Source organism: Choloepus didactylus, chromosome 20 (assembly GCF_015220235.1).
Source record: "Choloepus didactylus isolate mChoDid1 chromosome 20, mChoDid1.pri, whole genome shotgun sequence".
Taxonomy (NCBI): Eukaryota; Metazoa; Chordata; class Mammalia; order Pilosa; family Megalonychidae; genus Choloepus; species Choloepus didactylus.
In genome coordinates this window covers 14,729,373-14,791,753 of record NC_051326.1, presented here as the reverse complement: position 1 = coordinate 14,791,753, position 62,381 = coordinate 14,729,373, and the positions used below count along the sequence as shown (strand labels likewise).

The following is a 62,381-nucleotide window of genomic DNA, read 5'->3' as shown; positions in this document are numbered from 1 at the left end:
AGAAATAGATTATTAGGAGAGACTGACCACCTACCTTGGACCTCTCACTGTGCTAAACACTTGACGTGTGTGCTAGTTTGAAGCTGTTATGTACCCCATAAAACGCCATGTTCTATTAATCCATCCCTTTGGGGGCAGACTTATTGTTGGGTGGGACTTTTTGATTAGGTTGTTTTCATGGAGATGTGACCCAGCCCATTCAAGGTGGGTCTTATTCCTTTACTGGAGTTCTTTAAAAGAGCTCAGAGAGAGACAGATGCTTATAGACAGTAATGCCCTGGGAAAAACAAGCAAGGACCTACAGGAGCTGAGAGAGAAAGGCCCAGAGACATTTGGAGACAGCCACTGAAACCCGGAGAGAATGACCAGCAGACGTCACCATGTGCCTTCCCATGAGACAGGAACCCCAGATGCTGGCAGCCTTTTCTCAGAGAAGATATCCTCTTGTTGATGCCTTAATCTGGACATTTTCAGGGCCTTAGAATTTAACTTGTAACTTAATAAATCCCCATTGTTAAAAAGCCAACCTATTTCTGGTATATTCCATTCCAGCAGCTTTAGCAAACTGAAACAATGTGCATTATTCTCATAATGCACTGTGGCAATATTAACCCTATTTTACAGATGAGAAAACTGAGGCTCAAAAAAGATAAGTAACTTGCCCGAGGTCTAAGCTTGCAAAGTTAAGCAAGACTGAGAAACAGTCATTGTAGTAAAAGTTTGGAAGGTCTTGAGAAGCTTTCAGAATGAAAACGAGAAGAGAAATGAAAGGACTAGATATAAATTTGTCTTTCAGCAAATTTGGGAGCAGAGATAAAAAGACAGGTCTTGGGGGTAAAGGTAGGGAGAGGAGCAAGAGATTCTGGGGGCATGGGTTTTAAGTTTAGGTTTAAGTTTTGGCAGACCCAAGCATAGTTACTTATTATACACCTGCTGTGTGTCAGGTACTGTGCTAGGTGCTTGAGGTTTGTAGACAGAAGGGAGGAAATTAGTAACGCAGCCAAAAGGTTGGAAGGACAGCAGAGCAAGAGCACACAGCTGAAGAATTAAAACATGGGACATTTCTTCCCTCACCTTCTTTCAACCTGTTACAGGTTTAAAGAGGTACTTTATAAGGGAGAGCAGAAACGTTGAGAGTGCTCACACTACACTGTATCAGCAAAGAACCATGACTACCTGCTTAAAAAGAGAAGTGATATGAAAATAACTAGACTTGAGGAATGAAATAATATACAATCATTCTGAGTCTCTGGGTTTGTTATTTGGTTTGCTGTATGGAATTCACATCAAAGAATAACTGCACTGCTGGATCATGGCCATAGGGATTTTACATAGGGACTTTTTTTTTCTAAGAGCTTTTATCATTTGTCATCTCCCATCTTCATATCAGAGCTTCAGCTACAGTCTGGCCACCTGAGGCTACAATCTGTAATCAGCCAAGAACACTGGAAAATGCCCACTGCCAGAGCTGGGAAAAATCAATTCTGATGTAAAAAAAAAAAAAAAAAAAAAAGGGAAACATTCTCCACAGAAGCAATGTTGGAAATGGGAGTTATGGCTTACATACTATAGCTCAGGTGGGCTAAGGGGGGTGGAGGGAAGTTCATAGGATTTCATGGATTTAACCTGGAAACCTAACACCATACATAACACTCTTTCTATGGGAAAATGCATTTGAGTATGAAACAACATTATTATATACTAATTTAAATGCAATCCAGCTGTTGTGAGGACTACATATATTTCCCAGTACGCAGTTCTGGGAGAGTCAAGAGCAGTACATTATGGAAAGCAGTTATAGCCACCTGACTAGTACTCTGCTTTCTGAAACAAGTCACAGAATTCAGGAATACCCAGAAGCAAGTCAGCTATTTCTCAAAAAACAAAATAAAACAAACACTAATTTTGTTTGTTTTGCTCCAAAAATAAAAAAATCAATGATTCTCTGAGAGGAGTAGGTGGACACTATTTTTTTCCCATAGCTCCCTTCCCTTTTGTAACTACCAAGGAAAAAAAAACAAAAAAGACAATCTGAAAACAATTAAAAGGATTTAAAAATTTACTCTTTACTTTTATTACAATAAATATTTATCAATAGAATTAAACAATCTTAAATTAAAACCTACTGCATTACTTTTGGGTTTCACAGCAGCAGAAATAAACATAAATCCAGTTGAGAAGGCAAGGCTTCCAGAATCCAGTGACAAGAAACAGTCAAGTCTTGATTATCTGGGCCAACAACGGGGAACAGTAATACCGATAATGCAAAAATTACATTCAAAGGCATTATTGTACTCTAGCTGTACATCAAATTATCTGAGATTTCAAAATATTCCAGCTAAGAAATCTGAGCAAGTTGCAAAGCCCCATTTCCACAAGAACCAGAGTTCTCCCCCCATCAAGTCCATAAGCTGCCTTCTGGCTGGGAATGGGCCCATCATCATTCAGACCGGAAGTCTCAATCCAGGTGGGAACCAGCCTTCTTTCTCAAAAGCTGTCTTTCTGGCTCACACAATCCCTCGTGCAAGGGAAATGGAAAGTGATATATTTAAAGGGCCTTTCTTGGGGAATGAGATGAACTGGAAGTAGGAAAGACTGTGGCTCCAGACTAGGAAGAGGCTCCACAGAGTTATGGGCTACATGCAGATTAAGTCAACATGAAGAGACAGTCTAACAGGTTAATATTTTGTTGATAATCAAGCAGACTGCATGTATATATGAATACATCATCCATACATATGTAGAGAGAATATATGAATACATATTAAATATGCATATATACACACACACACCAAACATAACCAGATAAAATAAACAGTACATTATTTACTATGAACACAGCAAGTCCTGGACAGACCAACTACCAATCTGAACTATCTGAAAAGGAACATAAGATTTTATGCTCCTCTTCATTTTCCTCTCTAATATATTCTACTTGCAGCAAATATATTCCAGTTTCTCAAGTGGTGTTTTCTCTAGGTACCTGAGAAGGAATGAAACCATCCTCTTGTATAAGAATAACACAGAAAGCCAATTGCACCAAGACCAAGTAAAACAGCTCAATAATGGATTTGGCCAGGATTCCTGCCACCTACTCTTAGTCACAGGACATGAAAGCTGACTCAGGAAAGTATCAAGTTATTTTTCTACAATTGGCTACAAATTTAATCTATAATGTGTGGGAGGGGGCAGAAGGGCAGCAGGCAGTTATTCTTTGCCTCCTCCTTTACCCAGAAGAGGAAATGATACATTAATATATATATTGAAATTTGGAGTTTAATACTGAATTCTGCTTTCTCAACACATCTTGAAAAGAGCAAACCATTATATGTACATGTAGCTGGGTCTTTCTCCTGAAAGGCTGTTCTAATAGGACAAGTTATCTGAACAAAATAAATCACCTAAAATGTTAATATTGTGGGCAGTGGGCAGTCTCAATTAGTAGTTATTAAACTCCAACTCTGATACTGAATGATACCAGTAATTTAAACAGATATATAATGCAGATCTCACAAAATTAAAATAGGCTCCTCCTACACCTTGATTGTATAATCAAGCACTAACTAAACATGTTCCAGGTCAAGAAGTAATTCTTTAGATACTAAAAAGCACTTGTCAAAACATCTGCATTTAAAATTCACGGTCAATTGGGTATGTTTTAAGAAAAATCAATTAATTCTAAGTTTGTTACACATAGAAACTACACAAGAGAATACCTTACCCAAACCGACAAAAGGAGTCCACAGCATGTAGCCAGTCCTTGGGGCTTCAGTCCTGTCTCTAATTTCCGTGTAGCATTCAGGAGTTCTATGGCCATGATCTAAACAGCACCACTCTAATTTAAAACAGCTTTCTAAGAATGATTCTGACAAGAGTAAATCACTGTGAATAGTCTGTGGAAGACCAGAACAATCCTGTTGTATCCAAATGGATCTTCCTAGATATTCTAAAATCAGTCCATGTGCCACTTGCCAATTCTAGGAACCCAGGTTGTCTGACCAAATGCAATGCAACCCCCTCATTCAAGAGAGGGCCACAAATGGCAAAATTCCTTTTGCCACCCTAAATATTAACTCATTTAAGATATGTCTGAATCAAGACCAGACCCGCTGAAAAACAATACAGCTACATTACTATCCTTTGCATATTTGTTTATTGAAGAATGAAGCATATTACTGGCATGAAGGTCAAAAAGGAAGGTGACATTTATTTTGTACTATAGAAACAATGAAACGAACTAGCCAACAAATTCCCAAGACTCCACACTAGGAAGAAGTAAACATACTGTCACTTTCTCTGGAAAAGTTAAGATAACCATGTTTTATCATACACCCTAAAGTAACTGCCTGCCAATATGTCAGTCATTTGTACTACTGTCAAAGATGAAAACTAAAATATACAAATCACATGGGTTACATAATTAATAAAGGAAAGTCAGAAATTTACTTAAGCTTCCTAAAACGCACAGAGAATCACACTTTCAAGTATCACAGTGATTAAATACCATTTTACTGTTAAAACTGTCACTTTAAATATACATGTCAAAGTGCTTCAAATGCAGCATATGAGTTAAAATTCTTCCCAGAAGGTTCTAGTACTGGCAGCTAACTTAGTAAGGTTATTCACCCACAGGGTGCTTAAGAAAGGGCATGCTGCCTTATAAAAACGCCTTATAGAACAAAGAAAATTCTGGTCTGACTTCACAAATTTCCTATAGCATGCTCAATCAACTCCAGAACTGAGGTCAAGATGAGGGCCACTCTGAACACAGGAATTAACACAATCATAGATATCTGTATCTGTTTTTTTTTTGGCTTCTTTTGGGCCCCAAATTTACAAGTTCCAGCCCATCAGGGACTCTGTTCCCCCTGGCACTTTCCCAGTCCTTGACTAGTCGAGAGCTGCAAGGCGATGGAAGAGTTTTGAAGGTGGCAAGACCTAGGGTAACCAAGCCAGGCTTGATAGGGTCGCCTGTGTCCTAAGTGGTGGCTAACCAAGAGGAAACCCAGGTACAGAATCAAGAGGAAGAGTTACAAATAAGCTTCTAGTTAAAAATATCAAGTGGGAAAATTACCCTTTGACTCAAATACCTGTAGATTATCTTTTGATTCTCCATAAATTACAGTCAAAAGTCTGATTTAGAAAGCAAGGTACATTTCTTACCTACAAAATAAACTGATTCTTTGAAAACTGAACCCAGGAAACTTTCAAATTCATAGGGCACTGAGGTGGCTCCTTCTTCCCTTTTAAGTGAATACGATACCTGTGTGGACCTTTGTATACTGCCTCAGTGCCCAGGCTCCCAGTCATCATCCATACTCTTTCCAAATTCATTTAGAATCTGGACAACTCTAGACATACAACTCCCCTTCCCAATACCTCATTATTAGAATAAATGACAGGTTGGTAATAGAACTATAACATCTTAGACTACAATCAGCATTTAACTTTCTTTTTAAAATTGGAATTTTAAGTACTTTAAGCATCTTAATCCTGATGTTATTAAAATCATGATATTAAGATGCCAAAGATGACTATTTAGTTTTTTATTTGGAAGTTATTCATTCTTATTACCCTTGAGACTAAAATCCTTACTCTAAATCTATTACCTATTAGAGGAGGAATGACATTTTAACATGTGGGAATTTTAAACCGTGCACTGCGCTAAGATGGTATTATTAAAGGATTGTAAAACGCAGCATTAGCATACTCTATACAGGCCTTTCTGAATTTTCCTACCCAATGTCCCGCTGAAATAGAGGGGAATTATTTTCTGACAAGTCTGAAAGGATATCGTTCATACTTTCACATGAAAAAAGCAAAAAAAAACATGCGTTGCCTTTGGTCAGCAGAACGCCATGCAATCCTCTGGCCCAGCTAAGGCACTCTATTCTGAATCGCACAGAAAACACACAGGTGTGACCCACCATGCCACTGTCTCCAAAAGGCAGTGCAGAGTGCTGGGGAGAAAGGCTGGGGTGTGAACTCACCCCAAAAATATCACACATAAGAGGAAATATCTTTTATACACTGGAAATGTTCCAGTAATTGACTTGACATAAATATACAGGTCTATCTGTAATTACATCTTGCTTCAGTTGCTGTATCACACTAAACAACAAATGGGGGTTTCATGATGCACTTTCAAGATGGCAGACTAAAATAAGAGTCAAAATACATTAAAAAAAAAAAAAAGAGTACACTAAAGATTCACAAGTTCACAGTACTCTGAAACAGTTAATTGCTCAGTTTCACTTTTAACTTGTTGATGGCCACTTTTCTTTCATCTAACAACATTAATAAAACTGACTCCAGCATAATTCTCCACCACCATAGGGAAATATATCATAAAGTATAGGCACAAGATAATTTTCAAATAAATTTGATGCAACAGAAAAAGAGCAGAAACACACCTTGAGGTAAAACAGCCCCAAGATTACAGGACACGACCCATCACCCCTATGCCAAAAGAAAAGGATATTTTTACTATACTGTTCAAAGTTGAAGGAAGCCTGTGGTCCAAATTTGTCATTTTATAAATATTTATCAATTCTTTTCCTTAAAATACAGATTAATCTCATTAGTGTGTACAAAGTCAATAAAAGAGTAAAATAATTAGTTTAGAAACTTTAAAATAAAGCTTTTTTCCCACTCCAAATTAACACTATCAAGTTCAATTTTGCAGATGACAGAACAAGGTATACAAAAAATACAGTTACCTTCACTTAACTGGTTCATTCTTTCCCCTCCATGATAATAATTTATTAACAAACATGGAATCACTACGCCCTTTTTTCTGCATTAGTTTTTCTTCTATTTTCTCTGTTCATTTTTGTCTTAGAGAAAGTCACCAAATATACCTCAATCTTTACAAACAATTTTTAAAAATGTTTACAGAATCATGGGCTAGCTCCTTGACTCCTCTTTTCTAACATCCTGGATGACAATGATTTGAACTTACAAATTTAAAAAATGAAATATCAATTACATAGTTATTATCACAAAGCAGCAGACTGAAAGTCAACAAAGGAATATTCTACAATTAAGTTTAACAATGGTCACATTCATAGATAAATAACGGTTATGAATTTAATTACATATCAACATAGCGGTGCCTATTTTATCCAAGTGCAACCTGTCCAAAAAAAAAGGGTTTAAGATACACTCTTCATTCAAGCACAAACTTCATTCAGTGGAATATAAAAGAAAATGTGCAAGTAAATTTTTCACCACCACCAAGCTAAAATGGAGACAAAATTAAAAAGAAATAAAATATCCACATTCATGAAAAGAAGTGACCTATAAAGCTACCACATTAAAGTCAAAGGGATTTTTATGTTTCTCAGTAAATTATAAAAATTATTCCAAGATATACTAAAGGGAGTGCATACTCAGAAAAGTACATATATCAAAAATTTCCTTCAAGTTGGGGAAGACAGAATTTCTCTCTGCTTTATCCTGTATGGAATTTAAAAAACAGTGCCCACTCCCCGCAACCCTCACACCCTGACAAAAAAGTGAGGAAGGAAGGGCAAATTGAATCAGAAAACTATTTTTGGTCACAAAATTCCTAACTCCAAATTAATGTTCCCTTTGAAGGTACTTTATCTGCATTCCTTACAAGTAATTATCACAAGACTGGGACTGTCACAGGCATTCATATAGTCATGGTTCTCAAGCACCAAATCTCAGCAACCTGCAACCGAGGGGAAAAATGCCATGTTCAAACAATGAACCACGCTAATGGGTGAGGGATAATCACAACCCATTCTCTACTAAGTTTCAATATGATATTTTTCTTTAAAAGAAAAACTATTTATCAAGATCTGTTTCAAAACAAAAGAGAGCCAGAATATTAGAGAATCCAAATGTATGTATTAGCTCTCTTAGTACGTGAGAACAAAAAGCATTTCCATGGGAAAGAGAAACCAGTATTTGGCAAGTGTATTAGGGTTCTGTAATTATTTGGCATTTCTTGCTGAAGGTGACTTGCTCTCTCTTTTCCCTATGTTAGATCTGGGCTACCAATAGCTTCCACAGCTAAAGACCTATTATTATAAAGTACCAAATATGAAAACATATTGTGTTTTTCTGAATGTTATCAGTGTTCCTAAGAGAACTTCTGGGTTTTAAAAAATAAAAACAAAGCATTTTTAACTTGATAGGAACCAAAACAACATGGACTCATGGAGCGAAAATCAATAGGAACATTTTGCTATTCCGATGTACGGTATGTGTAACCAAAAAGCCACATGGTTTTATAAAAATATATATAATAAAATAAACTGGAAGTAAGTAAGCCCCAAACTTCACAAGTTCAGATCATGCTCCATTCCTGGTGTCCAAGTGCCATACACTGAGTCCCCACGCCTGTCAGGCAGATTAGTTTAGTTCACTGGTGATGGATGAAATATTTACAAGCATCTTATGTACAGTACTTCTTTCTGGAGATTACAGGCCAATTTTTTTCTCTTCTTCTCCTAGTCAATCTGAGTTTGGTTTCCTCAATGAGAAAGGGTAAATCTGAAAATGGCTGCTCAGCTGCTTTACCTATAGAAAATAAGAACACGAGGCAGTGACAAATATGTACCTAATCATTTTTTAAAAGTATGCAGAATTTACCCCTTGGAGATAATTTACTGACATGGAAAAAATGGTCAACAATAATGAAGAGGTTTTTCTAGATCAGGATAATTATGGAGCTACCCGGCTAAATGCAAATATTAGAACTAACTCTGGAACAGTGAGGACTTGAACCCAGGTCTGCCTAACTCCAAAATCTAGTCTCTCCAAAGCCCTCCTGACCACACAGAATTACATTTAAATCTATGGAAAAATTATAGGATTAGCTGAGACTAATCTAGTAGATCAAATAAAGAGATTTATAGTTATTCTCAATATTTAGGTTCTCATAGTATTTATAGGTAATTCTTCCTAATCCTAATGAAATAATATAAAACTAGATCTGTGAATTTGGGAGATTAAATAAGCCATATTAGTTAGGGTATCCCTTTCTGGGTAAGCAAGAATTTAGTAATGTTCCAGTTATTAAATGTCATTTATTTGATACTTTGTGTTTTTTTAGTTATATTTCAGTACTTCAAATGAATATTTTACGTAGGCTTAGCAAGCTTTACCTGCTGATCAGAAGTTGCAGAAGTGGTAAAACAGCACAAAGACAGATAATAAAGATACTCTTAGAATTTTTTTCTCTTAGTTTGTACTTATTTTCTAGATTGTTAACAATGAAGATGTACTGCCTTTGTAATTTAAAAAGAAAAGCGTGTTTTGTTGGTCTGGTGTTACATGGTCTTCTGAAGAAATGCATCTTAAGGGTTACAGTTAATTAAAGCAATTACACAAGACATTGGCAATTCTATTCTACTTCATGCATATGAGCAATGAAAATAAGATAAAGGCCTAGGAGTGTTACTATCAAGCACAGAATGTTAAATTTGCACAAATGAAAACATAAATGATTATGTCTTACATTACAATTCATCAGACTTATGACAGACCTTTTACCAAAACATTTCTTTCATTCTGTTCTGACAAATGAGGGCTACTTCGGGGAGAAACACTAAGTGAACAAAGTCTGAGTTCAGCAAATATGCAAGGTATAAAGTTGTTATCAAGCAAGACAGGTGCTCCCCATTTCAAACATAAGGACAAATATATAAAAGTAAAGATTTTTTGTTTCTCAAACTGACTCACAGTAGGGTTGCTTTAAAAACAAGCATACCAAAGAAAATTATTTTAACAGCCATAAAAATGTGAACACCCTTTTACACAATCCCATTCTTATGAGATTATCCTTGGGGGTGTGGGGGAATGGGTGGGATGAAAGAAAGAAGTATCACTCCAGATTGTTTGTTCCAACATTATTAATAACTGTGAAAATTTGGAAACAATCTAAATGATTAAAATAACTGGGTTATGATTAAGTAAATTGGGTAATTATTCAATAATCTCCTTGATGGAATATTATGCGGCAATTATAAATCTTAATTGTGAGACCATGTTAAAAGAATTAGAACAGAATGTCAAGTGGGAGTGGAAGAAAACTGAAAACTGCATTTTCATTTTAATATATCTATCTTAGTTCATTTTTCTTGAAACTAGTCTCTTATTTTAGAAGAAAATGTTAAAATTTGTAGAATAGCTTTTTTTTTTTTAATTCAGTTTTATTGAAATACATTCGCACACCATACAATCATCCATGGTATACAATCCACTGTCCACAATATGATAGCACAGTTATGTGTTCATCACCACAATCTATCTCTGAACATTTTCCTTACATCAGAAAGAACCAGAACAAGGATAAAAAATAAAAGTGAAAAAAGAACACCCAAATCATCCCCCCATCCCACCCCATTTGTCCTTTAGTTTTTATCCCCATTTTTCTACTCATCCATACACTAGATAAAGGGGGTGTGATCCACAAGGTCTTCACAATCACACTGTCACCCCTTGTAATCTACATTATTACATAATTGTCTTCAGGAGTCCAGACTGCTGGGTTGGAGTTTGGTAGTTTCAGGTATTTACTTCTAGCTATTCCAATACATTAAAACCTAAGACGTGTTATCTATATAGTGCATAAGAATGTCCACCAGAGTGACCTCTCGACTCCATTTGAAATCTCTCAGCCACTGAAACTATTTCGTCTCATTTTGCATCCCCCTTTTGGTCAAGAAGATACTCTCAGTCCCACGAGGCTAGGTCCACATTCATCCCCGGGAGTCATATTCTGCATTGCCAGGGAGACTTACAACCCTGGGAGTCGGGTCCCACGTAGGGGGTTGGCAGCAAGTTCACCTGTCGAGATGGCTCAGTTAGAGAGAGAGAGGGCCACATCTGAGCAACAAAGAGGTACTCAGGGGGAGACTCTTAGGCACAATGTAGAATAGCTTTTAAATCCATTCTCTTCTATATTTCCACTTATCTTGTTTATAATATCTCCTGATAAGGGCTCAAGAATAGTATTGATGAAATAAAACCTCAAATAATGCAAAAGTATCCCGTTAGACTAAAGTTCTAACCTCCCTTCCTACATCACTTACAAATTTCAATTTTAGTTTCTTTGCGAATTACGTTAATGAGCAATAAAAACAAACCTAAAGCCAGAGAAGCAAGTGAAGAAACAGATAATCAACAAGTGGGACTATCTGGCCCCATATAATTATGAGCACAAAAGAGTCTACAATTCTATTCACCAAGAAAACCATTTACACTTTTACCAATTTAAAAACAAGAATTAATTTCTCATAATAATTATCCTACTTTAAAATCATTTGTGGTTACTACAATATATTTATTAGAGAAATAACATCTGAAATTATTCACTGGATTTTATCCAAAATTTAGAACCTATCTCCAAATCCTTCCAGCTACCATATTAAGCAACTTTCTTTTCAAAATTTCTATCACCTCCTTTCCACTACTTTTAAGAACCAAAAGGAATCTACTCTGTTCTTAATTACTTACCACTTGTACTCCATAATGGATGTGGGCCAGAGTAAAAGCAGTTGTTAATGTATGTAGGAGAACGCTCTCGATGTGTGGGGCTACTCTGAAGTTCACCACCACAACAACCAAGAACAGTGGAACGAGAAACCAATTCAAAGTTGGACACCGGGTACTGCTCATTTGACAAACAATCAGCCGGCACTTGAAGTAAGTAAAAAAAAAAAAAAGAAAATGAAATTACAAAGTAATAAAATGATATTACAAAGTTATAAAAGTAGTCATTCCAACCTTTAAGACTCATTCAAGCATTTGAGCCAACACATTTCTAAGTTCAGTAATTCTCAACTGCTCAACTGCCTGCCCAACTACAGCCCTGCTCCCTCCCCAAACCTATCCTCCCTCCTTCCTGTCTGCTCTCTAACTGGGTCATAAAATGGAGAAGGGTGTTTTGTTTTGTTTTTAATATATGCTATATTTATTACAAAGTTTTTAATACAGTTTAAAAATCAGTTGATTAAAAATAATGTGTGTGTGAATTTTCTCTCTCAAAAATCTCTTGCAAACTCCCTAAACTGACCATTAGGTTTGCAGCCATTTCAATTACACTGTTAATAATATTTAGCCTCTGAAGGGAATCAATAATTTATTCCATGAATTGTTCAGCAGTCAACTAAAACAAAAAATTTAAGAATGCCAAGATTCCAAAATACTACTACAATCTCTACATCTTACTGACTTCAAGGAGCAAAATAAAACAAAATCATTTTCAGTATGTTCTGTCTTTGAAGTTATAAATTATTTCAAATTTCTTTAAATGAAAATCTGCTATCCTACTACTATCTAAGATTTCTCAAATTACAAAATTCGGTCATATATCCCTTATATACATTATGACTTTTGAAAGAAACAATCTTACTGTGATGCTGGCAAAGGCTGTCCCAACCATAAAGTAGAAGACTCTAGGATGTATCTCTAAAATATCTGAAGGTGAAAGAAGGATCCATGCTGTAGACAAAATGAATAGCAAACATGGAGAAAAGAGGGGAACCGTAGCTTCGTAGACAGAATTGTGTTTCAAGGTGTTATTTTTATAGCTTCTGGAAAAAAAAAAATCAAGTGATACAAAGAACATTATTACATATAAAACTTACATTGTATAGTACTTTGTAGTTTTCAAATTACTTTTCCATTTATTCTCTCATTTTATACTCAAAATAGTCCTATGGCATTGGCAAAACCAGAATCATAAACCCCATTTTACAGACAGGGAAGGTAAGGATGAGAGAGTTAGTGCAACTTGCTACCAGGACGAGGACTGAAGACTTCTGACCACTTAAGTTATAACTTTTTTTCCCTCTACACCCAAACTATCAATTGTTATGTTAGGAATGTAAAGATGAATAAAACTTGGTCTTTTGTCTGCAAGATTATATTCTAATAGGGAAAATAAGACGAACACAAAATACCAGAAGAGTATCTCATAGGTACTACTGAGATACAAAGTGACACAGAACTAGAGTGAGAAATAACTCACATTAAATACTTTGAACTTAAAGTCACCATACTGGGATAATCCTATGTATGTTTGCTTATCTGACTTAAGCCCCAAATTGAGTCCTGGTTCTGGCACTGATTATATGGCCTTGGATAAGATGTTGCCCAATCAGGAATTCATAAGATGAAGAGGAAATGACTCAGATAATCCCCAAGGCCCTTACGGTTTGAATTTTTACGGCGTCTGGGAAAGACTGCTAGGGACGTTAAACAGGGAACATCCATAGAGTTGGGCTTGACATGATGCATAGAGTTGGGCTTGACATGATGGGCAAGATTCTGCACAACAGATTTGAGAGCTGAAGGAGAAAGTGGCAAGCACAAGAAAGTGTTTCAAGTAGAGGAAACAATGGGAGCAAATTTACTGAAAGGAGAAAGAACAAAATATATTCAGGACACAATAAGTAAATTCAGTGTGGCTAAGCAAAAGTGGGGAAGTGTTGGAGATCAGAGAAATGAACAATCCCTTCCCCCCAAAGCAGGACTTTCTATATGGTGCTAATTGGAAGAGTCAGCATAAGGTCCAGAGTTTGGTCCTAAATCATACAAGTTCAGAAATTTTATTTTATGAACATGCTAACTAAACTTACAGATAATCAATTCATAAAACAACATGTGACCATACTGATATCCTGGTGGAAAGATTCACTCACAAAAAAATGACATATTAGAAGACTGTTTGGTAAGCCGAAAACTGTAACAAAAGAACTACTGTCATTTGTGCTACAGTTGTATCGACTATACTGGCCAACCATAGAATTATCCTAAAACTCACTTTTATATATATATAGGTTTCATATATATATATAGGTTTCATGCCCTTTTCAAAATGTCCAGACTCCAAAAGGAAAAATGATCCTTAAATTAATCTAAATAACAATTTCTAATTTCTTTTCCAATTAAAAAACAAACTACTCACCTGAAAAAATTTAATAAACTCATTGGTAAAGTCACACATAGTGCACAACCTAAAGGAAAGAATATTTAAATTATCATGAATTCTTATTCAAGAAGGATCATAAAAATTGAATACATACAAAATATGCAATATTTAATAGACTCATTTTTCAGGTTCAAATTTACTTCTGTAATGAAAGTAAATACTTTTCTGAACAACATTTATACCTGAAGAGTGACAATACAGTATGGAGACTCAGAGCACAGATTCCAGAAACCAGACTGGGCTTGAATCTTGGTTGAGCCACATAATGATCATGTGACTTTAGGCACCCTAACCTTTTGGTGCCTGTTTCCTCTTTTATAAAACAGAAGCAATCCCATAAGGCTTTGAAAATTAAATAAGCTATTGTACATAAAGACATCTAAAATAGTGCCTGGCACACAGGAACTACACAGTAAGTGTGAGTGACTGGAAGATGGGGGATGGGTAATGCACCCTGCTGCTTCCTGTTTATACTTAACATTTTTATCTCCCCAGCATGTTCAAGTCCACTCCCACCCCCACCAGTTCTCTCTCCTTAAACCTAAAAACAGGAATAAACTTCCCAAGAAACCCTAACCATTGGTTCTGCTGCCCTCACTACCTAATACCCTACTCTTCTATTTCCTCTCACCCACCTAACTTTTCTGTTGCCTTGAATTCCACAGCACTCTTTTATTCATTCTGTCCTCTCAACTCTGCAGAAATTATGCTCTTCAAAGTTACCAAGCTCTTCTATCAAATTCATTCTTTTTTCTCATTCCTTGACTTCTAAGCAAGATGCCTTTGTTGAATATCCACTGACTGCAATTCTGTCCTCCCTTTACCTTTGTGATTTCATTCTCCCAATGTTGCTGTTAACCATTCAACTATTTCACTTTGTGTCCTTTATTGAAACTCTGCCTCCTGCATATTCCTAACTGGGTGTTCCCCTGGCTTATACTCTCCCTCAGATAATGAATGAATCTTCTCTTAGATTAACTCTAAGAATCCTGCAGATGACTTCAGTGCCTAGCAATGTCCCCTTGGGCAAATGAGATTCTACAGCTGTACGATGAGGATGGATTAAATGATAGTCTAGTGTCTTATGCATCTTTAAAATTCTCTGATTCTATGATTTATAAACATGGAACCTGATCTCTGTCTCTTTCAAACTCCAAATCAATACATCTGGCAACTTTCTGGGTACTTCATTTGGATGTATCATTGTCACTCAACATATTAGCCCTAATTTGCCTACTCCTGACTCCCAGTAACTGTACTTGGGTAGGGGGCATCATTGCAGCTATGACCTTAAGAGTCAAAGGTAGAAAACCATTCCTTCAACGCAATTCCTAAGACGTACAGCTAAAAACAGATGAAAAGACTGGAATCCAACAAATAGAAATCTTATCTCAAAAGAAGAATTACTCTGCTAATCCAAACCCAACCAAAACGAAGTGCTCCAAGTCGGAAAATCTTAGAGCAAAAGAGAAAAGACAAGCAGATAACCTCAATGTCCTCAGAAATTTTTAGCAGCTAAGTTACTTCATATCAAGCTGGGAAGCACTAGAGGGGAAAAACGCTAAATGAATTAACCTACAACTACTTGTAGCCCTGAGGTGTTGAAAACAGGCTGAGACAAACTTGTGAAAGTTTTTCTTATTCCTCTGTTTTGTTTGAAATGTTTTAAGTTTTTGATAAAGTTAAAAAAAAAAAATTTGGTACCAAAAAGATTTTTAAGGCCTAAAGTCTTAAAATTGCTGTATCTAAGCTAGAGTAAACACAAAGAAAGCTTGGGCTCTGTATGGGTTGCCAAAGAGAAATAATACATTCTTCAACTCCTCTAAACATTACTCAATGTACTTAAAGTACTGTCTGTTCAGAGCACTTAATTGTGAATTTAAATACTTAACTATTCAACTCTACATTCCAAGTATGTAATAATAGTGACAATAGAACCTGCACATACATATGTAGACTGGTTTTTGGTACTGCCATAACTGAAGGCCCAGACTTCACAATATAAGAAACATAATAACTTCAGAAAAAGCAGTAGTATCCATTAAAAAAAGGCTTGAATGGAGTAGGATACAATCAAAGGATAACATGATCAAAATAAATATTTTGGTTCCTCACATTTCCAGGCATATTTATTAAATAGGAGCTTCAATCAAAACCACCAGGAACAAATAAATACCTTATGGAAAGTGAAAAGGTAAACAACAAACAAGGGGGGAATTTTAATTTTTGTCAAGATAAAGGATTAATATGCTAACATAGAAAGAGCTCCTAAAAAGAAACAGCCAACAATCCTACAGAAAAAAAAAAATGGGCTAGAGATAAAAGTATTCAGAAAAGGAAATACAAATGGCTCTTAAACACTAGAAGAGTTCATTCGTAAGAGAAATGCAAATTAAAACTATACCTATATACCTATTTCTCACCTATCAGATTAGCAAAAATCCAAGTCTGACAATATAATTTGTTGGTGAAACTGTAAATAAACAAGCACTTTTCACACACTGCCGGAAGTAATGCAAAATCATACCACCCCCATGGAGGAGAATATGGGAATATTTAGCTAAAGTGCATACATTTATCCTTCTCTAGCAATTTTGCTTCTAGGGATCACTCCCCAAAATACCCTGGCAAAAATATGAAAATACATATGTACAAGCCTATTCATTCACTGCAGCAATATGTATAACAGCAAAAGACTGGAAATAACCACAACGTCCATTATGGACATTCAACCGAGGGACTGGTTGAATAAACTGTAGCCCACCCTCACAACTAAGTATGAGGCAGCTGCAGTATGAGGAAGACCCTAAATACCACTAGGGAGCCATCTCCAGGATATACCAGTAAATGAAAAAATGCAAAGTGTAACAAAATATGTATAGCATGTTACAATTTATCTATGAAAGGGGTGATAAACTACACCCCACCCCACACCAACACACACACATTTGCTTCTATTAAAAACCAAGAAAAAGTTCCTAGATTGTAAGCTCTTACAGCAGTCACATCTATTCCTGGGTTGTAATGGTTACCTCTAAAATTCTGAGATGTTTAGTCAAAAATATTAACTTACACATCCAAGAAGCTCAACCAACACCAAGAAGGACAAACACAAACACAAAACACACCTAGGCAAATGGCAGTTGAACTGCTGAAAGCTAAAGCTAAAGAGAATCTTAAAAGCAACAAGAGAAAAATGACACGTTACACGGTGACAATGATATGAGCTGACTCAGAAACAATGGAAGCCAGAGGACACAGAATGACATATTCAAAATGCTGAAAGAAAAAAAAAAAAGTAAAGGCAAAATGAAAGCATTTTCAGATAAACAAAAACTCAGAAAAAGCATTGCTACCAGACCTGCTCTACAAGAAATGCTAATGGAGTCCTTCATGCTTCTGGTAAAGGGGACCACATGGTAAAACTTGGATACACAGGAAGAAATGAAGTGTAGCATAAATGGGAAGTATGTGGATAAGTATAAAAGACTATATATTGTAAAAATCACCCAGAGCTAAGGCAATAGTGGTATATATACAACTAGACTGGCACTAGTACTGAAAATTGTTGAAGCCAGATGATTTTACCTAGAGATTTATTATACAAAAGTAGAAAGAATACAGATGTTTAAAATTTTCCATAATAAAAAGTGAAAAATAAAAAATGGAGAGGGGGAATTCTGCTCTCTACCTTTACGGCCTGTCTGCTGTACCCAAAGGCAATCTTCCACAATGGCAAACACAAGCCATGCCACCTACTAACAACCTTTTGTCATCCCTCCCCTCACCTTGAGGCCCTAGTCAGACAATCACAGCATCCATCCCAACCACACCATCTCACCACTCCATGGACACCACCAATTTTATTAGCAGCAGCTAGCATGCTTAAGCCCTAAGTATCTTCTCTATCCATTTGTATATGTTCAAATCTAGTACTGAACAAGCCAATATCTGTATATACAAACACATGGACTTTTGTTTTATTTCAGAAGGGAGAATTCAGATAAACTTATTAGTTACAGATACAGAAAAATTTATAAGCTATGGGCCTATTGTTGATCAAAATGAAAAGTAGCCACTTAACATTCAAAAATATGTCTCATATATCACAGGATTCTCTTATCATTAAATGTAACATTTAAATGTAAAGATGCAGCAAATCTGCTATAGGACAAGCTGCTTAAATCAAAAGATTCACTACAAAGCAGGACAATGAAGGTAAAGGAAATTCAAGGTAAAGAAAAAAACAGGTTGGTAGATTATAAAGGGTTCCCTAAAATACCTGAGGTCCAGAGCCACAGAAAAAGGCCCAAACAACTACTTTTCTGAAACCCAGTACCTAATACCCAATATTCTCAGCTGTTTCTAAACCTTTGCAAATTCCCATCCCATTGCCAAGGTTCATCAACAGAAAGGGACATGAGTATTTTTACAAACATGCCTTTTACAGAGGTCCTTAGTGCCTCTCTTGGTTCTCCAAAACAACTCAGATTCCTCTTCCACTTTGCCTCTCTCCATAACCCTAATGCTTTCTTCCACTCAGTCAGCCATCCTATAGATTTCCCCTTTGGCTAAGAAAAACAGGAAATATTACCACTACCAATAGTCTTCACCTAGCATTCAGTGGGATAAGTAGGAGTGCATCTGAGATGAACAAAGGCTCCATTTTTGGGGTGGATGTATTATAAGGTAATTTCTATTTTTCATCTATTTATTTCACACAAACCAATAACCTTCAAAATTGAGATAAGTATAAAACTCATACCAAATTTCCACCTAAATGTGGATCCTCTAATGCAGTCTAGATAAATTCAAATAGTTAAATTATAAGGCTTGTGTAATCTATTTTGGTATTTTCCCTCTGATTAGCAATTGTTTGATGCTGGAGGAAAAAAAAAGAAGAGAAAGAAACTTTTTTTTTCATAATGATAAGGTTGAAATCCTATAGGGTTGTTCTGTTTGCTGGAGGGCAGGAGGGAACAAGGGTCCACTGTTACTTGTAATAGTCAAACATTGGCTTTTGATAACAAAGTGATGGTTAAGACAGGCTTCAACATGGAGCTTCTTACCAATAATCACTGCAGTGAATAGGTCTCTATATAAGAAATTAAACAGGAAAGGTTCATACCAGGCCTCAACTCCCACAATCGCAGTCACTATGTAGACAAGAGAAATAGTCTGGAAGGAAAATGTAGACAAAAGCATACAGAGGAGTTAACGGCTAGAAAGATCAAGGAGTCAATAATGCTTTATGCTGCATAAATCTAGCCAAACAGTTTTAGTAAAAGCAAGAAGTATGCTTAAATTTGATATTGTGGCAAGTCTTCTTGCCTTTAAAAAAAACTATTCAAAGCCAACAGTGCTATAAAAAAACTTCCAGACAATGCAAGCTACTGGCCATCATCTGGAGCACTTTAAGGCACCTCATAAAATAGGTAGGTAAGCCAAAAGGTGATCCAATTTGCCCACCTTCCTCCAAGACACCCCAACTTCTGATTTCTTTAGTGGAGCCTTAGGTGCAAATGGGCAAAATGCCAACACAAAAAGCTGGGCTTCAAAGACAGGGAGAATTACTAGCAAGCCAATTACTAAGTAAAAAGAGAAAACAAATATCCCTACTCACTGAAAAGTGGGGAATGAAAGCAAAAAGCCAATAATTTAATTTTATGTCCATATCTTTCCTTCCAAAATCAACAGTTCAAATGAATGGATATTTAATAACACTGAGAAATTACTGTTAATTTTTGGTGTAATAATGGCATTTTTTTTTTTAAGAAACCTTAGTATTTAGAGATGTACATTAAAATATTGAGGAACTTGCTTAAAACTTGCTTAAAAATAATTGAGGGAGGAGGAAGTTCAGGAGGGTACAGATGAAACTAGATAGGCCACGTGCTGATAACTGCTGAAGCTAGGTAATAGGCACACAAGGGTTCACCAAACTATTATCTCTACTTTTGTGTATGTTTGAAATGTACCATAAAGTTAAAAAAAAATAAAATTAAAAAGCACATAGTCTTAACAACAACAACAAAAAAAAAGTATAAGGGCAACAAACAAGGAAAAAACTCTGAGAAATTACAAACTTTCCAAAACATCCATGACAATGTTAGAAATTTAAGGCACATACTTACCACCTGGCTAATATCATATCCCCATGGCAGGAAAAGAATTCCTGTGTTATACTTTTCCCAGTGACACAGGATGAAAGAAAACAAAACTATCCATAGTAGGAGATAAAGAACAAAAACACTGACACCAGTTGATCCTCGTCCAAAGATGGAATACACAGTTACAACAAAAAAAACACACGACCAACTATCGAGGCCATGGTCAAAAAGCTCCCCCAAGGGGGTGCTGGAATTAGTTCTACGGGCTTGCTTTCCATCCACACCATCTGGAACAAAACAACCACAGGAAAAAGGTCAACATCTGTACCAGTATGGAGAAAGTCATCTTTAATAAACTGGAGGGAAAAAAAAACAAATCAGCATAGTTAATATAGGAATATTAACTAAAGCATAGCTACTAGCCGCTACCTAAAAAAAAAAAAAAATTCAACCTTTGTACCATTCAAAAATTTCAGAAACAAACTCTGTAATTTCTCAGAGTTTAGTCTAACAATTAAAATATCACACTGGATGGCATCAGATGTCAGTCTGAGGCCTTGTGGATCACACCCCCTTTATCTAGTGTATGGATGAGTAGAAAAATGGGGATAAAAACTAAAGGACAAATGGAGTGGGATGGGGGGATGATTTGGGTGTTCTTTTTTCACTTTTATTTTTTATTCTTGTTCTGGTTCTTTCTGATGTAAGGAAAATGTTCAGAGATAGATTGTGGTGATGAACGCATAACTATGCTATCATACTGTGGACAGTGGATTGTATACCATGGATGATTGTATGGTGTGTGAATGTATTTCAATAAAACTGAATTTAATAAAAATAAAAAAATGTCAGTCTGAGGAAGAAGCATTCTATTTGGATTCTGGATTCCTCCAAATCTGCTTACCAACGGGGTTGTTCCACTAGGCTAATCACAAATACTCAAGCCTCCAATGCATATTCAGTATCTCTTCACTTACAATTTACTAACCTCTCCTGACTCTAGGATCTGAAAGCACTCTGTATTTCGGTCCTAACACTGATTTCATCCTGTTAAATATTACAGTCTCTTCTTTACAGATCTATTACCACCTTTCAGAAAAGGCTTTGAACACAGTGGGTGCTAAGCAAATGCAAGAATTCAATTTATTGAAACTGTGCAATGCACTAGTATTGGTGCTGTGAAGATTACAGGAATAAATTAAGTTTCTGCCCTTAAGAGACAAAACCTGATTAAAGGTATGGTATGTCATCAGAAACCATAAAAGAGTACAGAAAAGGGAGGGGTTTTCTTCAGACTAAAATAATCTAGAATGGTTTTCCAGACAAGATGAAATCTGAGTGGGGAGGGAAATAATGAGCTGGATTTGAGCAGGTAAGAGAGGAAGGAGTATACCATTTCAAGAGAAGGGAGAGCTATCAGCTATCAGCCAAAACCCTGAGATGGAAAAGCACAATGCAAGTAGGTTAGTTTGACTAGAAACTAGTATGTGAAGAGGACATTAGCAAGAGTCAAGAAAGGAGGTTTAAGCCAGTTTTATGGAGTCCAAGGAGCTATTAAAGGTATCTGAGTAGGAAAGTGACAAAAGCATAAGCTCTACTTCCCAAAGAATCACCTGGTATCAGTGTGAATGACAGACCGGAGAGAGGGACACTAATTAGCTGGCCTAAACAGAATGCAATGAGAGGGAATGAAATCTGGGATGGGGGTTGGGGGGGGTAGGGGTGGGGAGTGACATTAAGAAGGTAAAAATGACAGGATGCAGTACAAGGTGAGATATAAGGCCTAAAAAAAAGAAGACAAAGATGGCTCCAAATTTTCCAGTCTAGGAAACTAAGAGAATGGTGGTGATACCAGAAATAAGGAAGTCAGAAGAGGGGCAAGATTGATAGAAAACATGCTGAGTATACTTTTAGATACTGAAATTGCAGTGTTGGCAAGATATCCACATGATAATGTCAATCAACTCAATCCATGGGTACTAGCCACTCAGCAGACAGATAAGGGCTAGAAAGAGAGAGATGGAAATCATCCTAAGAGGGCGAAGTGAGAATCAGGATTACCAGGGGAATGAAGACAAAGAGAAAGCTCAGGAAAAGAGCATAGAATTAATCCTGGTCACAATTAGGACCTGAAACAGAAAAGAGTCTGAATTATACAAACGTTCCCCACAAAGCAATATAGTTGTTAACTGAGCACACTAGCATTAGGCTAATTGTAAAGATGTTTATCTTGTTCACCACAGTATTATTCCAGGGCCTAGCTCAATTTGTGGAAAAGAGGGACTTTTAAAAATATTTTTGAAGGAATATATGAAAGAAGGAATCCCAAACTCCTGCCCAAATCCTGCAGATCTATATTGAGAAATTTTCTGCTCCCCTAAGTAGCTAAAATATTTCCTTAAAGTCTTTTCTCATTATTCATTGGCTTAACAAGTTTCTATTTTCAGAGCAACTCCTGTGCAGTTAATACAAATACTGAATCCATGAACCACATATTAATCAGGTTTTACACATTTTCTCATTGAACCCATTCCAGCTCCACACTTGGGGGATGCAGCGATGAGTAAGATTTTTTTTTTTTTTTTTTTAGAAAGGTAATTCAGGGCATACACCATGTATTAAGAATGACCCCCAGCAGAACCTAGGATAGCACCCCATTGATCAACATTTCTGCAGCAGAATGCATGAATCGTCACACTAAGAGTAAAGAAAGAATAAACTGCCTTATGTAAGCTCAAAGCAGGTTTTACAACAAATAGTTCTTGTCAGATCAAGATTTTTGCCATAATTGTGGACCTGAATCAACACGTAGACAGATAGTATGATGTGTCAAAGGGCACCTGGCCCTTAGGATATGTGTTAAATGTCAGCGCTCACAGGCTACCCTTAGCCTATTCCTCCCAGCACTCCTTGGCAACCAAATCCTTTAGCAACATTTTAAAACCTGCTCATCATTAATGACAAAAGCTCCTGCCTAAATGTGTAACTCTGAACAAAGCTTTCCTTCAATTCTTTCAGACTTCACTGATAACTTCCTTCTCCAAACTCCTGCAGCTCTGATCATCCACCATGTTAATATTTAATCAGGTACTAAACTATATTGGTTTTGAGTGTGAGCCATTTTTATCTGAAGAGATCCAACTTAAAAGTCAGGGTCTGCTCTTTGATATGGATCTAAAACCTGTTTACTGAATACCTACCATAAGTTAAGCACCATTCTAGTTGCTGGGGATATAGCAGTGAACAAAACAAAGTACCCACCCTCAAGGAACCTACATTTTAGTCAGAGCAGACAGACTTATAATAAACCAATGTACAAGTAAATAGATAATATATCATATGATTTTAAGTGCTATGGAGAATAAAGGACAAGCCACGCAGATAATTCTGGGAAAAAAAAAAAGCATTTCTGGTAGAACAAATAGTATAGCCCATCGACTTCCCCAACCACAACCTCTACCAAATAAGAACTGATCACTTCTTTGTTTGTTCTCCCACTGTGCTGATACATACTTCTATTATAGCATTTCTCCCACTATTCTATAACTATTTGATAGATCAGTATTGTTTCTCAAACTTAAGGCAAAAATGATGTCTTATTCCAGGGGATTGGCAAATATTTTTGTCAAAGGCCAGAAAGTAAATATTCTCCAGAAAACAGAAGCAGAGAGAACACTTCCTGACTCATTTATGAAGCCAGCATTACCCTAATATCAAAATCAGACAGAGACATTACAAGACAGGAAAATTACAGACAAATATCTCTCATAAAAATAGACAGCAAATATTTTAGGCTTTGTGGGCCATACAGTCAGTATGTGCTGCATCTACTCAACTGGACTATTACCAGGGGAAAGCAGCCATAGAAAATATATAAAGAAAAGAACATAGCTGTGTTCCAACAAAATTTTATTTACAAAAATTGGCGATGGGCCAGATTTGGCCCACAGGCATAGTTTGCCAACTCCAATCTCATTCTTTGTATCCCTAGCAATGAATGACAACATTTTTCATAGAGAAACTGAAAAACATTTATCAAATTGAACCAGATATTAATAAACCCGAGTTAAACTGAATTAAGTAAGCATAGGAGAAAAGAATAAATTAGTGGTGGTAGTGGGGTGGCTACCCCTGCTTACAGATTCACCAGCCATCGACTAAAATGAGTATTTGCCAATCTCTTACCTAGAGTATAGGCTAGGAAGTTGAGGATGCCCACTACAATCCAGATCCAATCAGGTACATGCTTGTGACCTGGTGCTGTAAAGTAAAGCAACTAAGTATTTCAATACAGTCTCACTAAGTACAATAATTCTTACCAAAGCAGACACTGCCAGTGAGAAATGTTTCTATTTGTTTAACAGAGGTTAAAGTACTTTTACAATATATTTTGAATGCAGCACTAAATAAATATTAAAATATATCCGTAAACTCTGGCTAACCAAAGAAGCGACTCCCCAGACCCTTCTAAATAATAAGCATTTATTTTGACCTTTAATCTTAACTTGAGACTGAGTGTTCATCTTTACTTGAAAATTACTTATGTGCCTAGAATGAAAAGGACTATACTTTGGGAATAAAAAAAAAGTTCAAGTTTAATCTAATCCTCATCGTTTATGATATTACTACAAACACATTCTGATCCTTTATCCTATATTCTCTCACTGTATTACTTATTAACCAAACCAAAGACCTTTTCATTTGGATATAGAGAGATTACCTCAACTTGATGATTTTGGCATCAGAATCATTCTGAAATGTCTGGACCTCACTTTCTCCCCCTATGATAGAACAACTGAGAATCAGAAGGTCTGGGTTCTAGTCCTTGCCCTATAATCAATGAGTGTTGTGACCCTGAATATATCATTTAACCTCTGCAGTCTTCCATTTCTCAAATATAAAATAAGGTTTTTGGACTAGCTGGTTTATCTGGTCCTTTAGGTTCTATGATTTGTGGAAATATATATATTTACATATTTTAATTATTTTCATAACTATGATAAATAATCTTACATAGAACAGTCAGAGAAAATAATACTTCTGGTTATGAAGATACATATTTTGAGGATGTCCTGAGGATTAAAATACAAATAAAAAACATTTAATGAAATTTAATCTAACTGATATTCATATGGTACTTTAGGATCTTCTAGTGCCTCAGAGTTGGCATTTAAGACTTCAAAAACCATTTTGTTATATTCACAGAAGTAATGGCTAGAAGTTTCAGTTGATAAAGCTCAGCTTATTTAGTTTCAATATCCAGAATTTCTAGAATATCAGGTGTTTGCAACTCCAAATTTTCTTACATTTCAAAGCAGTGCTGTCAGTGGTTGTTCATTTCCCCAACAACCCACAAAAGCCTACTGAACCCACAACTCAGATAAATTTTAATACCAAGACTCCTAACTACATCATTTATGTTATAGTTAGGAGTCTTGGTATTAAAGTACATTCTCTAACTTAGAATGTAAAAAATAATCTACTTCGATATTTCTGTTTTCACCTCAACCAACTAGCTGAGCAATGAAAATGAACTCTGTCTCGCACTATCCCCCTTCTGCCATCCCAAATACACTCCAGATTCCCTCCTATGTCCTGGGGCAGAAGCTAGGTGTGGGATAACATGAAGATTAGGAATAGGGGTGAAAGAAGATAACAGAGTACAGGAAGGGAACAGGTAAAAAGAGGTTCCAAAAAAAGCAACTGTTCTGTCTTCCTCCATAAGGGTCCAGACTTTTGTCAATAAACATTTAAGGTTCAAAGGCTTGTTCTCAGAGGAAAATGGGAATTATAAAGGCAAGTACGGATGATGAGCAGAAGTAAAGAGAGAAATCACATTCTCTTAAGAAGAAAAGGAGTTTTTCTTGCATAACTAGAAAAAAGGGGATATTTGTAGAATTGGTAGGTATGTTGGCCCTTTTGCAGTCCTAATTTTCTGTCTTCTTATAAATCCAATTATTTTTTATTTACCAAAACCCCCTTGCTCTTCAGACAGTATATTTAAATAGAATAGGCCAATTGGTATTATACTTCTAGAACTTAATGGAAATATACATAATAGACTGAAAACACACTTAGCTTTTGTACACAATTCTGACATTTTACATATCATTTTCACAGCTAAAACTTTTCAGAAATACAAGCATACTAACAGAACCAGATGACATTTTTCTCTACTTAGACATTTTATATTTTACACCAAATAATCTTACCTGAAGCATAAAAGTCAGGATCAAAGTATGCCATAAGTAGAAAATTGAATACAACCAGCAAAAAGCCAGAAAAGGTTATCAGATTTGGAGCCAGCCAAGTAGGAAATACCTATTTTTTTCAAAGAAATTATAAGATAAAATAGAGGAATCTTCAGTCAATATACACCCTAATATGCAAATTTGTCATAAGAAAAGTTATAAATCTGAAAGATCATATACAGGAGGTATATATACAGTACATAGTCTCCAATTGAGAAAAATAAGCACTTCTTTCTTCTTTGTACCCTACATATTTGAAATTTTTCTAAAACTTAAAATGATAAAGTTAAATCTATTTTAGAAAACCTAAAAAGGCGCTTTATAAAAGTTATACATTTCACAGTATAATCTTAGATTTCAACAATGAGGTAAATTAAAAGGTATATGACTAAGGGAAGGGAGGGTGAAAAGGAGAGTTTCTATAGATATCTTCTTAAACTGAGAACTGCATCCACGACACTACATAAAATACGCTAAAACATTTAAAACTCACTAAACATAAGTAAAGCCTATTAATCACCTTACCTTTACTATAGTATTCCAAAACGGATGCATGATGTATAAAGAAAGTGGATTGGTATCCACAGCACTGTACTGTTAAGAAATGAAACAAAATATTAAGGGTTAATCCTTGTATAGTAGCAAATAGAATAATATTTCTCAAATGAAAATAATGGTTCAAAAATAACCCAGAGAAAGAGGAGGCGGGGCAAGATGGCAGACTGGTGAGCTGTATGTTTTAGTTACTCCTCCAGGAAAGTAGGTAAAAAGCCAGGAACTGCGTGGACTGGACACCACAGAGCAATCTGTCTTTGGGCATACTTCATACAACACCCATGAAAACGTGGAACTGCTGAGATCAGCGAAATCTGTAAGTTTTTGCGGCCAGGGGACCCGCGCCCCTCCCTGCCAGGCTCAGTCCTGGGGGGGGAGGGGCTGTCAGCTCCAGGAAGGAGAAGGGAGAATTGCAGTGGCTGCTCTTATCGGAAACTCATTCTACTGATTCAAACTCCAACCATAGATAGACTGAGACCAGACACCAGAGACTCTGAGAGCAGCCAGCCCAGCAGAGAGGAGACAGGCATAGAAAAAAAACAACACGAAAAACTCCAAAATAAAAGCAGAGGATTTTTGGAGTTCTGGTGAACACAGAAAGGGGAAGGGCGGAGATCAGGCCTTGAGGCGCATATGCAAATCCCGAAGCAAGGCTGATCTCTCTGCCCTGTGCACCTTTCCTTAATGGCCCTGGCTGCTTTGTCTATTAGCATTTCAATAACCCATTAGATCTCTGAGGAGGGCCGTTTTTTTTTTTTTTTTTTTTTTTTTAAATCCTTTTAGCTTTTTCTAAAACAATTACTCTAAGAAGCTCAATACAGAAAGCTTCAAAGAATTGAAATTTGGGCACGTCAAGTCAAGAGCAGAACTAAGAGAGCTCTGAGACAAAAGGCAATAATCCAGTGGCTGAGAAAATTCACTAAACAACACAACTTCCCAAGAAAAGGGGGGTGTCCGCTCACAGCCACCATCCTGGTGGACAGGAAACACTCCTACCCATCGCCAGCCCCATAGCCCAGAGCTGCCCCAGACAACCCAGTGTGATGGAAGTGCTTCAAATAACAGGCACACACCACAAAACTGGGCGTGGACATTAGCCTTCCCTGCAACCTCAGCTGAATGTCCCAGAGCTGGGAAGGGGGAGCAGTGTGAATTAACAGAGCCCCATTCAGCCATCATTTGAGCAGACTGGGAGCCTCCCAACACAGCCCAGCAGCCCAGAACTGCCCTGGGGGGACGGCACTCACCTGTGACATAGCACAGTCATCCCTCAACAGAGGACCCGGGGTGCACAGCCTGGAAGAGGGGCCCACTTGCAAGTCTCAGGAGCCATACGCCAATACCAAAGACTTGTGGGTCAGTGGCAGAGACAAACTGTGGCAGGACTGAACTGAAGGATTAGACTATTGCAGTAGCTTTAAAACTCTAGGATCATCAGGGAGATTTGATTGTTAGGGCCACCCCCCCTCCCCGACTGCCCAGAAACACGCCCCACATACAGGGCAGGCAACACCAACTACACACGCAAGCTTGGTACACCAATTGGGCCCCACAAGACTCACTCCCCCACTCACCAAAAAGGCTAAGCAGGGGAGATCTGGCTTGTGGAGAACAGGTGGCTCGTGGACGTCACCTGCTGGTTAGTTAGAGAAAGTGTACTCCACGAAGCTGTAGATCTGATAAATTAGAGATAAGGACTTCAACTAGTCTACAAACCCTAAAAGAACCCTATCAAGTTCAGCAAATGCCACGAGGCCAAAAACAACAGAAAATTATAAAGCATATGAAAAAACCAGACGATATGGATAACCCAAGCCCAAGCACCCAAATCAAAAGACCAGAAGAGACACACCTAGAGCAGCTACTCAAAGAACTAAAGATGAACAATGAGACCATAGTACGGGATATGAAGGAAATCAAGAAGACCCTAGAAGAGCATAAAGAAGACATTGCAAGACTAAATAAAAAAATGGATGATCTTATGGAAATTAAAGAAACTGTTGACCAAATTAAAAAGATTCTGGACACTCATAGTACAAGACTAGAGGAAGTTGAACAACGAATCAGTGACCTGGAAGATGACAGAATGGAAAATGAAAGCATAAAAGAAAGAATGGGGAAAAAAATTGAAAAACTCGAAATGGACCTCAGGGATATGATAGATAATATGAAACGTCCGAATATAAGACTCATTGGTGTCCCAGAAGGGGAAGAAAAGGGTAAAGGTCTAGGAAGAGTATTCAAAGAAATTGTTGGGGAAAACTTCCCAAATCTTCTAAACAACATAAACACACAAATCATAAATGCTCAGCGAACTCCAAATAGAATAAATCCAAAAAAACCCACTCCGAGACATATACTGATCACACTGTCAAACATAGAAGAGAAGGAGCAAGTTCTGAAAGCAGCAAGAGAAAAGCAATTCACCACATACAAAGGAAACAGCATAAGACTAAGTAGTGACTACTCAGCAGCCACCATGGAGGCGAGAAGGCAGTGGCACGATATATTTAAAATTCTGAGTGAGAGGAATTTCCAGCCAAGAATACTTTATCCAGCAAAGCTCTCCTTCAAATTTGAGGGAGAGCTTAAATTTTTCACAGACAAAGAAATGCTGAGAGAATTTGCTAACAAGAGACCTGCCCTACTGGAGATACTCAAGGGAGCCCTACAGACAGAGAAACAAAGACAGGACAGAGAGACTTGGAGAAAGGTTCAGTACTAAAGAGATTCGGTATGGGTACAATAAAGGATATTAATAGAGAGAGGGAAAAATATGGCAAACATAATCCAAAGGATAAGATGGCCGATTCAAGAAATGCCTTCACGGTTTTAACGTTGAATGTAAATGGATTAAACTCCCCAATTAAAAGATATAGATTCGCAGAATGGATCAAAAAAAATGAACCATCAATATGTTGCATACAAGAGACTCATCTTAGACACAGGGACACAAAGAAACTGAAAGTGAAAGGATGGAAAAAAATATTTCATGCAAGCCACAGCCAAAAGAAAGCAGGTGTAGCAATATTAATCTCAGATAAAATAGACTTCAAATGCAGGGATGTTTTGAGAGACAAAGAAGGCCACTACGTACTAATAAAAGGGGCAATTCAGCAAGAAGAAATAACAATCGTAAATGTCTATGCACGCAACCAAGGTGCCACAAAATACATGAGAGAAACACTGGCAAAACTAAAGGAAGCAATTGATGTTTCCACAATAATTGTGGGAGACTTCAACACATCACTCTCTCCTATAGATAGATCAACCAGACAGAAGACCAATAAGGAAATTGAAAACCTAAACAATCTGATAAATGAATTAGATTTAACAGACATATACAGGACATTACATCCCAAATCACCAGGATACACATACTTTTCTAGTGCTCACGGAACTTTCTCCAGAATAGATCATATGCTGGGACATAAAACAAGCCTCAATAAATTTAAAAAGATTGAAATTATTCAAAGCACATTCTCTGACCACAATGGAATACAATTAGAAGTCAATAACCATCAGAGACTTAGAAAATTCACAAATACCTGGAGGTTAAACAACACACTCCTAAACAATCAGTGGGTTAAAGAAGAAATAGCAAGAGAAATTGCTAAATATATAGAGACGAATGAAAATGAGAACACAACATACCAAAACCTATGGGATGCAGCAAAAGCAGTGCTAAGGGGGAAATTTATAGCACTAAACGCATATATTAAAAAGGAAGAAAGAGCCAAAATCAAAGAACTAATGGATCAACTGAAGAAGCTAGAAAATGAACAGCAAACCAATCCTAAACCAAGTACAAGAAAAGAAATAACAAGGATTAAAGCAGAAATAAATGACATAGAGAACAAAAAAACAATAGAAAGGATAAATATCACCAAAAGTTGGTTCTTTGAGAAGATCAACAAGATTGACAAGCCCCTAGCTAGACTGACAAAATCAAAAAGAGAGAAGACCCATATAAACAAAATAATGAATGAAAAAGGTGACATAACTGCAGATCCTGAAGAAATTAAAAAAATTATAAGAGGATATTATGAACAACTGTATGGCAACAAACTGGATAATGTAGAAGAAATGGACAATTTCCTGGAAACATATGAACAACCTAGACTGACCAGAGAAGAAATAGAAGACCTCAACCAACCCATCACAAGCAAAGAGATCCAATCAGTCATCAAAAATCTTCCCACAAATAAATGCCCAGGGCCAGATGGCTTCACAGGGGAATTCTACCAAACTTTCCAGAAAGAACTGACACCAATCTTACTCAAACTCTTTCAAAACATTGAAAAAAATGGAACACTACCTAACTCATTTTATGAAGCTAACATCAATCTAATACCAAAACCAGGCAAAGATGCTACAAAAAAGGAAAACTACCGGCCAATCTCCCTAATGAATATAGATGCAAAAATCCTCAACAAAATACTTGCAAATCGAATCCAAAGACACATTAAAAAAATCATACACCATGACCAAGTGGGGTTCATTCCAGGCATGCAAGGATGGTTCAACATAAGAAAAACAATCAATGTATTACAACACATTAAAAACTCGAAAGGGAAAAATCAATTGATCATCTCAATAGATGCTGAAAAAGCATTTGACAAAATCCAACATCCCTTTTTGATAAAAACACTTCAAAAGGTAGGAATTGAAGGAAACTTCCTCAACATAATAAAGAGCATATATGAAAAACCCACAGCCAGCATAGTACTCAATGGTGAGAGACTGAAAGCCTTCCCTCTAAGATCAGGAACAAGACAAGGATGCCCGCTGTCACCACTGTTATTCAACATTGTGCTGGAAGTGCTAGCCAGGGCAATCCGGCAAGACAAAGAAATAAAAGGCATCCAAATTGGAAAAGAAGAAGTAAAACTGTCATTGTTTGCAGATGATATGATCTTATATCTAGAAAACCCTGAGAAATCAACGATACACCTACTAGAGCTAATAAACAAATTTAGCAAAGTAGCGGGATACAAGATTAATGCACATAAGTCAGTAATGTTTCTATATGCTAGAAATGAACAAACTGAAGAGACACTCAAGAAAAGATACCATTTTCAATAGCAACTAAAAAAATCAAGTACCTAGGAATAAACTTAACCAAAGATGTAAAAGACCTATACAAAGAAAACTACATAACTCTACTAAAAGAAATAGAAGGGGACCTTAAAAGATGGAAAAATATTCCATGTTCATGGATAGGAAGGCTAAATGTCATTAAGATGTCAATTCTACCCAAACTCATCTACAGATTCAATGCAATCCCAATCAAAATTCCAACAACCTACTTTGCAGACTTGGAAAAGCTAGTTATCAAATTTATTTGGAAAGGGAAGATGCCTCGAATTGCTAAAGACACTCTAAAAAAGAAAAACGAAGTGGGAGGACTTACACTCCCTGACTTTGAAGCTTATTATAAAGCCACAGTTGCCAAAACAGCATGGTACTGGCACAAAGATAGACATATAGATCAATGGAATCGAATTGAGAATTCAGAGATAGACCCTCAGATCTATGGCCGACTGATCTTTGATAAGGCCCCCAAAGTCACCGAACTGAGCCATAATGGTCTTTTCAACAAATGGGGCTGGGAGAGTTGGATATCCATATCCAAAAGAATGAAAGAGGACCCCTACCTCACCCCCTACACAAAAATTAACTCAAAATGGACCAAAGATCTCAATATAAAAGAAAGTACCATAAAACTCCTAGAAGATAATGTAGGAAAACATCTTCAAGACCTTGTATTAGGAGGCCACTTCCTAGACTTTACACCCAAAGCACAAGCAACAAAAGAGAAAATAGATAAATGGGAACTCCTCAAGCTTAGAAGTTTCTGCACCTCAAAGGAATTTCTCAAAAAGGTAAAGAGGCAGCCAACTCAATGGGAAAAAATTTTTGGAAACCATGTATCTGAGAAAAGACTGATATCTTGCATATACAAAGAAATCCTACAACTCAATGACAATAGTACAGACAGCCCAATTATAAAATGGGCAAAAGATATGAAAAGACAGTTCTCTGAAGAGGAAATACAAATGGCCAAGAAACACATGAAAAAATGTTCAGCTTCACTAGCTATTAGAGAGATGCAAATTAAGACCACAATGAGATACCATCTAACACCGGTTAGAATGGCTGCCATTAAACAAACAGGAAACTACAAATGCTGGAGGGGATGTGGAGAAACTGGAACTCTTATTCATTGTTGGTGGGACTGTATAATGGTTCAGCCACTCTGGAAGTCAGTCTGGCAGTTCCTTAGAAAACTAGATATAGAGCTACCATTCGATCCAGCGATTGCACTTCTCGGTATATACCCGGAAGATCGGAAAGCAGTGATACGAACAGATATCTGCACGCCAATGTTCATAGCAGCATTATTCACAATTGCCAAGAGATGGAAACAACCCAAATGTCCTTCAACAGATGAGTGGATAAATAAAATGTGGTATATACACACGATGGAATACTACGCGGCAGTAAGAAGGAACGATCTGGTGAAACATATGACAACATGGATGAACCTTGAAGACATAATGCTGAGCGAAATAAGCCAGGCACAAAAAGAGAAATATTATATGCTACCACTAATGTGAACTTTGAAAAATGTAAAACAAATGGTTTATAATGTAGAATGTAGGGGAACTAGCAGTAGAGAGCAATTAAGGAAGGGGGAACAATAATCCAAGAAGAACAGATAAGCTATTTAACGTTCTGGGGATGCCCAGAAATGACTATGGTCTGTTAATTTCTGATGGATGTAGTAGGAACAAGTTCACTGAAATGTTGCTATATTATGTAACTTTCTTGGGGTAAAGTAGGAACATGTTGGAAGTTAAGCAGTTATCTTAGGTTAATTGTCTTTTTCTTACTCCCTTGCTATGGTCTCTTTGAAATGTTCTTTTATTGTATGTTTGTTTTCTTTTTAACTTTTTTTTCATACAGTTGATTTGAAAAAAGAAGGGAAAGTTAAAAAAAAAAAAAAAAGAAAAAAGACAAACAAGGAAAAAAAAAAAAAAGATGTAGTGCCCCCTTGAGGAGCCTGTGGAGAATGCAGGGGTATTCGCCTACCCCACCTCCATGGTTGCTAACATGACCACAGACATAGGGGACTGGTGGTTTGATGGGTTGAGCCCTCTACCATAAGTTTTACCCTTGGGAAGACGGTTGCTGCAAAGGAGAGGCTAGGCCTCCCTGTATTTGTGCCTAAGAGTCTCCTCCTGAATGCCTCTTTGTTGCTCAGATGTGGCCCTCTCTCTCTGGCTAAGCCAACTTGAAAGGTGAAATCACTGCCCTCCCCCCTACGTGGGATCAGACACCCAGGGAAGTGAATCTCCCTGGCAACGTGGAATATGACTCCCGGGGAGGAATGTAGACCCGGCATCGTGGGATGGAGAACATCTTCTTGACCAAAAGGGGGATGTGAAAGGAAATGAAATAAGCTTCAGTGGCAGAGAGATTCCAAAACGAGCCGAGAGATCACTCTGGTGGGCACTCTTACGCACACTTTAGACAACCTTTTTTAGGTTCTAAAGAATTGGGGTAGCTGGTGGTGGATACCTGAAACTATTAAACTACAACCCAGAACCCATGAATCTCGAAGACAGTTGTATAAAAATGTAGCTTATGAGGGGTGACAGTGGGATTGGGAATGCCATAAGGACCAAACTCCACTTTGTCTAGTTTATGGATGGATGTGTAGAAAAGTAGGGGAAGCAAACAAACAGACAAAGGTACCTAGTGTTCTTTTTTACTTCAATTGCTCTTCTTCACTCTAATTATTATTCTTGTTATTTTTGTGTGTGTGCTAATGAAGGTGTCAGGGATTGATTTAGGTGATGAATGTACAACTATGTAACGGTACTGTAAACAATCGAAAGTACAATTTGTTTTGTATGACTGCGTGGTATGTGAATATATCTCAATAAAATGATGATTAAAAAAAAAAAAAAAAAAGTAAAAAAAAAAAAAAAAAAATAACCCAGAGAACACATCTATTTATATGCTGTCTGCATCTGAATCACAAAACTGTAACAGCAATAAATGTGGTAGAGACTGTCAGCACAGAAAGATATTACCTTTATGGGAGGTGGGTAGGGTTGTGGGGAAGTCTAAAAATCAACCCCCAAATCAAAGATTCAATCTTGCAGTGGCTGTTTCATTCATATCCATATCTAGTATACAAATAACCACGATAATCATGGACACATTTTCCCCTTTCAATGAACTTTTATAATATTATGACATTTCAGCAGAGGAATTTATATTACTTATATATTCTCACTTACCAAGGAAAATCAGTAATATGCATACTGTGTGCATTCATCACTGACCCACAGCTTCTCAACCGCCTTTGCTGCTCTCAACTTAAAGGAATCTAGTTTTTTTCCCTTGATACCGTTACTAATATGCTTACTAGCTGTGTGACTTGAGCACATATTTTAAACTCTATGCTTTAATCTCCTCACCTGTAAAATAAGGATGATAGCCCTTACCACAAAGGATTGCATAGGATAAAATAAGTTAATAAGATATGTAAAGCAATACTTGATTACATGTGTTTTGAGCACCAGAAGAATGACAGATTCTTTATACCTGGAAAGTGGATGGCATAAATAAGCAAAGGAAGACAAAAATAGGCCACGGTTTTGTGGTAATCAAGCTTATTCCCCAGTTTACTGAGATATCTAGTAAAAATTCAAAGGAAACGTTAACAAACATACATATATAAAACTTTAAGAGTCAGAGTGATCACTTATTCCTCTGATACACACACTGGAGTCCCTGGCATGCAGGCCTCACTCCACTGGATCAGTGGGGTAGAAGGGATACAAAACTGGTATGAAACAATTCCCTCAAGGACCGCATAACTAACTGAGCTAATATTACCTACTTCAGCCATCTGACATTTAAACAATATTCTACTAGTCATATGTCTGAAAACCATTTTGATACTGTTTTTTTTATGTTTAGTATGTATATAAAATAAGTAGTTAGCATATCTAATTTTTTTGAAAAAATCATAATTAATATTTTGAATATGCAGGAAATACTTTTCTATAAGGGTTTTGAAACTTAAAAGTGTAACGGAACAAAAAAGGAAATAAGTAGAAAAAATTTTAAATACAGCTAGCAAAGAGTTAACTAACTACTAAGTCAATGTTTATTCAACAGACTCCATGTCTGAAGTTATCCATTTCTCCAACCCATTACACTTTAAATGGGGTAACTGAGACAAAAGACCTGGGGCAATGGAACAAAAAGGGTGATGGAGAATGCAGGTTTGCTTCTATTGGGCAGAGTGAGAGGCTATGAAGCTGTATCCAGACTCCCAGTAGGAGCCTCATTAAATTAGCATTAACATTGTCGCTACAAAAAATAACTTTCACTTGCATGATACTCTACAGTTTGTAATTCTTCACATAATATTTATCACTAACGGAACTCAACTCTGCAGAATGAAGGGGTTCTAAACTGACAGGATCGCCTGAATTTAAGTCTTCAGAACTGAAAATGAACCAATATGAACTCCTAAAGGCTGCTGATGGCAAGGTGGGAGGACCTGCTTCCTTTCACAAAAGTCTTGTGAGATGTTCAAACAAGAAAATGGTTTAAAACAGCCTAATACAGTGCACAAAGTACGATGTTCTTAATTCAAATGTCTGCTGAATGTCTCATGTAAATTAAGGTTGTTTATATTACCATACTTAATTAGTGCTTTCAGTCAGCTTTCCATTTATTAACTTAGATCTAAAAGAAGGTCCTTAATTGATGGTATTTTGATTTGAAAAGCTCCTCTTTTTAAATTCTGAAGCTTCACTCTAATCTCTACTTTAGAAGGCCAGTAGAAATATGAAAAGAATACAGAATTAAGAGGCCAGTCTACCTAGTTGGATTTCAGTTATTTAACATTTCATAACAGCTAATGAGCTCAAGTATAGTAAGAAAGATTAAGATGAGATTATAAAAGGCAGCAAACAATAAACCTAAAGAACACTCTGTGCTCTAGTCCTTCACACCTGAAGTATTTTTCAAGATAACATATCACTTGGTAAAATCAAAGAAACCCTAAGCTGTCTTGTGAATCAATAGGAGGAAAATTAGTTCAAACCTTTTACATGAATGAAAAAAATAAGTAAAATAAAAACTTTTAAAGGTGTTAAACTAGATTTAATTTATGTGTTAATGCTTTTTAGTCTATTTTTATTTTACTTTGGAACGGCACTTTGGAACCAGATGGATAATCTACTGGCGAGACCCACCAGGCCTGGCCTCGCTCCAGTCTCCGGGCCAAGCTAAGCTTGTGTCCTGGAGAAAGGCTTGAGCACCGCGGTCCACATTTGAGAGAATCAATCCAGGACAGAAACCTCAAGATCACAAAACAGCCCAGAGTGTGTCCAATCTCATCCTCCACTGCCTGCCTAGCCCTCATTTCTAAGAACAGGTGAATAATCATCTAGCCTCCTTTAAACATCTCTGCTTACAAAGAACTCATTACCTCCAGAAGCAACCCAATTCGATGTTAAAGTAACTTTTCTGTAAGCTCAGAAAATCTTCCCACCCCTTGTTTCCCAAGCTTTGTTTTTCATTTCACTTCACAAAGTTAAGCAGAAAAGGGTCTAATTTTTCTTTCACTCAATTGTCCTTCAAATATCTGAAAATAGGTTTGCCTAAACAGATGTTCACCTAAACATCCCGGGTTCTTTTGGGGGCTCCCCTTTCACCATGGTGTCAAGCTCTTTCATCATCATCAAGGTCTAGTTCTCTAAACCAGGGGTTGGCAAGTTTTTTCTGCAAAGAACCAGACAGTATATATTTTAGGCTTTGGGGCTGTAAGATCTCTGTATTGACTACTGGAACACTACACTTGAAGCATGAAAGCAGCCACAGGCAATTGGTAAATAAAACTTTATTTACAAAAACAGGTGACCTGGGGGCTGTAGTTCGCCAACTTCTGCTCCAGACAATCCGACTCATAGCTAAACCAACATAAAGGTATGATCCAGGGCAAAAGGAACATTTCCTTTTGTGTATGAGCAGAGAGAACAAGCCCCTCTATCCTCAACATCTTATTTCTCTAACTGTTGCTCAAAACATTATTAATTTCTTATGGCAATGAAATCATACTGTAAGAAAGGAATAAGTTTCGTTTTCACATAGAGACAGCATGGAATAAGGGAAATGGAGGCAAAACCAGTTTAAACAAGCCCCAGACAAAGAGAAGAGAGAATCTGCCTGATGTAAAGAGACATGAGGTAGTATCAGAGGCGGGAACTCACAGCAAAAAATAAAAATTTGGGGGGGGGATTGGCTAATCAGTTCAAAATCTCAATAATGAGCTAGTTGGCTCTCTGGGATTGGCTGTACAAATTAAAATCTCAAAAGATGAATTAGTTAGTGTTCTCGGATAGGCTGTAACCTCTGTAGTACCCAGTCAATGGGGAAACAGGGGAGGAACTTGCGAATTAGGAGTAGGAGATTTAAACATCGCCATTCTCTTCCTCTGGCGCGCCAGCCTTCCATGTGTTTGGCTGGACGCCCTATCTTGCAAGATTGTAAATAAATTCTTTTCTCCTCCAGAACCGAGAGAGCGTTTATTCCCTTACAGGTACCACTTTATTTCCGACAATACTGTAAACTTACAACTTTACAGTCATCTAAAACCCTTAGGCCTTTCTTATATGAGCTGCTACGCCACCTTTCCCTATCCTGATTTAACTTAAGTATTGACTCTACATTTACCATCATTAACACTTCATCTTGCCTGAGTTGGCCCATCATCTTTCTACCTCTCCAGATCTTTTCAGATCCTAAGTGATCCAAGGTAGTAGCTATCCCTCCCCAAAATCTCAGCATATAAATCTGCTCATGCTAATGCCTTCACCAACTCTAAGCACTTCCCCTGAGGTTGTTATTACACATTTAATAATTTTTATTTGCATATAGAATTCTGTACTGCCATCTACTGTAATTATTTCTATCTTGCCTAAAAGGATAATACATACTTATATATATACATATCTATACATACATACATATTTATTTATTTTATAAAGTCTTAGTGAAATTCAGAATTACCTTAGGTAAGATTTTACCAAGTATTAGAAATTTTCAAAACCTTTTTTTTACTTCAGTCCAAATCAGGAAATAAAGCAGAGTTCATTCTTCATTCACTCACTCAGTGAATCAACAAATACTTATTATAATTGAGTGCCTATGATTTTGTCTGGCATTGCACTAGGCCACTGGGAAGAGAATAGTGAACAAGAGCAAAATGTTTCCTGTGTTCACCAAGTCTACAGTCTAGTGTGTGACAGATGGTAAGCAAGAAAACAAATAAATAATCACAAATTATGAGAAATACTCTGAAGGAAATAAGCAGGGTGCTGTACAAGAGGTTAACTGGTGCAGATAGTGTACCCAGCAAGACAGAGTGGTCAGAGAAAGCTTCTCTAAGGAGGAGACATTTAAGCTGAGCCCTAAAAGATCAGAAGTCATATAAAGAACATTATCAGACATACTAATGAGGGGAAGAAGCCAGGCACTAAAGAGAACATGATGTCGATTCTGTCCATAGGAAGTTCAAAAGCAGGAATACTAAATTATGGTAAAAAGAAGTCTAATAGAAAATGTTCTGGAATTACATAGTGGTGATGATTACACAACCGTATGAATGTATTAAAAACCAGAGACTTCATTACCACAAAGGAAAGTCTAAAGCTGTATGTAATGGTGCCTAAGAGTCTCCCCCTGAGTACCTCTTTGTTGCTCAGATGTGGCCCTCTCTCTCTCTAACTGAGCCATCTCAACAGGTGAACTTGCTGCCCTCCCCCCTACGAGGGACCCAACTCCCAGGGTTGTAAATCTCCCTGGCAACGCAGAGTATGACTCCCGGGGATGAATGTGGACCCGGCATCGTGGGACTGAGAGTATCTTCTTGACCAAAAGGGGGATGCAAAATGAGACGAAACAGTTTCAGTGGCTGAGAGATTCCAAACGGAGTCGAGAGGTCACTCTGGTGGACATTCTTATGCACTATATAGATAACACCTCTTAGGCTTTAATGTATTGGAATAGATAGAAGTAAATACCTGAAACTTCCAAACTCCAACCCAGCAGTCTGGACTCCTGAAGACAATTATATAATAATGTAGATTACAAGGGGTGACAGTGTGATTGTGAAGACCTTGTGGATCACACCCCCTTTATCTAGTGTATGGATGAGTGGAGGAATGGGGATAAAAACTAAAGGACAAATGGGGTGGGATGGGGGAATGATTTGGGTGTTTTTTTCACTTTTATTTTTTATTCTTGTTCTGGTTCTTTCTGATGTAAGGAAAATGTTCAGAGATAGACTGTGGTGACGAACGCATAACTATGTTATCATACTGTGGACAGTGGATTGTATATCATGGATGATTGTATGCTGTGTGAATGTATTTCAATAAAACTGAATTTAATAAAAAAAAAAAACAAAAAAAAAAAAACCAGAGACTTTTCCACTTTAAGATGGTGAATTTTATGGTATGTAAATTATATCTCAATTTTTAAAAAGATGTCATAACAGTAGTTTGGTGAGAGGAACCGAATGTGGGCCTTCCGGAGTGCCAGAAGTAATTCAGTATCTTGAACTAGGTGATGGTTATATGGGTATACACAAAAATAAAAATTCATTAAGCTACACACTTAAGATCTATGCACTTATATAATTCATACCTTAAAAAAAGAGAGAGAAAATGAAGAATATATGTGTGAAAGTGTGTATGTGTGATGTATATGTGGTGAATGTGTTTGGTGGAAGGGGGAGAAGTTCATGCCAAGATATCTCTCAGCCAGAGGAAATAGAATGTACCAAGACCAAAAGTTAGCCATATCTAAAATACTGAAGGAAGGCCAATATACAGCTTAGGGAGCAAGGAAGAGGGGTGTGCAGACAACATCCTGCAGGACCACGGTGAGGTTGGATTTTATTCTAAGCACACTGGATGTTCTGATTTATATTTTAAAAGCTCACTCTGATTACGGTGTAGAAAACGGACTGGATGGGGGCAAAAGTACAAGAGGAGAGACCAGAGAAAAGACTGTTACAGTAAATCAGGCAAGTTAGATTAGGCATGGTCAGTGACTTCTAAATTTCTTTCCAAATCTGCTGTGAAGGGCCCAGCTTTGGCAAGGACATTGCAAGTGGGAGTCCTCCCTTAATTGAAGCAGGAACTTGGCCCTAAAGGAAAACTATGAAACCACCTCCTCAGACCTACAAGTATTTCCTTTATGCATGTTCTGCATTTTAAACCCTTTCTGTGTACTGATAAGAAAACTGAAAGGCCATTACCTGTGAGTTAAACACAGAGCTTTGACAGTAGACTGAGGGTACTGTCCCAATTAGTGCTCTACCACCTATAATAAGCAGCAGCTTTCCTCTAGTCTTTCTTCTATTCAATATAAGGAAAAAAGGACTCTGGCTGTTAAATAATTTTTAATACAAGGCCTGTCTTTCCCATCTGCAATATAAGCCTCATACTTGTAAAACATATTTTAGTTAATTGTGGAAAGCCATAAAATATGAGTACAAAATAATTCATAAACTGCATTTATTGTTATTCACTTCAGATGTAAGCAAACTCAAAATGGTATTTCTAATTTTTAAAAATTACTTCCAAAATTGTAGAGTTCAAAATCATCCACGGCTGCTTTGTTTATAGGAGAAAAATGCAAGATAGCCACATAGAACACATTTCAGTTCACAACTGAGTTTACTGTAAGAAATTACAGTAATTATTGCTATCAACTTTCCAGATATCTCTCAAAATGAAATAAATACACATCACCAACCTCCTTAAGCCTCTGATGAACACAGGAGAGGAAAAAAAAAAAAAGTCAACTGTCTCTCTATTTCTCTTCCTGCACAATAAAACTCAGCGCCTGGTACAGATGCTGACAGGACTCACGACTCAAATCATGTTCAACCGTAAGTCGTTCCGGGGCAGACTCCATGTTCCACCACGTGCGCTACCACTCCAGGAGCAGTTCTTAGCAACAGCCTGCCAGTCCTCAGGAAATGGGCCAGTCCTTCCCTCCTGTTCACTTAAGCCTTTGAAGCACTAACAAGGGATCTCAAGTGTTGAAACATGCTATTCCTTCAACAAACATTAAGGAAGTCAACAGAGCTGCCTTTAACTTACCAATGTGGGCCAACATACAAATGTGGGCTGCTCTAGCACTGGGATACAAAGGAAATGTGGGAGGACACATCCCAACCTCGTCCTTCCTTTTAGCTCTGGCACACAGCAGGAGTTCAATTAACATGCGAACGTTTGCACCTATGAATGAATGAATGCATGAACTCCTTGGCTCATTTAAGTAGCAGTGTAGGGTGACCATGCCAGTGATGTGAAGTGGTACTCTCTTCAGCAAATCTCTTTTCTTTTCCCGAGGAACTACCCTCAGCAACTGTTAACTTCACAAGAGAAAAGTGCCCTCATTCTTCCTCTATTAATAGCCCATGTTACATTTGTATAATGTTTTGTAATTTCCAAAGGATAATTATACCTGTTCCTTTATTCGATACTGTAAAATAGATTATCCCCATTTTACAGATGAGGAGACTATAAAATTCAGAGATTGACACAGCTAACAAACAAAAAACCCCAATCTGTAAGTGCTTTCTGAGTCCAACAAAAATTAAGTTGGCTCAGAGCACTTCTATGAAACTGATCACTTTGTTTTAAACTACCCCTTTCCGGCTCAAAGGCAGCCAATAGCTACCTAAATCTAATTTACTGAAAATTGCTATTTCTACAATATCCTCCAATTTTTCCACACACCCTAAAATGACCCCAATGAATCACAGCCTTGTATAATCCCCTCCCCCTGGAGTAAGAGGGGAACCTGTGACTTGCTTCTAACAAATAGAATATAGCAAAGGGGATGGGATGGCCCTCCCATGCCAATGTTTCATCATATAAGGCTCTGTGTTAACTGGAGAAAAGTGTCCTGCTGGCCTTGAAGAAGCAAACAGCAAAGATGTGAACTGCTTATGGAGGGGGCCATGTGGCAGGGAAATGGGAGTGACCTCTAGGAGCTGACGGCCTCAGCCCTGTAACTGCAAAGGACCAAATCTGCCAACAACCACATGAGCTCTAGATAAGAAGGCAGCGCAGCCAACACCTTGACTGCAGGCTGATGAGACTCTAAGCAGAGGAGACAGCCAACCTGTGCCCAGACTCCAGACCCATAGAAACTGTAAGATAAAAAAAAAAATGTATGTCGTTTTAAGCCACTAGGTCTGTGGTAATTCATTACATAACAGTAGAAAACTACTACACAATTCTAAAAGCAAGTTATCACCTTTTTTAATAAGTGAGATCTTCAGGCTCCCACCTACAAAACCAAGGCTACTTGATACGTTTTGAGAGCTGGCATATGAACATGAGTGTATTTAATACTTTCCTACTCCTTTACATTTGTTTGACTAGTGTAGTAACTGCTCCTCAGACTGCCATATAGTTGACTATTTCTCCGAATCACTATTCTCAAAGCGTAGTTGCTGGACATAAATTCTTGGGCTACCCTCTCAAATCTACAGAATCAGACACTCCAGGGTGGAGATCAGCAATCTATCATTTCAGAAACCCTTTAGGTAATTCTGATTCATGCTCAAGTTTGAGAAGCACAGCTCTTGTGAAAACAAACATTAAGGACACTTGATCAACTTCTCAGCTAAGGGATAAACCACAACTATCAGTTTAGTAGTCAATACTTGTTCCTCCTTACGATGACTTCAAATATTGCATTTCAAGCAAGACAGGTGTAATGAAATTTAGCAAGAATTCACTAAATATCTACTAAATGCAAGGCATTATGCTAGGAACAATCTTTTAAGATATTAAAATAAAACACCAAACTTGAACTCAAAATGCAAAAAAATGAGTTATGTTAACCCTAGGATCAAAATAGTTTTATCAATATGAGACTTTAAGAACTCCCCACCCACAAAGAACTTGACTCAGTGAGCAATGAGATCAGTGAAGGTTGTCATTTATATCTGCTAAGATGTCAGAGCAAAGAGGGTGGGGTGAAGATTGAAGAGCTAGAGCAAGAAAAAGGAGCTGAGAATATGCAAATTATGATGACAAAGATAGCTAACACGTTTGCTTACTACACATAATCTACAATAAACCCTAACAAGGAATGAGAAGATAAGATGAAAGGAGGAGTTGTTTAGTGAAGGAACATGAAATCCTTGCTGAGAAATCTAGATCTCAAGCAAATGATAAACACTTAGAAGCCACTGTAGATTCTTAAGTAGGAGAGTAGTGTTTGAGAAAAATGATTTACCCTGTGTTCTAGTTTGCTAATGCTGCCAGAATGCAAAACACCAAAGACGAATTGGCTTTTATAAAAGTGGGTTTATTTGGTTACACAGTTACAGTCTTAAGGCCATAAAGTGTCCAAGGTAACAAATCAGCAATCCGGTACCTTCACTGGAGGATGGCCAACAGTGTCCGGAAACCTCTGTTAGCTGGGAAGGCATGTGGCTGGTGTCTGCTCCAAAATTCTGGTTTCAAAATGGCTTTCTCCCAGGACATTCCTCGCTAGGCTGCAGTTCCTCAAAAATGTCACTCTTAGTTGCACTTGGGATATTTCTCCTCTCTTAGCTTCTCCAGAGCAAGAGTCTTTCAAAGGCTGTCTTCAAAATGTCTCTCATCTGCAGCTCCTGTGCTTTCTTCAAAGTGTCCCTCTTGGTTGTAGCAAGCTCACTCCTTCTGTCTGATCTTATATAGTGCTCCAGTAATTTAATTCAGACCCACCCTGAATGGGCAAGCCAACACCTCCACTGAAATTATCCTATCAGAGTCATCAACCACGGTTGGGTGGGGCGCATCTCCATGGAAACACTCAAAGAATTACAATCTAATTAACACTGATAGGTCTGCCCACACAAGATTACATCAAAGATAATGGCGTTTGGGGGGACATAATACATTCAAACTGACACACCCTGCCTGTTGTATTACTATTTACATATGACTAAAAAGAGGAAGAAACGTGAGGTCAAATACTATCTGTAGGATCCAAAGTAGACACAGTCCTTTCCATTACTCTGTTCACTAAGTCGTAAAGGTCACCCTTAACTGCCATTCCTAAAATACACTTTCTTTTGGTATCACCTTCTGGGGAGAAGGGTGTGTGTGTACACAAGCAAAGAAGCACAAATACCAAATTTCATGTTTTATTTATTTAACATTAATATAACTAGTACTATGAGCCAGGCATTGTTCAAAGCATTTTAGGAATATCAATTCATTCGATCCATATAATGACCCTATAAAGCAGATACCATCCCATTTCACAGATTAGAAAACCCAGTCAGAGATCAATTTAACCTGCTCAAGATCACATGGTTACTAAGTGGATTCTTTTTTATTTAATCCATCCCAAAGCTAATTATTTAATCAAAAGCCTTTTATCTCAATTAGAGCTAACAATAAATGAAATGTTCTTAATACTCAACTAAATGCAAGATAAGTAAATACAAGCCCACTTGTCCCTACTAATAATTTAGAAACTGGGAGAATAGAAACCAGTTCTTTTTCACTGTATTTTTCCCCATCTGTGAGGATTAGACACATACTCAATTAAGCATGCCATTGAAGATCTTTATTCTTATCTCTCTAAATCCTGGATAAAAACACCTGTTATCTAAAAATGCAGAGTTTACACTGCATTCTTACTTTTGAGAAGCAACATGGCATGAAAGACATGGACTCCAGACCCAGACTGCCTGGGTCCAAATCTCAGCTCCACCACTTACTGGCCGTAGAACCTTGAGCAAGTTACTTAAGCTCCCTGGGTCTGTTTCTTTCTGTGTGAAAAACAGAGATAACAGCACCTGTGAATAGCAAATGAGATAAAATATGCAAAGCACTTAAGGGAATGCCTGGCACATGGTAAACACCCCATAAATGCTTCCTATTACTATTATTACTATTATTTCAGTATTTATGATGACACTGCTCTTGCCATTGCAACTTTCCTGCATTGAGCTCGTGAGGCTTGGCCTGGTTGCTCTCACACTTGCCACTTCCCTGTGCCCCTAAGCTTACCCAGTCTTCCTAGCCTCTGGGCCTGGGTTCCCATTTGTCTCTCTCCCTGGAACATCTTTCCTCAACTCTCCTTTATGCACTGGACAAACTCTTTTTCAGCAGAGAAGTTCTTAACAATTAAGTACTAGAGCAGTTAGAGAAATGAGTCATGATCAGTGAACTTAAATTTCAGAATGTAGTAAAAGAACCAAGTGAAGATGTAATATCTAAATAGCATCTAAAAAGGTAATAACCTTCCCCCACCACTGAATCTCCATCCCCCTCACTTTGCAGAAAAGTCACCCACCTATCCTTCTTTCACTTCTTCAGAAAGTCTCCTCTGTCTCTGCCAACTGCAAAAATAATTCTTTCTTTGAGACTTTTGTAAAGCAATATTCCAGACCACACTAAAATGCTTTTCAAGCCTTATTAATGTACTCAAAGGCAGAAGTGGGCAGTTGCCCAAATCTAATCAAGGAGACCAATAAAGCACAGCTAAAGATAAGTTGTGCTTGAATTAACTGTAATATACCTAGGTAATGCCATAATTAACCCTATACTGTAGTCTGCTTGCAGTAGTAATATATGACAATCAAAAGATCATGAATTTCTCATGTTTTTGCAGTTGCTCAGAGGGAAAAATATTCTAATCCTTGAAACCAGTTACAAAAATATTCCTCTAATGTAAGACAATTCATCCACAACCAGTAATAACTCTTTAGAACCTGAAGTTTTCTTTGCTTTAATTCCAAGTCCACAAACCACACCTTGGCTCTAGAGTTTGGTCTTCCAAGTGGACCTTTCTAGCCCAAGTGCTCCTTGCAAAGGATTACTAGTTATCCTGCCAGATTCTGCTTCATTTAAATTATAATTGCTCTTCTGTTGTGTAAGGATTAATCTCTCATGAATTTGGTTACTGTGATTTACTAAGGCATTCAGAGATTAATAATACCTCTTGTTGTCAAGAAGATTAAATCCTAGACCTCACAAAAAAATGTTTGCTGCCATTATTACCAGGAGCACCTTTCCAGAGCCAATGCTTTACAACAACCCTACCTCAGTGTCTGGATGCCTCTACCCACCACGAGTCAGAACCTGAGTCACCCCAGACTCCTCCCCACCTTCCATCCTTTGCCCCACATACACCACCAGCACCTAGTCAGTCACCATTTCCTGTCAATTTTAAACTTAAATCGAGAATCACAAACTCAAAAGCCCACAGGCATCAGGCAAGTAAATTAAACAAGGCAGGAGGGCAAGAAACCATACGGGCTGGTAAGGAAATGGCAAACTAGAGAGCAAATACCCCGTCTAAAGAGGGCAAGCCCTAGTCAGCTTCAGCTGATTCTTGTCTACAGGAAGCGCAGGGCCAGTGTTGTCCAATATTCTGGTTGTTAAAGAAATCCAGAAAACTGGATTTTTATGGGGAATATCCTAATTTTGAACAAAGTAATTGTGGACCAAATTAAACATATCTGCTTTCCAAATCGATGTGCAGATAACCAGTTTTGATCTCAATCTTCAGAATCCCCACTCCCTCCTTTCTATTACCACTGCCTTGATTCGGGCCTTCATCATTCATTACCGACCTTTGTGCAGGGGCATCTAGAAGATCTCTAGACCTCCCTAAAATCATCCTCATCAGCCCTGCCTCCTATATCATCAAGATATCCATCTTCCACAAACCGCAAGGGTGTGCTTCCTAAAATTAAAATCTGATCCTGTTTAAAATTCTTCAGGGGCTTCCCAAAGCCTATAGCACTATAATGTACCTAGGAACCATCTGAGATATTTAATGCACAGATAACAGCAAAAGCGGCAATCTACCCAATCTGAATCTCCCAAGGAGGGCCCAGGAATCTGCTATTTGAACACTTTCCCCAGGTGATTCTAAGGCACAGTCCTTGGACCACAGAAACCCTGATCTACAGGGTAAAGTCCAGAGGTTCTCTACCTCAAATCATCCCACTCCCACAGGGCCTCACCAGTCTCATTTCCTGCCACTCCACCTTTATGCCTTAACACCTCATCCAACTCCTTGAGGTTCCCAAAAAATAGTCTCAGGCTTCCATCCTGCTGCACTCCATTACACTGCTCTCTTGTTCTATGGTACCTTTTCTCCCCTTTTGGCCTGGTAATATCGGTGCCTTTCTAGTCTGAGCTCTGCCTTCACCTCCATCCCCTCTCTGAAGCCTTCCTGAACTCCAATCCCACTCACTGGCAGCTGTCTCCTCTCCTCGCCCACAGGACCCAGTACTTACCTACCTGCTCTTTTTATTTTAAATTTGTTCTTTACCCTTCAGATATTTGGAATAGATTTGCATTTCTTGTGATCTAAGAAACATCAAAATTTTATTTTAAATTTGTTCTCCTACCTGCTCTTTTTAACTATTTATAAATGTCAATTTGCATGCCTATATACCACCAAACTGGGTTCCTTGAAGGCAGGAATTTTAGCTTAGCTTAATTTTGCAGCCCCAGTGTGATGCCTGACATAGAAGAGGCCCTCAGTAAATGCTTGTTGAATAAACAGCTAAATAAAATAAAACTGTATGAACCAGTAAGGTTGAAGGCTAGATTCTGGTTCCTTAGCATAACCATCAAAATAAAAACACAAATACACAGTCTCTCTTTACTACCTTTTAACTGAAATACTAATGAGTTCCCTATAACCACATTGTTGACAGCCAAGTTAAGTTAATTAACTATCATGACAGCAGAAACCAATTTATCTTGAGATTTATTCTTGGAAACAAACAAAATATTTCAAAGAACTTCCGCTATGAAGCAAAATGATACAATTTTAAACTAACGGTTACACTATCAGTTAAAACCAGGTCTTCTCTAGGTCAGATAAGATAAACCACAATAGAAGTTTCTTCTTTATACAAGTGGCTAAATTCCTCAACTATAAAGACTTAGCCAAAAGAAATCCTTCCTTTTGGATTAGGGGGGAATGATAAGCCTCATGAGGATGAAATCTCCCAACATAACTGCCTGAAGTTGCATTAATAAGCAATAGAAAAGACAATGGCAGCTAAACTCCTGATATCCTTCACCCTCAAAATACAAAAGTATCCTTCCATGCACAGCTCCTTTCACCAGACTTCCAAAATAGCTGATATTCTTTCACACTCTTGTTCCTTCAATAAGTATTCGGTGAGCACCTACTCTGTTCATAATACTGTGCTAGACCTCGGGCGCATTCTGAACAAGCTATGCCCTGCCCTCCAAGAGCTCATGTCCTAAAAGGGAGGGAGACGCTCAACTAATCAGTCAACTAACTGTTTCATGGAATTGTGGGAAGTACCACAACAGAGAGGTTCAAGTATTAAGAGAACATATAACACAGAATCCATGCCATGCCATGCTGAAAACCAATTGTCTTCCTGGTTCCTTACTATGGAAATCTACACTCTCCGTGAGCATCCCTTTCAGCACTTATTCTGAGTGTCACTCTCAGATGCACCTTTAGGGAAAACAGACAAATTAAAAAGTAACATTTCCACCAGCTGCTTTTACAAAGCCAATTTTTCTCTACATCTTTTTGCTCTAATATACAGGGTCACACCAGGGAACAAAAATCCTTTTGAGTGTTTCTAGTCCTTAACCATTTATGGGGTGATCTTCTTTAAAAGTTGTTTTAATTCAGAAAGTGTCTACAGAGCACTTACGATCTGAGGACTACATGAACAGGAATGCCACAAATGAAAGAAAAGGTTTCTGGGTGCAATTCACATTCCAGCAAAACTGACCACACAGATGTGTTTCCTTTGAACACCTTTGGATTTACATTTTTAATATGAACGCAGCATCAAGTAAAGAAGCTTCTACTACAAGAATGTTTCTGTTATAAATTTGGCTTTTTTTTTTTAAGGACGCCTCAAAACAACTAAAATAACTTCAACAACAACAAAAAGCTGTATCGTAGTGAATACTGGCTGTTTCTAAAATTGACCTTTGTTTTCCAGAATGATAGGAAATCTGCTGTCAAACAGGAACTGACTCAGATAAAGGAAGAGAGGGGGAAAAGACAGGAAAAGAAAAATCACAATAAAATTTATATTTCTGAAAAAAATCTAGTGAAAATTGTCTCATAAGAAAAAGGAGATTCCCTATCTATAATAGACACTGCTGCAAATGAAACAGCTTTCTACTGATACATATTCTGACAGTCTGACTCTAGTGAAGAAGAAAACATTTTATATGTCAATATTAACAGTGTAGAGCAGTAACAAAAAGAGGGTAGAGTTTAAGGTAACAAACAGGAGGTCTCTGGCTTAATATTGTTCTAAAATGAAAGTTATTAAGCCCTGACCTGAGTTACCCAGGAGGATCTGGATCCCCTTTCCTCTTACTTGTTAAGACAAGTCAACACCTCAGTTCAGAAAGGTATGGCACAGCATTGCTTAAAAGCAGAAGAATGCACTATATGACCTGCTATGGTCCTTTTGAGTTTTCCCAATTCCAGTTAAACAAAATGCATTAAAATCTGTTCAGTTATTCATTCATTCCACATATGTTTATTGGCACCCAGTATGAACAGAGCACTGTGTGCAGGTCACGGTGGTACGTAAGACAGGTTTCACGATGTGAAGATTATACTCTGCAGGGGAGGCACATCGGAGAACGGACTACATACTTATTCAGGATTAGAAGTGGTTAAAGGGAGCAGAGCGTGCTATGAAAACACCCCAAAGGGGAAAGGTTGCTTAAGAAAGACTTCTCTGAGGAAACAATATTTAAGGTAAGATGTGAACATGAACTTAGGTAGGGAAGGGAGGCTGCAATCCTGACAGATATAATACTACTTAAGGATATGGGGGGAAAATATGGGGGATGGAGGTGCTGCTAAGACCAGGAGCGGGGTACAGTGAGTGGTGTGAGACGAAGCTGGTTACTCAGGCAAGGACCAGGTCATGCAGAGCCATGTAGATTATGTTACAGACTTGGGGACATAATCCAAGAGCAACAGGAGGGCAGTAGAGGGTTCTAAGCAAAGGAATAATATGACCAGGTGCATATTTTTTTAAGAGATCACTATGAACACTGGGGAAAGAACAGTCTCTTCAACAAAATAGTGCTGAGAGCACTGGATAGCCATATGCAAAAGAATGACAGTGGATCTCCACCTCACACCATATACAAAAATTAACTCAAAATGGATCAAATATAAATATAGGAACTAAAACTAAACATAAAAAATTAAAACTATAAAACCCCTAGAGAAGAAAACATGGGCAAACATCTTGAGGACCCTGTGTTAGGAAACGGTTTCTTAGGCTTTATACCAAAAACAAAAGCAAAAAAAGAAAAGACAGATAAATGTGACCTCATCAAATTAAAAACTTGTGTATCAAAGAACCTTATCAAGGAAGTAAAAAGACAACCTAAAAAATGAGAGAAAATATTTGGAAACCATATATATGATAAGGGCTTAAACTCCAGAATATATAAAGAACTCCTACAACTCAACAACAAAAAGACAAACAATCCAATTTAAAAATGGGCTAAAGACTTGAACAGACATTTCTATAAAGAAGACATACAAAGAGTCAGTAAGTACATGAAAGGATGTTCAATGTCATTAGCAATTAGAGAAATGCAAATCAAAGCCACAATGACATACCATCTCATAACCACTAGAATGGCTACTATGCTTTTTTAAAAAGAAAATAACAAGTGTTGGAGAGGATGTGGACAAACAGGAACCCTCATACATTGTTGGTGGGGAATATGAAACAGTGCAGCCACTATGGAAAACAGTCTGGCGACTCCTCAGAAAGTAGAGAAATAACACATGACCTAGTGTGATGGTTGGGTTCATGTGTCAACTTGGCTAGGTGACCCAGCTATCTGGTCAAGCGGGCACTGGCCTGACGATTGCTGTCAGGATATTTGAGGCTGGTTAATAAACCAACAGGCTGGTTTGTTGGATCATCAGTCAATTGACTGCGGCTGACTGATGACTCATCAAGGGGCGTGCCTTCCACAATGAGAGAATGCAATTGGCTGGATTTGGTCCCGGTAATCAGTTGAAGGCTTATAAGCGGGAGGATTAGAAAACCTTTACTACTTCTTCGGCTGCCCAGTGAAGCACTTCCTGGGGGAGCTCGTCAAAGTTGCCGGTTCGTTTCCTGAGGAGTTCATCGAGCACGTTCTTCGAAGATCCCAGTTCATTTCCTGAGGAGTTCGTGGAAGCTGTCGATTCGTTTCCTGAGGAGTTCATCAGACATCTTCCTTGGAGTAGACAGTTTGTTGACGGCTCTGCAGAATTTGGACTTGTGCATACCCACAGTTGCGTGAGTCACTTTTACAATTTGATAATCAGAGACATCTCTCATTGATTCTGTTTCCCAAGAGAACCCTAATTAATACACCTGGCAATTCCATGTCTAGGTACACACATAAAGGAATTGAAAACAGGGATTTGAACAGATATTTGCACACTGATGTTCACAGCAGCGTTATTCACAATTGCCAAAAGGTGGAAGCAACTCAAGTATCAATCAACAGAAAAGCGGCTAAACAAAATGTGGTATATACATACAATGGAATAGAATTCACCAGTAAAAAGGAATGAAGATGATACATGCTACAGTATGGACAAACCTTGAGGACATCATGTTGAGTGAATAAGCCTGAACAAAAGGGCAAATACTGTATGATTTCATTTACATGAAATAAGAATATGCAAATTAATGAAGTCTGAAACTAGAATAACTGGTTACCAGGGGCCCAATGAGGGAGGGGAGCAGGGAGTTAATGTTAATTGGTACAGAGTTTCTATTTGGGGATGGAAAAGTTTTGGCCATGGATGATGTGATGGAGGCACAACTTCCATGAACATAATTAACACCAATGAATTGCATATCTGAAAAGTGATTAAAAAAGGAAATATTAGGCTGTATGTTAACACACACACACACACACACACACACACACACACACCCTACAGAACTGTACAACACAAAGAGTGAAACTTAATGTAAACAATGGGTTAGAGTTAACAGCATAAGTACAATAATGTTTCATCAGTTTTAACAAAGGTACCACACTAATGCAAAGTGTGAATAAGGAAAGCTGGGGGTGGACAGGGATAATACAGGAACTGTGCACTTTCCACAAGATCTTTCTGAAAACTTACAACTATTTTAATAAAAAATAAATAAATAAATAAAAAATAATTAATTTTTTAAGACGCGGATGTGGGTGAGCCACAAAATAAATTTGTATTGGGTTATAATGCAAAGTATACAATATCTGTAAGTCCCTACTAATATAAATACATGTTTGAATAAATTCATGGGGGAGAACTGACAAATCCCCAGTGCAGAAAATTCCAAATAATTTATGTTGATATTTCACCCTCTAGGAGGCGAATAACTCCCCACTCCTTAAGTGTGGGCTGTGCATGATTCCCTTCCAAAGAGCACTGTATAGAAAGAGGCAAAAGGATTAACTTTACAATGGAGGAATCTGACAAATGCTATCTCAGTCAGGTGATCAAGGTTAACATCAACAGGGAACCGTCATGCTGCAGCTTGTACCGCTGATATGATGCAGTGAGAACAGCATTCCCCTCTGGGGTGTTCTTCCCCAAACCCACAGTCCCAGCCTAATCAGGAGAAAGCACCAAACAAACCCCAATTGAAGGCAATTCTACAAAATATCTGCCCAGCACTCCTCATAACTGTCAAGGTCATCAAAAACAAGGAAAGTCTTAGAAACTGTCATAGTCAAGAGGAGCCTAAGGAGTTATGACAACTAAATGTAATGTGGGATCCTGGATGGGGTCCCAGAACAGAAAAAGGAGATTAGGTTAAAAACAAACAAACAAACAAAAAAACAACAACCAAGGAATTCTGAACCAAGTATGGACTTCGGTTAACAATAATATTGGTTACTAATTATGACAAAAGAACCATACTAACATAAGATGTTAATAACAGGGAAAACGGTGTGAAGCATACAGGAACTCTATTATCTTCGTGATTTTTCGGAAAATCTAACACTATTCTAAAACAAAAAGGTTCTTTTAAAGAGTGGGAGTGTGGAGAGTGGTAATGAGACGTCTCTTCTATGTAAGCCTAAAGCTATTAACACATACAAGACCTGGCAATGCACTGGGTAAAGGGTGGAGCGAAGGAATCGGGAGTGAAAGCGACCCTGTCATCCACGAGGGTGAAAGGTTAAAGCTCAGATTCCGGGCTTGGACAACAGGATAGATGGTGGAGTAACTCACTGATAAGGAGAACAGGGGAGGACAACCAGATCTGGAGGGAAATTAACAAGAACCAGCATTTATTAGAGACCCATTATATGCCAGATGCTTCACACACATTATATCAAACCCTTACAATCATTTCGCAGGGTGGAGATCATCCCCAGTTTACAATGATAAAAGAGAGGCTGAGTGAGGTTAAAACGACTTGCCTCGAGCCCAATAAAGAAAATAGATTTTGGTATCAGGTTTATATGCATGCCAAAGACTCTTTCCATTACACAGTCCCTTCCTGGCAGCCCAAGCGCCACCAGCTCCTCTTTACTGAGGAGAAGTGGGGTGCACCAGCAGTGTGGCCTCGGTAAACGGTAACTCACTCCCTCTCTCCCCGAGCTTCTTCTGCCAAATGACCACCTCCAACTCCGAAGTTGTATCCAGAACAGGAAGGAGAAACTTCATTAAAATGAAAACAATTAAGACGCCCCTTTCAGGGGGCTGAAAAAAAAGACAGAGGGCTCAAGAGAAGGGAATTCTCTAGTTCCATTATCATGGAGCGGTTTCAGAGCAAAAGGAAAATCCCGGAAAGCGCCGACTAGGGACGGCGGCCGTAGGGTGACCCACCCGCACCCTGACTCCAAGCCCTCAGGACTCGGCAGGACCCCGGAAAAACGCCCATCAGTGCGCCCGAGGCCACGCGGCACAAGGTGACACGGACCGCGCCGGTCCCTCGGCCGCCCGAGAGAGGCCGCGACAACGAGGAGGGAGAGGGGCGTCCGCGGGCGCGCACTACCTTGTACTTATCAAAGCCAGCCAGCTGCTCCGCGCTCACGTATTCGTAGCCGACCATCGTGACGACCCGAAAACCGAGCGCCCACTCGGCAGCGACTCTCCGCGACAAGGCGTTGAAACACGAGTACCGCACCGACCCGGCACGGATGGGAAGGGCCGGGCTGGCCGAAAGCCGCGCTCCGCCCACCGCGCACGCGCAGCCGCCGCCGCCCTCGCCACCCCCGCCGCTGCCCAGCGCGCAGGCGCAGCCCCCACTTCTCACCGCCCACAGTAGGAGGGTCGCTCGCCGGTCGCGCGGTCCGCCCCCGTACACCGGCGCGGCCCAATCTGCGCGGATCAGGCAACATTAAGCCTCGCCTCCCAGGTCTCCTCATTGCTTCATTTGCTGACGTCAAAATTGGTGAACCGAGGTAAGGCAAGAGGAGGGGTGAAAGGTCAACTTCCCAGCGAGCCTTGCTCCACGTCCCTCGGACAGGCGAATGTGTGCTTCGTGTCTGCCCCCGGGTGGTAGTGCTGGAGCTCAGTGTGCGTGCATGTGAGCCAGCCAGTTCAGTAGTTTTTCAGGTAAAAGGGCTCACTATGGTGAAGGAAAAGCAGAGGAAGCTCTGCCCCCGCGGGCTTCCAGCGCCGGGTATGGTGCGCTGTGTGCAGTGGTTGCTTAGTAAACCTGATTTGAGGTAGGGGAGGCTGAGCTGCTGTCCCCTGGAGGGGGAGACTTCGTGGGAGGCTTTGTGCAGTTAGTAAAAGGATTTCAAAGACGGGTGAAAGGCGGTGGAGACATACTCTTCGGGCCAACATTGTGAACCTCGGACCGCCTCATCACACTCTGCTCTATTAAACCATTGTGAACAAAGCTTGCTTAGTATTTTCCAACCAGATAAATGCAACCATCTTCCCGTCTTAAGGGGCTCTTCAGTGCGTTTGCAAGAAGTGCTTTTACCTAACTGAAGCCCAGTCCCCGATTTAATGTGGGTTAGGTGTAACTGTCTAATCATTGCTACCATTTGTTGGCCACTTTTTATACGGAGAACTTTACATACATCATCGCTAGCCCCCATAACACTAAAGTGGAAAGCATTTTCCCCACTCCACAGATTATAAAACGAAAATTCAGATTACATAACCTGTCCATGGTCACTCAGTAACACAGCTCAGATATTGTCAAACCAATCAATATGAAATGTCTTTGGTATCCAAAGCCACTGCCTCAGGGAGCCTCTCTCCCTGGGTCTCTGAACAAGAGCAACTGCTTTGAGATAGCTTTTATGATCCTTTATAAATTAGCTATTGAGAGGACCCTAATATATGCTGAGAGAATTATTTCTGCATATGTCCTACCATCCTACCTAGACTGTAAGATTCTTAGGAAGTGATAGATGTAAATCTGACTAATGCATGGTAGATGATCAATAAACTTGAGTGTCCTTTTAAATTCACTTGCCCCTAAGGGTAGGATTTGTATCTTATGTAGCTTAACTTCCCCCAAGCCCTCTAGCCCAGTGGCTTGCAAATAACACATGGTCAGTACATTTTGTTGAATGAATTAGCAATAGGAATTTGTGTGTTAAGTACCAATCTTTGAGGAAGACATTAGAAATTTGAGTCCTTCCTTAATTTAAGAAGAAAATTGGCACTAATGAAAGGAAAACTAGGAGACCACTTCCTTGGACTAAAAGTATCTTCTTTATTCAGGTACTGTATTTTAAATCTCTTCTGTGTATTGATAAGAAAACTGAGTGGGCACACCTTTGAGCTAAGCACAGAGCTTCAGATAATCAAACTGAGGCTGTTGTCCCAGTAGTGCTCTACTATCTATAAAAAGCAGTAGCTGTTCTTGCTATATTTTTCTTCTAATCAGTATAAGGAGAAAAGGACTCTTACTGTTAAATTATTTTTCCTCAGCAAATGAAGTTTATTGCATTTTTAAAATATAACAAATAGGTTTAAGGAATCATCTGGAATCTTGTTTCCATAGCTGAACACCTCTTAGATCTTACTTATCAACCTGGTGAACTGTTCCTTTTTCAGAGACATGGATACCATCCCCAGATTTTCTGGTATCCTTGTTTTTAACTGTTGTGGCTTACTGAGTCAAAGCAGCTGAATTTGATACAAGTTCAATGTCATTTTTTTTCAAGAATCACCTCATCTTTCTGAGCTTAAGATACCAGACAGACAACGCTGGGCTTCATCCGAACCCTGAGGATTTATTTTTCACCCAAGAAATTTCGAATTTCACCAGGAGTCCCTTTCTCCTGAATGAGTCAGTTGATGGGGAAGTGAGCATATCCAGATCTCATCTTGTAACAGAAGCCCAATGTGTAACACTTATAATCACGTTCTGTACTGACTGCAGATAGTGCAAATGGTAGCCAGTTTTTTTCTATTTCCCCGTGATTTGTCAGACCTCTTCTTTTTCTTTCAAGGAGACTGACTTCTACATTGATGTGATTGAAGTTCCCCCACAGGGTTCCTCTGGGGCCTTTCACAATAACTGTGCATCCCTTCGACATGATACCAACATTCTCTGGAATGTCAACAGCCTGGTTGCTGAAAATAGTTTTCATTCTTTCAGTTGGTGCAGCAGAGAGCTGTTAAATTATTTTTAATTTTTTCCTCCTTTGAAATACAAACTTCATGCTTATAAAACTTTTTAGTTATTTGTGGAAAGCCATAAAATGTGGCTTGAATACAAGCTTTTACTAGTTTATAAGCTGCACTTATTAATCGCTTCAGATGTAAGCAAAGTCAAAATGCTATTTCTGACTTTTCAAAACTATTTTCCCACCTCTTTTCTCTTTTGTCCAAAAACAATTTTTTAAAAAGAGCAACTTTTACTTTTGTAAAAGCAGTTATAATTTGTTGTCTCTCCTCTGCAGAAGGTTATAACAAGTTTTAATCAACTATAAATCCATCTGACAATTTTTTAACTGAAACACAACACAGAGCTTTGTTTACATTTTGACATCTGTCACTTACAACTGTGTAATCCCAGGCAATTTACTTCACCTAGCTTCAGTTTTCTCTTTTTAAAAGAGTGCATTAGACAAAATTTCCAAGACTATTCATCTCTGAGGTTCAGTGAGACTATAAATCATTTATCTTCTCTGAGATTAAGTCAACTCATTGGGAAAATGACAATCATTCTTGGCCTACCTTACAGTTATGCAGAATATGCTAAATTAAGCCCATACAAATATGAGGAATTATTTCTCCAGAATTCAATGTATCCTAGAGCTAGGTGAATCTTAACTAGAACTCTCCCGTGGAGAGAAAAGACTGTCAATCAAACAATTTGCCTTTAGAACTGAACCACCTTCCTCTCTCCCCTTTCCTGGGCTTCATTCAGGAAGCATTTTCCCCTAACGCAGCCCAAAGCTTCCAGGGCATACTTTATATTGACCTGTCTATTCCCATCAATGCACCACATCGATCTTAGTTTTGGGGGGCTTAGTTTTTTTGTCTTGCTTCCCTTGTCTGCTCAGGCTTCTTTACTTCCAGAATGATAATCATAGAAAATATTAATTCATGCTAGAAACAATGTTGTCACCTTTGTAATATAACCTGGAAAAAAAAAAGGTGTTTTATTAGTCCGAAGTAAGGGTGTGTCAGATGAATGGAGATAGCTAGAAAATTGGTAGGTGGTTAAGACCTAATATAGTTAAAAACTCCCATATAAGTTATTGAAGCCATAAAAATGGGCAAAGTCTCCCAGGGAAGTTTGTGAAAGGGTACAAATTTGGTTCTCATTTTTAAGGAATAATGTCTTATATATTCTATAGTTCTCATTTTACTGGATCACCCTACAACTCTGAACCACGGGGCTGTGTGGTCATTCTGATTTTACAAAAAGAACAATAGAAGAGTTACATATCTTGCCCAAAAGTCACATGGTTTGTTCATGGTAAAACTGGAATAAGAGCACAGATCATCAAACTGCTAGTTGGATAGTTTTTTGACTCTAACATGCTTGTTCAAGTTACCATGGTAAAATATTAAGAAAAAAAGTTCACAAGTCTGCTTTTAATTAAGGCTGAAAAAAAAGCTAGGAGAAAGCTTAACTGTCATTAAGTTGCTTATTTTTCCTTAAAAATGGAGTTCTCTGACTAGCATAAATCTTAGGTGGAGTTTTGTTTGCCCATTTTTTTGCTGTATTTTACATTTTTCAATAATAATTCTACTAGGTGAAAATGTATTTGAGTGGCTTAGCAAGCATATTCTTTATCACAGAAAATGTCTGTACCATATACTGAAATCCAGCATAAGCAAAAATTTTATATAAGATGGGAATATTAATCAGGGTTCTCCAGAGAAACAGAACCAACTGATGCATTAGCCAGAATATATGAATATATGTGTGTGTGGTGTAGTGTGTGTGTGTGTGTAAGTAAATATTAAGAGATTTATTATGTGAATTGGCTCATGTTACCATGGGGATTGGCAAGTCCAAATTCCATAGGGCAGGCTGTAAGTTGGAAACTCACTGAAGATAACTAATTCCTGAGAAGAAGGCCCCAAGTTGGGAACTCCAATGAAGGTGATGATGAAATCCCCAGGAGAAGCTGGCTGGCCAAAGTAGAGATAGAAATTCTTCCTTTTCTCTCTCCCTCTGACTCCTGAAATCCTCAGTTCTCCCTTTAAGCCTTCAACTAATTTGATGAGACTCCTTTCATTGCTGAAGGTAATCTCCTTTGTTGATTGTTGATGTAATCAGTCATAGATGCAATCAACTAATAATTTGAATCAACAGAATACCCTTACAGTAACATTTAAACCAGTGCTTGTTTGACCAAACAATCAGACACCACAACCTAACCAATGACACATGACATTAACCATCACAGTGAACAAAGTTGAGTACCCGTGGACCTGATAAGTCTTCTGGTGTCATTAAAATGTTGCTGCTTTGTACCTCCTACCTTCCATGACAGTAGATGGAAAGGAGGATGATATCGCTCTGCTATTCTGCAACTTATTATTCCCACCATCCTCCCCATGGCTTTCTGGCCATTTTTATAGTCTTAACCTTTGAACACTGAATCAGTGGTGCCAGTAATAATTCAAGACCAACAGAGACGGTGTAAAAGTTCAGAGGGACCCAGGGGCCCTGGGGCATATGAGATTAGAGTAAAATCACAGGTCTGGAAACTTATGTAGCCCCTTTATATATTGTGATTCCAGGGTCAGAACAGAAGGAGAACTCTAGGTAAACAATTATAAATCATTCAGATGGGTGGGTGGCCATGGTGCCATCATCTGTGATGCCTTGCTCTTTAGAATGTTACCCTCATTAGAAGTCAGATCTTCAGATATAACCAAATGTAGCTAATAGTCTGTTTTTATTTCAATTTAAGCATATAGCCATGCAAGGTACCCCACTCATTTTTCAGTAGGTATGACTTTTTATTTTCATAAAGCTTTAAGATCACTGGAGTGGAGATAGATTTTCTTTAGTTTTGGTGGAGGAAAAGGATGCTAGCAGAAAAAAGTCTAAGAGCAAGAGAGTGGGTAACATTGCTATGATTCATTTTCCTGTAGGAATCATAGAAAACCTGGGGAAGGGGTCAAAGCAATAGCTGCCAACATCTGCATAAACTTTGAGATCTTTTATACACCCAAGGCTATGTAGCCTGCTTGCCCAGAACTCCAGCAATAACTGGCTCTACTTTGAGAAAACAAGACACACAAATAGGAAACAATGTGTCAATGTAGCAACTTCTTTTTATCCCTTTATGTATCTTTGTTGAATACTAGCTATGTGCCAAATACCATGCTAGACCTTACAAATACAAAGTTAACATGGTCCCCAGATAGAGTTAGCTGTTTCTGCGTTTGCCTTTGAATGAACACTTGCAAATGCCCTAGCTCGTTATAGGTTCTCTCTTTCTCCCCTCTTTCCCCCACCCACTTCTCTTTTTAAAAAAATTCACTAATAAACAATGTGAGATGTTCTGCTTTGGACAGAGAATTGACTTAAAGACAGGAAACAAGGGGTTGGAATCAAAAGAGAACTCTAAAGACTCTGAGATCCCGCAGGGATTGCTTTAATATTTGTGTGAAGAATCTAAAAGGTGGGATACAGAGACAAACTCTTCAGATTTGCTAATGATGCTTAGGCCTTCATAATGATATACCATAATCAGTACATAAAATGCAAGAAGATCCACTTTAAAAATAAATAGATGTGAAAGTTATTTATTGGCACATAAAAAATCACTCAAAACCTAGTGGCCTAAAATTACTACTATTTTATTTGCTTATAATTCTGTGGGTTGGCTGTTTGGGCTGGACTTAGCTGAGTGGCTCTTCTGCTGGTCTTGCCTGGAGTCATTCATGCCTGCAATCATCTGGTTGCCCAGCAGGAGTTGGAAAGCCTAAGAAGGGCTTACTTACATGTTGGGCAGTTTGTGCTGTTGATTGACTGGGCTGGCTCATCTCAGCTGCATGTGGCCTCTCATCTTCCAGTAGGCATGGCAGTCTGAGGGCAGCCTCTGATAAACTCAGACGTCACTGTTCTAGTTTGCTAATGCTGCTGGAATGCAAAACATCAGAAATGGATTGGCTTTTATAAAAGGGGTTTATTTGGTTACACAGTTAGAGTCTTAAGGCCATAAAGTGTCCAAGGTGACACATCAGCAACCAGGTACCTTCACTGGAGGATGGCCAGTGGTGTCCGGAAAACCTCTGTTAGCTGGGAAGATATGTGGCTGGCGTCTGCTCCAAAGTTCTGGTTTCAAAATGGCTTTCTCCCAGGATGTTCCTCACTAGGCTGCAGTTCCTCCAAAATGTCACCCTTAGTTGCGCTTGGGGTATTTGTCCTCTCTCAGCTTCTCTGGAGCAAGAGTCCGCTTTCAATGGCCATCTTCAAACTGTCTCTCATCTGCAGCTCCTGTGCTTTCTTCAAAGTGTCCCTCTTGGCTGTAGCAAACACTCTCCTTCTGTCTGATCTTATATAGTGCTCCAGTAATTTAATTCAGACCCACCCAATGGGCGGGCCAACACCTCCATTGAAATTATCCAGTCAGAGTCATCACCCACAGTTGGGTGGGGCTCATCTCCATGGAAACACTCAAAGAATTCCAATCTAATTAACACTGATAGGTCTGTCCACACAAGATTACATCAAAGATAATGGTGTTTGGGGGGACATAATACATTCAAACTGGCACAGTCACATAAAGTTACTTCTGCCTCATTCTCGTCAAATGTGAATGCCAGCTCAGATTCACAAGGAGGGGAAATCGACTCCATCTCTTAATGGATGGAGTGGCAACATCAATGACAAAGGGGACCTGCAAGGAAGGATGGGAGAAATTCTTTCAACTATTTTTGCCAACAACCTACCACTTAGGATTAGCTGCTTGTCTTTCAGGA

The 62,381-nt window shown here is 38.3% G+C and overlaps 1 protein-coding gene across 1 annotated transcript; it reads right to left on the bottom strand.

Annotated features, from left to right (window-relative positions):
- Positions 1–2,041: 2,041 nt before the first annotated feature.
- SELENOI (selenoprotein I) lies at positions 2,042–55,163 on the bottom strand. Its single transcript, XM_037813016.1, has 10 exons — positions 55,009–55,163; positions 26,856–26,924; positions 26,292–26,400; positions 24,265–24,339; positions 20,104–20,366; positions 19,039–19,147; positions 13,946–13,994; positions 12,389–12,569; positions 11,491–11,673; positions 2,042–8,550 (listed from the first exon to the last, which is right to left on the bottom strand). Exons 1-10 carry the CDS (start codon positions 55,063–55,065, stop codon positions 8,485–8,487), a joined length of 1,161 nt encoding a protein of 386 aa, XP_037668944.1. The 5' UTR covers positions 55,066–55,163; the 3' UTR covers positions 2,042–8,484.
- Between the last annotated feature and the right edge of the window lie 7,218 nt (positions 55,164–62,381).

Excerpts from the sequence above, each read along its gene's own strand:
- SELENOI (XM_037813016.1), bottom strand. The coding sequence starts at position 55,065 with ATGGTCGGCTACGAATACGTGAGCGCGGAGCAGCTGGCTGGCTTTGAT. Across the intron at positions 26,925-55,008 it reads CTGGCTTTGATAAGTACAAG|TACAGTGCTGTGGATACCAA; the intron begins GTAGTGCGCGCC and ends ATTTCTTAACAG. Across the intron at positions 20,367-24,264 it reads CTTCCTAGCCTATACTCTAG|ATGGTGTGGATGGAAAGCAA; the intron begins GTAAGAGATTGG and ends GTTTTGTTCCAG.